The 72,089-nt window shown below is 37.0% G+C and overlaps 2 protein-coding genes and 1 pseudogene across 2 annotated transcripts; 2 read left to right on the top strand and 1 right to left on the bottom strand.

Annotated features, from left to right (window-relative positions):
- Positions 1-12,518: 12,518 nt before the first annotated feature.
- LOC148871306 (uncharacterized) lies at positions 12,519-30,070 on the bottom strand (annotated as a pseudogene).
- Positions 30,071-33,537: 3,467 nt separating this feature from the next.
- LOC148871305 (uncharacterized) lies at positions 33,538-34,446 on the top strand. Its single transcript, XM_088973309.1, has 3 exons — positions 33,538-33,743; positions 33,951-34,076; positions 34,219-34,446. Exons 1-3 carry the CDS (start codon positions 33,593-33,595, stop codon positions 34,308-34,310), a joined length of 369 nt encoding a protein of 122 aa, XP_088829435.1. The 5' UTR covers positions 33,538-33,592; the 3' UTR covers positions 34,311-34,446.
- An 18,079-nt stretch (positions 34,447-52,525) lies between these two features.
- On the top strand, positions 52,526-53,584 carry LOC148871304 (transcription repressor OFP6-like). The gene has a single exon (XM_088968029.1). The coding sequence runs from the start codon at positions 52,563-52,565 to the stop codon at positions 53,253-53,255; it is 693 nt and encodes a 230-aa protein (XP_088824155.1). The 5' UTR covers positions 52,526-52,562; the 3' UTR covers positions 53,256-53,584.
- The last annotated feature ends 18,505 nt before the right edge of the window (positions 53,585-72,089 follow it).

Genomic DNA, 72,089 nt, shown 5'->3' with positions numbered 1-72,089 from the left:
GGCTAGATCTAAGCGAGAGAGAGGGTGATGCAATGATTACCTTCAATATCTGAGCGAGAGAAGGTGGTGTGGTTGCCAGATCTAAGCGAGATGCAACGACTACCTTCAAGATCTGAATGAGAGAAGATGGTGTGGAGGCCAGATCTGAGCGAGAGAGGTAGAATAGAGAGAGAGAGAGAGACAAAAAAATTTGGTCTAACCCTAACCTAAATGACCATTTCCCCTAATTCGCCATTCAAGGGGTAATTTGGTAAGGAAAAGTGTTATTTATGCTGACATGGCCATTTCCTTTCTTTTATTTAAAAGGAGAATTTTCAGTTTAGTATCCTAAACTTTGGGGGTATTGTCAAGTTAGTACCCAAACTTCAAAACGTGTCACTACGGTATCCAAACTTTCAAAAACTATCAATTTAGTATAAAATAGTTTACATACATAAATCGGCATATTAAATGACACAAATACCCTTTGGACGTCATTTAGTTTTCTTTACAATGCCCTTTGTGAAAATAAAACAAATGACACGTTTTGAAGACGCCCACAATCATATAAATTTCCGTATATCTGAGAAGAACAATCTAAAGAATTAAAAAAAATTAACTTGTTTGTACAAATTACTTTAAATTCAATTCTTATTATATATTTGGATAAATACAGAAGACCAGCTATATTGCAATATCTTAACCGCACAAAGCGGACTTCAGGATCATTAACATTAATTGGTAAAACAAATCCTAAACAAGGTAAAACATCCTTGTGAAGAAATGGACAAAGAGATCCAACATCTTAACAGAGCAGAAATATCTAGTTTCTGATTCACAGAACGTTATGGATCCTCCTCGCGACTACCCCTCCCCCATCCCACCAGTGAGTCTCATAAACTTAAGCTTTTTAGCAAATTTGCATCCCCAAATTCAGTACATAAGTGAATCAATTATCCAAATTAAAGAAAATAAATAGTTCCCTTCCAAATGTATATGCAGTTGGATACATGGATCACTCGAGAAGACTGCTCCTAAATATAATGGTGTTATCATTGATGCATTCCCAATCTGATACCTTGTTCCTCGCAATCTCCTTTGCATTCAGAGGCCTTAATCTTACAGAAACAAAAATCTTCTCTTTGCAGGTACCTTAATTTTTCCCGCACCTTCTCCCAATGCATAAGTTCCTCCCCACCAATTTGCCCCATATCTACACCCCTACTGGCTATCACCTCCTAGAGCCAGAATTAAAGGGGGGATATGGATGGTAAGTGGATCAGATGAATGGCAACGGTACTCACAGCTTTTCCCTTACTCCACAGAAATGCAAGATGGTTTAGATGTTATAAACGAGGTTGTACTCGTATACATTATTAGACCCAACCTCCATTATAACCTTATTGTCTACAACTGCTACCTAATGATAACTTAGTTCTAATTAAGCCCTATTGATTAATTCACCATTGTCGGTTTGAATGTCAGGGAGACTCAGAAAAAGATAAGTTCCCAAAATCACGGCCTCTTGTGCTTTGAGATGAAGTTATGTTGTTTTATGCATTTAAATAGTCAGTGATTTGGATTTCTCGGAGATGGTCGTCCACATACATTATAGACAGTTTCAGCTTTCTTCCTACTATTTTTCCTTTCATCCCAGGCACTAAAAATTTCACTAGTTATATCATAGAACATTCCTGGAGAACCTATAAGCATCAAAAGTTCAACTTGAGTTCTCTCTTGTTTTCAAGGAATGTTAGATATTAAGATCTGAGCCAACTTTTTCAGCAATGTAGTTCAGTTGGAGTTCCAATTGTACCATCGGAAAAGCTGGTAGAATTTCTAACTGAATTCGTTTTTTCAACCATTTCGTCGTGCCTGCTTCAATGATGTTCCTCTGACTTTGCCTGTAACATGAAAATAATGAAGATAATGAATAGTCTTCTGTAGAAGGGTGATTTTGAAATTTTAAAATGTTATAAATGACATGTGACATCATGTTTTAAAATGGTATTAATGAATAGTCAGTTAATTGACGGATTATTAATGACATAAATTAAATTGACAGTTTTTAGAAGTTTAGGTAATGCATTGACATGTTTTAAAGTTCAGATACTGACTTGAAACTACCCCCAAAGTTTAGGGTACTAAACTGAAATTTTCCCTATTTAAAAACTTGCTTTGAAAAAAAGAATCTCCATTCTTGCCCCCCACAACCAAAATTCTTTTAACCAAAAAGAACAAGAGAGTGATTCGGATTACATGTCATGTGGAAAAAAAAACACTCCCCAACAACCAAAGTTTTGTTGTACCAATGTAGAAGTATGAGAGTGCAAATGAATTAAAAGCAAATTCCAACAACATAGATTTTCCCTTATTTGCAATGCAATGAAGTAAAATAAAACTTGAAACAAAGTAAAATCGAAGGTAAAAATAAATCAAAAGTTGCACTCCTATACATTTATACTAGTGCAAATGAATTTGTACTGTAAACAAATAGAAGTATCTTTTACTTTGAGGAACAAACCAAGTGAAAAAAAAAGTTGAACCTAAGGTCGCGGTTGGTTGTAGTAGTGTGAATCTGAACCAAATTCAAATTTTGTACTTGGTTCAGTTTTGCCTTTGATTATTTATAATTATGAATTGCACCCTTACCTTATACAAAATTTGTATTTTTATCTGATTTCCACTCACTAAAATGTAAATTTTGCATCACCTTCCTCCTACCTTATTCTCTCTCATATAGATTGGGGACCATGTTATCTTGCTTCTTCCTCATTATTCTCAAACAAATAATCCTTCTCCAACCTCCATCTATTGCATATAAAGGTGGAATCATACCATTTTACTTCATATTTTACTTTTTGCATGCAAATAAAACAAGATAACAAATTTGAAACAAAAATAATCTCAAATTTGCACTCCAATACATTTATTCCAATGCAAATGAAATTTGCACTACAATCAAATGCAACCTAAAAATGTTATTACTCAATGTTGCTATAAGTGTTTGGTCAGAAACTAAAACATATATTCTCATGCTTATTAGCTCTAGTAAAAAAATAAAAATAATAAAAAAAGAAACTATAAACTAAGGATCCATTTGTTCATAGGAATAGGGGTCTAGAATGGGAATTGGAATTTCAATTAATTCCAACTGTTTTGGTTGGGTAGAATTGGAACCTAATTCCCATTATTGATGGAATGGCATTCCCCCATTTAAGGGAATGGTCATTTTCTCTCCCTCCCTTGGGAATGAAAATCCCATTCCAACTTATTCCGATTCTGATTCTGAGAGATTTTGATTCCAATTCCAACAGCAAATCAAATGGAACCTAAAAATTTGAACCTAACAAACTATATGGGTAACTATCAACTTTATTGCTTTGGTTGGATGGACCGATCTCCACAACATATAGGGAGAGGGTGTTTTTCTGTTGAACTAAACCAAACAAAAAACATTAGATGAAATGCTTTTTGTTTTCTTTTATAGGTCAGTAGATGAATTGCTAAGAGCAGATATGTCTTGTACAGATGTACATGTAGAAAGTAGTTGTTAACAACTAGAAACATATATAATTAGAGGCATAGGTTAGAGGCGTTTGATAAAAAATGCCTCTATAAATGTCCAATACAATGGTTCTAATGGATTATTATTGAGACACTTCATGGATGTTATTTTTATGCCCCAATTACTTTGAAGGTATTTTTGGTATTAAATATAATTTATGAAATGGTAGGAGTTGTCCATTTTTTCTGTCATTTTCATGCCTAAGTGAAAATTTTAGAGGCCTGATTATGTGCCTTAATATCTTATTTTTTGAGGCATTTATTAGATGTGCCTCTAATTATTAGTCAAGTGCCTCTATAACATTTAGAGGCAATCACCTCAATGCCTCTTATTCTTTTTAGAGGCATTTTTTTTCTATTTTTAGATGCATTTTTTGTTGCTTCTATAGATGATTTTTCTAGTAGTGGTTATTTGAAAATTTTCAAACAATTTTTGAAGTTTTACACAATATTCCTTACTTATCACTCCAATTAGGCATTCATCTCCCAATAGAATTTTGTTCAAGGTTGCTTGCATGCTCCTCCTAAGATAAGGTCAAAGAGGATGATGAAGCTTCTAACGTGTTTACTAGTTCTGCCTTCTATTAACCCATGTCATAGGCATCTTTCCCCTTATGGCTACCTTGAGCTCTAATAATGTTTTCATGGTCGTCACATAAGAATCAATAAGAACTTTTAAGGAGAAGTGATCTTAGGGATTTGATTAAATGATGCATCTTTAAGTTTGGTTAGCAAAGTGTAATTTAGTGACCTTATAATTTCTTGAAAGGGGCTAAAAGGGCTTCCTTTCTTTTTCACCAATATAGCATTTGTGGCAAGTTGATCCCCTAAAGGCTTTGATGAACGCTTCAACCCATTGCTTTTTTTGAAACCTAATGGGAAAATCATTTAATTAGAAAAAAATAACTTCATAAAGGAATTGATAAAAAGATACAAAAAGAGTAAAGTATTATGGACTTATCTCCTTGCATAGATTTGAGGATGAAAGAGCAGTTACTGGAATGAACATCAAAAGATTGCATCGGGACTTGGACAATACTACCTTCTAGGATTTATACCTTTCTCTTCAACTTTAGGCTCCTCTTGGGTTTATCTGTTGCACATGCTTACCTCCCAGAGTGGGAAGGGCATAATTAACTGCATAAGCATTATCGTGAGTGACGTTTTAAAAAATGAGCCATTGACTTGTCGCTTTATGAGACACTTTTGCTCTTCTTTGTAGGGGGTTCTCCTTCATCTTTCATTTGACTCTTGAAATTGCAATGATCATTGTTGTGGTCACTTCCTTCCACCTCTTAGTAGCTTCAACTGATAGGACATTAACCTCTTATAGCAAATCTCTAGAGCTCGGTCCCTTACATGAGATTAATGACATAAATGGCCTCAAGATGGGGTTTGAATCATGAAGAGTGCATGGAAAAGGAACATCCTTCTCACTAAAATCCTTAAGGGAAGAAGGGTCTTTTGGGACATTGTCATCCACGTTGCCACCTTTACTGTTTGAGGTTTCAACAAGAGGATTAAGACTAAGTATTTTCTTGTTTATAAAGTCCATGTTATTAGCAAGATCCTTTAGATTGTGATCAAAATGGTTCTTAACAATTCTAGCCCACTAAGCAACATAGTGCTTTATTACATGGACTTTATTGTTCAAAGTAGGCCACTGAGTGATTGTTGTTTTACACAAAGAATCCTTGTAAATGCTACATTTTCATAAGAACACAAGCTACTTGTTATCCTGATGTCCTTTTATAGAGTTCCTAGAAGATCTTGACAATAGACAAATTGTTTGGCAAAGCGATGAGAGTTATGCGGTTCCACTATGTAATGGACAAGATACTCAAAGTCATTGCAATTAAAAATATGATTGAAGTCATCAAGAAGGGTTGTCAAAGAGCTCTCTTTTTTTGTTGTAAGAGTCCAACTGAGTCCTTTGCATAGTTAGAAGACTTCTTTGCTAGTTGATGCATCGTAAGTCCTATGCCGGTAGCAACCCCCACAACAACACATTAAAGGCTTAGTTTTGATGTAATCAAGAGCCACAACCGCCTTGGACTCTCCTATGTTTATCTCCTTAGAATGTAATCAAGTTCTGATGTAACTCAAACTCTCTATAACACCTATATATACATGTAAATACTCAGATAATAAATCAAGTCATTAAAACTCTCTTTGAGCATTCAATATATTTATATTTCATGGTATCAAAGCCAACAATGGCTCTTAATGGTCAAGGTAGCCTCTCATTCCAATCTGATGTTGTAGTAGTTTCTAAATAGTCAAATACTAGTCTACCTTCATTCCTTACCACTTCAATCACGGTAATGCCCAATGTCATGACCAATGAGAACTATAACATCTGGCGAGCTCAGTTCTTTCCCATCTTTATTGCTCATGATGTTATGTGCCTTGTTGATGGTTCAATGACCTAGCCACCCTCCAAAATTGTAGATCCCCTAAATCCCATTATGATGATTGATAACCCTCTAGGAGATACATGGCAGTGCTTTGATAAGCTTGTGTTGAACTGGATCATCTCTTCCTTATTAGAAAGTGTTACAGCCTAGGTTGTTGGGCTCCCAACAGCAACTGCAGTATGGCAAGACCTTTCCAGAATGTATAGATCACCTTCTTGAGCATGTGTGTTTCAACGATAAATCTATTTCAAACCATGAAGAAGGGCGAGAGCCCTATGCATGAATACATCCAAAAAGCTAACTATTTTGCTGACTGCCTTGTAGTAGTCTCTAAACTTGTTTCGGATAGTGATATGATATTATATCTTCTTGCTAGCCTTAGGCCAAGATATGAATCATTTGTAACTTCTCTTACTACAAGATTAGATGTAGATTCTCTCACCCTTGAAGATTTGTAGGGAGTTCTTATAAGCCATGAAATTTGACTTCAACAACAACACCAACATCCATCTGGTTTAGATCCAAATTTTTCTGCAACCAATATGGCTCATGATGGAAATCGTAATGGTCCACATCAGATTAGTGAACGAGGGTTGAATAATGATGGTCATGGTTCCCAGAACAACAATAGGGGTGGACAAGGTCACGGTTCTAGTGGTCATGGCTATGGTTAGAATTTCAATAATTATCACTCAAACAGTGGAGTTGTTTGTCAACTTTGCAATCGTCCTGGTCATGTTGTACTCACTTGTCGTTGACAGTTCAATGTCTCATTTCATGGTGAACAGAACAATACTTCTATGCAAGCTTATCATGCCAATACAATAATGCTTCCTTCAACATTTGATCCTAATTGGTATCCTAATTCGGGCTAACAAATCATATGACATCGGATCTCAACAACCTATGATCACAAATGGATTATAGTGGTACAAGTCAAGTACAAGTAAGCAATGGTTCGGGTTTGGTTATAGTGGTATGATCTCAGCATTCTTCTTTTACTCACAAGAATAGTATGTTTATCTTAACAACTTACTTCTTGTTCCTTCCATTTCAAAGAATCTATTATTTGTATATCAGTTTACAAAAGATAATAATTTGCTGTTTGAATTCCATCCATCATTTTTTGCTGTTAAGGATCCTATCACAGGGAAGGAAGTGCTCCGTGGTCCTAATGTTAATGATCTTTATCGCCTAGTCCCTTCAATAACTATTTCCTCCAATAGCTTTTCTCCTCAACTTTGTAGTAGTGCTCGTGTCGGCTCTTTTTAGTGGCATGCTTGTTTGGGCCATCTGGCTCTTCGTGTGGTTTGTCAAGTTCTTGCATCATTAGGTGTTGATACAAATATTGATATGTCTAGTTCTCTTTGCTATTCTTGCCAATGTGCCAAGGGGCAGCAACTACCCTTTTTTCCTTCGAATTTTCAATCTTGTTTCCCTCTTGAATTAGTTATGTCCAATGTATGGGGTCCTTATCCTTATAGTTTAAATAATGGATACCGCTATTATGTTGATCATTTTTCTCCAAAATTTCATATCCCTTAAATCCCACTATGATGATTGATAACCCTCTAGAAGATACATGGTGGCACTTTGATCATCTCATGTTGAGTTGGATCATCTCTTCCTTATTATAAAGTGTAACAACCTAAGTTGTTGGGCTCCCAACAACAACTGTAGTATGACAAGACCTTTCTAGAATGTATGGATCACCTTCTTGAGTACGTGTGTTTCAACTACGACTCTAGCTTCAAACCATGAAGAAGGGTGAGAGCCCTATGCATGAATACATCCAGAAAACTAACTATTTTGTTGACTACCTTATAGCAGTTTCTGAACTTGTTTTGAATAATGATATGATATTATATTTTCTTGTTGGCCCCAGGCCAGAAAATGAATCATTTGTAACTTCTCTTACTACAAGATTAGATGTAGATTCTCTCACCCTTGAAGATCTATAGGAACTTCTTATAAGCCATGAAATTTGACTTCAGCAACAACACCAACATTCATCCAATTTAGATCCAATTTCTCCTGCATCCAATATGGCTCATGTTGGAAATCGTAACAGTCCACATTAGATTAGTGGACGAGGGTTGAATAATGGTGGTCGTGGTTCCCAGAACAACAATAGGGGTGGACAAGGTCGCGGTTCTGGTGGTCATGGCCATGGTCAGAATTTCAATAATTATCACTCAAACAATGGAGTTGTTTGTTAACTTTGCAACCGCCCTGGTCATGTTGTACTCACTTGCCGTCAACAATTCGATGTCTCCTTTCATGGTGAACAAAACAATAATTCTATGCAAGCCTATCATGCCAACACAACAATGCTTCCTTCAACATTTAATCCTAATTGGTATCTTGATTCGGGCTCAACAAATCATATGACATCAGATCTCAGCAATCTACGATCACAAACGGATTATAGTGGTACAGATCAAGTACAAGTAAGCAATGGTTCAGGTTTGGCTATTAGTCATGTTGGACATTCTACTTTTACTCACAAGAGTTGTATGTTTCATCTTAACAACTTACTTTTTGTTCCTTTCATTTCTAAGAATCTGTCATCAGTATCTCAGTTTACAAAAGATAATAACTTGGTGTTTAAATTCCATCCATCATTTTTTGTTGTTAAGGATCCTATCACAAGGAAGGAAGTGCTCCATGGTCCCAATGTTAATATTCTTTATCGCCTAGTTCCTTCAACAACTAATTCCTCTAATAGTTTTTCTCCTCAACATTTTAGCAGTGTTCGTGTCAGCTCTTTTCAATGGCATGCTTGTTTGGGCCATCCGACTCTTTGTGTGGTTTGCCAAGTTCTTGCATCATTAGGTGTTGATATAAATAATGATATGTCTAGTTCTCTTTGCTATTCTTGCCAATGTGCCAAGGGGCATCGATTACCCTTTTAGCCTTCGAATTTTCAGTTTTGTTTCCCTCTTGAATTAGTTATGTCTGATGTATGGGGTCCTTCTCCTTATAGTTCAAATAATGGATACCGCTATTATGTTATCTTTGTTGATCATTTTTCTTGTTTCACATGGTTATATCCTATTGCTTGCAAATCAGATTTGCTTACTATTTTTCTTCAATTTCAACACAATGTGGAGAACATTTTTTTTACTAAAATCAAGTATTTTCAAAGTGATTGGGGAGGAGAATTCTGATGACTCTCCAAACACTTTGCTGAATGCGGTATCTCTCATTGGGTATCATGCCCTCACACCCATTAGCAAAATGGTGTTGCTGAACACAAGCACCCCCACACCACTAAGACTACCTTGGCCCTCCTTAGTCATGCTTCTCTTCCCTTTCAGTTCTGGGATGATATTGCTCACTGTGTTGTATATTTAATTAATTGCCTTCCATCTCCTTTGACTAGAAATCTCTCTCATTTTGAAAAACTCTTTGGTCGCCCACCTAACTATACCATTCTTCAAACCTTTGGGTGTGCTTGTTACCCTCTGTTAAGGCCATATAATCATTTTAAATTTCAATACAAATCTGATCACTATGCATTTTCTTGGTTACAATGCTATGCACAAAGGATATAGGTGTTATTTTCCTACTATAGGCCAACTGATTGTTTCTTCGCATGTACACTTTGATTAAGGTTGTTTTCCATTTGTAGAGAACTCACCACAACGATCACATTCCACACGGCCCATGGGTACTTTTATTTCTGTTCCATCCACTATTGGATTGCAGTCGAGGTCCATGGGCCCATGTACATCTCCACTAGTTATTACTCCCCCATGCGCAAGTGCTTCATCAGTGCCTTCTCAGCCCATGCTACCAAAATTATTGTACCTTCTCTCTTATAGAATAATTCAAACTAGTGGGCCCATATAACCTATTATAGCTCCAACCAAGCCCATATAGGATAATTCAAATTCCACTTCACCACTTACAACGTCGCTTGAGCCCATGGCATCTACTCCATCTCCACCAACTGGGCCCATTGTTGTACCTTCTCTTGAATTTGGTATAGAAACACCTCATCACAAAATTATTCCCTTAGAGGATGTCCTTCGTCGTGCTCCTATTGTTCCCTTGGGTGTTGTTCCCTGACGATCATGACATTGACTTCTTGAGGCTTTTCTTGCTGAAGCTGCATCAATTGAACCCACATCTTACACTGCTGCTAAGAAGTATCTTGAATGGCAACAAGCTATGCAAAGTGAACATGATGCTCTTATTGTCACCGATAATCAGCCCATTGCTGTAAATTCACTCATTACTACACTATGTAAGTGTTTTTCCATCAAGGATCTTGGTGAACTTCACTTCTTTCTTGGCATTAAGTTGTCCCGTATGTCATTTGGGTTTCTTCTTTCTTAGCACCAATATATTATTGACTTATTTGAGAAATCTAGTCTCACTTATGCTAAGCCCATGAACATGCTCCTCGTAGTTAACTGCAAGCTCTCCAACATTGATGGCACTCCCTTGCCAGATCCAACAACTTACTGAAGAATGGTTGGCTCTCTCCAATACATCACCATTACCAAACCTGATGCGGCCTTTGCAGTCAATAAAGTGTGCCAATTTCTCTCTCAGCCCACAACTACACATTGAAGTGTAGTTAAATGCATTCTTCGGTATCTGAAAGGAACTTTTACCTATGGCCTCCAACTTCAGACCTCAGACTCCTTCCAAATTCAGACATTTACTGATGCGGATTAGGTAGGCTTCCCTGATGACCGCCATTCTATTAGTGAATTTGTTGTATTTATTGGGCCGAACTTGATATCATAGAGTGCAAAGAAGTAACTGACTATTACTCATTTTAGTACAAAATTGAGCTTTAGACTCTGGCTATTGCTATTATGGAGGTTATTTGGGCCCAACATTTATTGAAGGAGTTACACATCTCTTCACTCACTCCACCAATCTTCTAGTGTGACAATCTTGATGCTTTGTGCCTCAGTGGGAATCCTATGTTCAAAGCTCATACGAAGCATGTGGAAGTTGACTTTCACTCCATTCGTGATCTTGTTCTACAACGGGCACTCTTTGTCCGCTATCTTCCAACTAAAGCCCAACTTGTAGATATTTTAACTAAAAGTTTACCTCATTCCTAGTTTGCTGCTTTTAGAGACAAGATGAATGTATGTTCTTCCATTCAGCTTGAGGGGGCATGAAAGTTAGATAGTGGGATACGATTCTCACATGATAAGGATAACCTGACCAACCTCTTACAAGATAAGGATACGGTTCATAAGAGCCACAATTTCCTTGGACTCTCTTGTGTTTATCTCCTTCAAATGTAATCAAGTTTTGATGTAACTCAAACTCTCTATAAACACCTATATATACATGTAAATATTTGGATAATAAATCAAGTCATTAAAACTATCTTTGAGCATTCAATATATTTTTGTTTCAAGACTGATGATTTCTTGCAAGCTTGGCATCACTTCATAAAATTCTCCTTGAATCGGAAGTCCACCAAGAACTTTTAAGTCCCACAAGGATATCGACACTTCCTCGTGAGGAATAAGAGGTGAGTTCTTAAAGGACACCATGCTTCACAAAAGGCTTGTAGTAAGTGGTTGCAATGGTCATACATGAATAGAGATGTGATGATAGCGTTGTTGATGCCTAGCTTATGTAGAATGTCTTGAAGACTCATTTCAACAGGTACCTTCATTATAAATTGAAAGATTGCGTGAAGAAGTAAAAGGATCTTACTCGAACCGAAGGCTCGCTTTGATGGGTACCTTCATTATAAACTGAAAGAGGAATAAGTGCACGGCTTTCAATGATGGTCTACACTCCTCACAAAAAATATGATATGATGATTATCACTTTGACTGATAGTTTATATGACGTTTTTTAAAATCGGATCGGAAAAATAAGGAACCGGTCATTTGACTGATTTTGTTGTACCCCAAAACTGTTTTTTGCAAAAAAAAAATCGTTGATTTAGTTAGTGAATCATTGACCTGAGTGGTCAAATCATCAAACCATAGACTTGAACAATAGTTTTTGTTGTTTTTTTTTTATTTTCTTTTAATTTTTAATTTTTTTTTCTGTCAGAGTGAATTGTTTGTTTGGATTGAATGGTTAGACTGTTTGACCCAAGAACTGGACCCAGAATGGTTTTTTGTCCGGTCCGGTTTTAAAACCTTGGTTTTTACTCTTCACAAAAATGACATGAATCTTGTGACTTTTGACAATGACTTTCACTCAACAATTCATCAAGTAGGCCTTGCATGTCTGCCAGGTTAATATGTACGGGTTGGATTCGTACATTCGGTCATTGCAAGTCTCAATTGTGGAGTAGTTCATTTTAGGGTAAATTACAAAGACCCCCCCTGTACTATGACCATGAGACAAAGACCCCCTTTCATTAGCCTTCCATCCCAAAAAGTCGTTTCAATATTTTTTAATCTCCATAATACCCTTGTAATAATTATTTGGATGAGAAAAACACTATTCATCTTCCCCGACCTCATGACACACTAACAACAACGGCAGTAATCCCCTCTACATTAGATTCCTTCACATTTCTCTCTCTCTCTCTCTCTTTCTCTCTCTCCCCTGATCTCTCTTCTTCCCCTTCCCCTTAACAACGTTAAGATTGAACCCATTTAATTCAATCCTGATCTCTCTCTCTCTTTCTCTCTCCATTTGCCTGCTTCCCTATCTAGTTCAAAACTTTCAACCTGTCCTCAAATGCAGTCGGATAACGATTCTCTGGTGCAAGCCTATAGCCAATGGTGATGACAATTACATCACACAACTTGGCGATCCATCTACAAAATTAATCATTGGCCGTGGAATCTTTACTCCCCACAACAAATCCGCCACCATGAAATTGCAACATGATAGGCAACTTCTAACAAGTCTTGTGGTTATTCTCTAGGGATGGGGAGTAACCTCTATAAGAAGCAGTCTCATGCTTAGAATTCAAGCTCTCAGCATCGATGCTGCTACTATAGTTGTTCTTACGATTTAGGTTGGTTTTGGGCGTCCCAGGAGCGCCATAGCTGTTACGACGAAGATTCTGGAGGTTGGGAATTGCATCGAGAGTGCAGAAGTTGAATCGAGATCTGATGATCTACAAGAGGTCCTAGCCCTAGCCCTAGAATTGGAATGAGATTTAGAATCAGCGGCGGCGAGGCAGGTGTCAGGGAGGAAAATTCAAACGGAAAAGGAGGTGAAGGCATCTCTATGGATGTCCTTGGTGGCAACACCATCGGTAAAGGAAGGATTAGCAGTGACGATGGGGTCTTTAGGTCGGGATGTGATGCCGGAAGGATTGTTATCATCAAATATACTTTGATTTCAGTTTTGCAAACGGTGTTTCCGTAGGAATTTTACAGTGTAGAGCTTTACAACAATGCTTGGCATTTCTTTCTCTCTCTCTCCCCCTCTCTGTTGTTTGCAGAAACTAGAGTGCAGATAGGAGAGAGATACAATTTATGAATTACAATTATCTTCTTCTTCTTCTTCTTCTCCTCCGATGTTACATTTATGGCAATGGAAACATATTTTTTTTTTCAAACAAGATGAAGATGGAGGAGATCGGTTCAATTCAATATTTATAAATGGTGTACGAAGGACTACAAAGGAGAGAGAGAGAGAGAGAGAGAAGAAATGGTATGAAATCGAAAGGGGTGGGTCTCTCCTCTCTTGACTCTGTTTCTCGACTAGATAGAACAATAGATTGTACAATTGTGGTGGGCTTGCTAATATGCGTGGTTGAAAAACATTGGGAGCCATGGCGAGGTTCATTTGTTAATTGTTACCTTCCTTCTGGTGAGGTCGAGAAGATGAATAGTATTTTTCTTGACCAGATAGTTATTACAAGGGTAATGTGGGGATTAAAAAAATATTGTAATGACTTTGTCACAATATAGGGTCTTTGTCACAAAACAAAGTACAGGGGATCTTTGTCACATACCCCATTGTACAAGGGGTCTCTGTAATTTATTCTTCATTTTATTCTCTATAGCATACGATTGTGAAGCCATTCATGTAACCCTATTGAACTTAACATCACATGCAGAAATTTCTATGGAAAAGTATGGACAAACTTAATGCAGATTTCTGATTTCCACTATAGAGCTATAAAAATTCAAAATGTCAACAATCCCCGGGATGAATCACCATTCTCCCAAATTTCTATGATGAAAAAATTGATATGCATATGTGATTTATGAGTTTTTTAGTTCCAGGTGTAGACACGTATGGCTCATGCAGACTCCCTAAGTATACTCTAACATCAAAATAATACCACAAATCACTCATAAGTCACCTACAGTTACCCTGAGCTGCGATGGATCCACAACGCACTAGATGATACCATTATAAACCCACGACTCGTAATCCGACTCTTGGAAGCCGGTCCAAGGAGGACAATGGGCCGAGCCCATTGCAAGGCCCTTATGTGCCCAAACACACGCAAGCCCATTATGATGAAGTACTTTATAGATCACCACGAGGCATTAATAAATACTAACCTTCAGATGATGACATCATCGTTTCCACGTAAGATTAGTTGTGGCGTGTAGGGGGGTAGTAGCACACATGAATAATGAGGGATCTTGAGGATAAGGAAAGCTGATCCTTGAGAATATATTCATGAGACATGTGGCGGTGCCTAGTAGCGCACCCAATAATTGCCAACAAACAATATATTCCCGTCCCCAATACGAAACGAAGATCCTGATCCCATACCAATATATTCCCTCCCCACATCAAGGGGCATCGAAATCCTCAATATCCTAGCTATTGATACCCTGGAATCCATAACTCTCTCATCTTCTTCTCCTAGTCCCATACCAAGAGACCTTTGCACCCTTTGGAGGCTCTCCTTCATCCTTCAAAGAGACCACCCTCTTTTCTAGCCTTACATCTCAGTCCTACACCAAGCATCTCTTTGATGCTCACCAACTAGGCAAGATCTCTATAAGTATCTCAATTAAGTAATCTTCCAACATGAAACTTTCGTCATCATGTTGATGAGGGGGCAGTAGGCACATAAAATTTTGTGCAACGTGTCAACATCTTAAATGGGCTAAATTTGGAATTCTAAGATGGAAGCCTAAAGTTACTAGAAACTCAACTCTACAAAATAGATTTCAAATTCAATGAAGTCAAGGCTATCAATGGGTCAGGTTTACCCGATAGACTCGAATCGTCTGAACCATATTTAATGGTTCTTGTTATGTGATTCATTTTGATAGGTCGATTCTAGTTTTAGTTTTTGTGTCCCGATTAATATCGGTTTGGGATCGGTTTTGGATGTCCCGAACTGGCTAGACCCAAACTGATTATATATACGTGTTTTAGAGTTATAGATACATGCCTAAAATTGTAATTTTACTTTAATTATTTTATAGCAAGAAATTTCAATTCTTGATGTTTACTGTAGGCTGTTTACAGATTGATTTTTAGCAAGATTATTCATATCTAGTGATAACAAGGTTTTTTTTGACAAATATCTACTGATAACAAGTTATTGAACAAAATGTTATTTTCTTATGAAATTAGCATCAAGTAAGTCATTTTTTGCTGTTGTATTCATTAGAATATTAATTAATTAATAATTGAATATAGATTTTTATTAATATAAAATATCTTATAAAAAATTATAGGTCTTACCATCTTAAGTATGGGTTTTTATTTAAATCGTGTTGGACCTGATTGGCCCATCGGTTTGGTATTGTGAAATAATAGAACCGATTGGGTTTGGTTTGGTTCCGGTATATCGGTTTTAGCTGTCGATTTGGAACAGTTCTACCCTATCCTAAACCAGACCCAGACCGTTGACAACCCTAAAGTCAAGTGGAGCCCACTAAAAGAGTCCCTAAACTCCCAAAATTATCTAGAAATAAATCTAGATAAAAAGATAAGGCTAAATAAATCATGTTCAAGATGGTTATTCTAGCCTTAGCACTATTGATAAGCAAATAAGGAGAAACCTCATTTCCTAATCATATGGGACCCATAAGTTGAAGGTGATTAGTTGAAGCTCCAACAGATAAGTTTTCCCTAAGAAGTTTGAGACCAACTAAGATGGCATTTGGTAGCATTGAATCAAGCTATTAACACTGAAAATCTTGCTTTTTCAGAGGTCAAAGGTCGTTCGGTTGCACCTCTAAATTGCTCATCTAAATACCAAAAGTACCTCCCAATCATTCAACACCGAATCTACCTCCAAGTTCATTTGGAGTTAGTAGATGAAATGCCAATTCCATCTATGCCTCTCTCTCTCTCTCTCTCAAAATAAAGAACGACAATAGTCTTACCTCCTCCTCCTCCTCCTTATTCTTCACTATAGTGAACAGAGGAGTCAATGAACCAGATGACTGATTGTTCTCTGTATCAATGATAGAGAATGGAAAAAGCTATACATTCCTTCTTCTCTAACAAGAAGGGGCGAAGATATTTGTACGAGGATGGTGATGGGAGTGGACTATGGCGGTGTGAAGAGGGTTGGTTTGCAAACTTGGTTTTGGAAGAGGGAAATGTACAACTATTGCAAAGGTCATACTTGGAAAACCAACTTGGATTGGTTGGGTCGATCTATGATTGTGGCAATGATGGCTTTGGAGATGTCGGAGAAGTCAATGATGATGATCTTCTTGACAACACTACCCCTCTTTTGCAATGATTGGTTAGGGGTGGCCACGAGCTGAGCTTCTCATGAGTTATTTGAGCTCAGCTTGGCTTGATTTAAACCAAGCTTTGAGCTGAGCTCGAGCTTGATATATAAGCTCTTTTACTAATTGAGTCAAGCTCGACAAGTGAAGCTCGGCTCGTGAGTCTCGTGAGCCTAATTGAGCCTAGTATAATAAATAAATATTTTTTTATTATATGCGTACAAACATTCATATATACATACATACAGGCATATATATACATGTATATATATATATATAAATAAATAAATAAATATATATATATATAATAAATATTTTTTTATAACTCTTATTTTTTTGTATGTAAAATAAAAAATATTTTTATATCTATAATTTTTATTTTTTAGAAAAAAACTTGGCTAGTAGCTAGTCGAGCTCGAGTTGACCCGAGCTCGAATAACCAAGTATTTGACTTGGCTCAACTCGAATCCACCCTTATGATTGGCAGATGCAGAGATGTCCCTATTCATCAAATCTTCTTCTTCTTCTTCTTCTTCTTCTTCTACAATGAACAAAGGAGTTGACGGACATGATCATTGGTGTTGCTCATACAAACTTTTCTCATGAAGATGCCCCTGTGAAAATGAAAATAAAACATTTTTGGGAGAAAAATTTCTCTCTTAAGTGAGCCCCTTTTAAAAGTTAATAAAAAATGATACATCTACCCATCCCCTATTTTTCATCTTCACATCAATGACTAGAGATTCGACCCCATTTGAAGTTTTTGTATTTATATATTTTTTTCTTTTTTTTTCTCTTTTATTAGAATTCTAAGATGTTTTTATAAGTGATTTAAGATGATTTATTTATTAATTTATTTTACTATTTTTTATTTTTTTATCATTTTCATTTATTGGTTAATATTTTGTATTTATTTACAATGCTTAATTATTTTATTACAATAGTTGTAATATTTAATCATCCTTAATAGTATATTTAATATATTTATTTATTGTTTAAGATTTTTTATTTTATTTTATGCTTTTTAAATAATAAAGGCAAAATTTTTATTTTACATTATATTTGATAATATTAAATTTTTACTAATATTATTATATTTGTTTTTATTACTATTTTTATATTATTAATATTATTGTATTTTACACTTATTTTGATATTAATTTTTATAATATTGATACATACTGCTCGCTCAGACCTTCAGAGAATATCAAACATCAAGATTAACACCGCAAAGTTGCATGCGAACAACCAACAATCAATCCCCATGCTGTGATGAACCCGCAACACACCATCAACCCTGCGATGAACTTACAATGCGTATCGCAAAACCACGATAAACCCGCTGTTCACTAGGCCTACTTAGTGCTCGAACCAAAGGAAACCATGATCAAACCCATCCAAGGGTCTCAAGCCTACTTGAACGTGCGATGAAACTATGCCCACCAAAGCATGCGATAAACCAGCGGCTTACAAGCCCACTCGTGACCTAGATCAAGAGAAACCCAAGCTGGGCCCATGGTGAGGCCTACGTGCACCTGGAGGCATGTGGAACCTACGACAGCAAAAAGACATTGCGAAACGCCACATGGAGTCAACAAAGCGGTGCTCGCTAAGTGGTGACATCATCAATGCCACGTCAAATAAGTTAAACCGCGCAAAAGGTAGTAGCACATGCGAGTAATGAGGAATCTTGAAAAGGAAATCCAATCATCGGGAAGATCCTCATGAGACATGTGACAAAACCCTAGTATTGCACTTAATAATTGACAACAAATCCAATATTCCCTTTCCTGATAAGTTGCAAATACCCTTATCTCCTACCTTTTAGGATCTTGGGATCTCCCCCATAAATAGAGGTCATCATCGTACTAAAATTCATGGGATCCTTAGAATTTGGCACTGAGCAATCAAACACACTCTCTCTCTACTCCCTTGCCTCAACATCCTTAACCCCAAAAGCCTATTCCCCTACTCACTAGCCTCTCTCTATCTTTCAAAGAGACCGTCCCCCCATTCGAGCCTTACCCTACCTACAATTGTATGGTCCTTTTATTTTTTATTATTTTTATAATATTAATCTTTTTATTACTATTTTAAATATTATTTATTAGTCTTTTTTAATATTTTATTGTATTAGTCAATTTCATTTATTTTTGTTTAAAAAACAACCTGAGGGGTAAATTTGTAAAATGTACAATTTTCAAACATTACAACATTCAGGTTTCCGAACAACTCCATTATATTCAGATGTTTACAAAAGCAAAAAAGCAAATTTTCCATTGAATGCTTTGAGAGCCTTTTTAGAGTTTTTTTTTTTTTTTGCCTTTTAGACTTCAGACTTCAGATTTGCTGAACGCTACCTAAGACTCTCTTAACCCACCTCTATAAAAAGGTTGTCATTTACAAACAAAGGACCTTTTTTTCCAACTCACAAGAGATCTCATCTACAGAAGACCACCATAATTCTTTACCAATAGAAGCCTCAAAGTTCTTCACCAACTCAAGAAATCCTTGGTGCTTCCCTATAAGAAATCTCTAAGGTACAACTACTACAAGATATACAAGCACCGGTTCAGGAAGAAGCTTCATTAATTCTTGGATTGTGCACACTTCCAAATTCATCAGAAAACAAGCTTTCCAAACCCTTGGATTGAATCTTTAAATAAAATAATAAGATAATTCTGATTGTAAAGAGATTAAATCTAAGAGGTTTGTATTCCACTTTTAAATATCAAAGAATTGATATTTATCATCATTTTTCTGTCTTTGAATTTCTAGATAAGAAATTTGTGTTGACATATACTTTCATGGTCATGGTTGCTAGCATCATATGTCATGCCATAGTGGATTTAATTACAAGAAAACAAGACTTGACACCCCAACATTTGTATTTGTATAGAGTCCACAATTTCTCCTTTTGTGATTGAAAGGATCTTTTCCATGGTCTGTGACACTAGTATAACTCATTAATTCTAGAGATTCAGATTGTTAGTCTTTCGGAGATCACCTATGTTCACTATGTATCTCATTAAATTTGTTAGTGTTTTTAATTTTATCTTTATTTTTTGATTTTAATTGTTCATTTGTAGGTGGTACCTGAAATTAGGCGAAAAAAAATTTATATCATCTCTATCAAATTAGGTATGGCATTTCTACAAATAAGTCTTTCTAAGGCCATCAAAGGAAGAGTGACCAATTTATGAAATAAGTTTTTTAAAAAATTATGAGCTTGCAATATAAAGTACTAATTACATGTTTTCTTCTCTTCGTAAAAAAATTATTTGCCCTGAGTGGTTGAATCGTTGATCCATTCAATTTGGTCATCATGGGTTTCACAATAAAATGCATGTGTTGAAACTTTTGGAGGCTATAATTTTGCACTTTGTTGTTTAATTTGGGTGATATTTTTTTTTTTGTGATTTTGCATAACTTTTAAAGATTTATGTGTTACCCCATTATTTTTTTCCAATTTTTTTTTGTCATCAAATTTAATTTTTGTCTTTTTATTTATAAAAAATTAAAAATTGAAATGAAAATATAAATTAGACCTAAACCATATATATACATATATTAATTACACCTAGAATATAATTATACATTATACATATAAATATATAATATACATAGCATCTGTTTGGCATCGTCATTGTTTTCAAAACTGGACCAGACCTGACGACCGAACCGGAAAAACCAGGAACTGGTCAGGCGTCTGGTTCCGTTTCCCCCCAAAACCAGATTTTCTCAAAAAAAGTTGATTTTGGTCAGTAAACCGCTAAACCGGGCGGTTAACCATTCAAACTGTTCGAAGGGTTTTGACAGTTTTATTTTTTATTTTTTTTTTATTTTTTGTCAGAATAGGCAAACCGTTCGGTTCGAATGGTCGGACCATTCGACCTAATAACCGGACCCTTGACTGGTTTGGTTTTAAAAACCATGGGCATCATTGCCGTTGCTCCAGAAAATGGCACCACATCAGCACCACATTGGAAAAAAAAAAGGTGCTTCAGGAAACGAGTGTTTGTTTGGAACCAATTTTCCATAAAAACAGTGCTCCAAGCCACGCCTTGGAAATCGGGAAGGCATGGCTTAGAGCAACGCCGAATTTGGTGTTTCCTAGAGCTGCAGCGCATTGCTGCCAACATGGATGTGAGGTCGAAGTGACATGGAACTGGATAATAGGTACTAGTGCTGAAAACGTTTCCTGGAGCATTGGTACCAAACAGAAAGTGTTGTTGTTGTTGTTGTTCCAGGAAATGTTTGGAGCATTGGTACCAAACAGAAAATTTTGCTTCGGGAACATGCAACTTCAAAGAATTCAGGAACTTAGAGAACTCTCAAGGTGTCTGCCAAGCTCTCTAGCTGTTTGCTTTGTGAATCTCCAACTTCAAAAGTCTACAACTCAAAGAATTTTGCAACAAGTATGTTACTCAGAGAAGCCTTAACTTCAGCATTGGTGCAGCATTGAAGGTCTCCGGTTCAACTAACTTTCAATCAGTTAGTGTATTATCATGCTAGCTTTATGATTGGTGTTTGAATAGTTATTTAATGCTCAATCTATTATCTCTATTATAAATTCTCTATTTTATACTTATTTCAACCTTTGTTAATAGTTGTTCCAATTACTTTATAATAGTTCTCTGTTATTTCAATTCATGTTTTAATGATCGTCGACCACCTGCAATCTGTATCCATATTTTAATAATTATTGAAAAGCTAATTTTTGAAATAAATATTTCTTGAAATTATAATAATTATTTAAAATATTAAAATATAAATATAATATTATTGATTTCATAATATAAATTTAACATTATTGATTCCCCATAATTATTACAGGGTCATTTACTAGTTTGTATTTATAGTGAACATATTCGTATTTGTAATTTTCCTAAAAATAGAGCCTTAAAAAATGTGGCAGTATCATATCCAACTAATTAAAATGGAGAAAACGTTTTTTTGCTAGTGGAGTGCCACCTCCAATGAAATGTGAACACATCAGCATTTCAAAAGGACAGTTGATATGATGCCTTGAATTTATTGCCAATGTTGGCTTGTTCTACGTCTGCAGTGGTGGAAAATGCAGTTCATTCACTTAGGAGTATTTTTTTAAAGCATAAAATAGGTTATCCTAAACAAGAAAAATAAAAAAAAAAATGTAGAAATTGTCAATTAACCGGTCAAACTACTCCTGGTAATTTGGTTCATAAATTGGGCCATAGTATGAACTGGCCTATTAAAGTCTTACCCATTTATAAAAATGAAAATGGATGGATCGTCCAATATGCCCTGATTTTATATTTCCAATCTTACCCTCTTAAAATGTCTGAAATGATGAAGATCTGAACGGACGAGTAGAAGATTTGAACGTATGAGCAGAAAAATCTTAACATTTGTTTTACACTTGAGAGAGATAAAGTGCAAAGTGTTCCTCTGATTTGAGTTCGATGATAGTGAGAGGACTGGCAATGCCCATAGGAATCAAGATCACGTCCTCATGTTCCTCATCTTGGAGAGTACAGACAAATCAATCAAACACCATTGAGTGTTCAAGACTATTGGAGAGTTCAAGACTGCTGGTTAGAAAGGACGATTCCGATCCGTTGGCTTGGCTTCAGCCCTTACTCGGTAAGTTTATTTTCTATTTAGTTTTGTTTTTTACTATTCTATATCTATATATTGGTGGTCGTTTAATACTAATCAAGCACTATTAACATTGTTAGGATACAGTTCAACGACTATTGGTTGGATAGGACAAATCAAACCCATTGGCTTCAAGCATTACTTGGTAAGTTACATGTTTATTTCTTGCATGTTCTCGATTTTTTTAACAAAAAAAATCCAGTTTAGTGCAAGCCATTTACCTCATTGTTGAACAATTATAATATGAAATATTATTTATTTATTGGAAGGGAATGCATTAATTTGGTAGGGTAGGTTACCTGGTAAGTTTATGTTTTTATTTAGTCATGTTCTTGTTTATTTATTTATTGGAAGGGAAAGAATATGCAATTAATTTATTTATTGGAAGGGAATGTCTTAATTTATGGTTGGTGAAAAAATCTAGAGCATACAGTTTTTAGACATATATGCTAGGTAGTGTTTTGATCAGCTTACACAGGTAATTAGTACAAAATAATTTGAGAAAAGGTATTTAGTATAAAACAAACAAATTTTAATTTTGATGTTGTTCAATCTGAGGTAGTGTACGAATTGAGAAGAGCAATCAAATAATCCTTGTAGATTGGGCAATGCTGCGCTTACAAGGTCGGTGTTGCACTATGTAACCTTTGATCAAGAGAAGTTAGAGGCCCGAGGAATTGTCCCTGGGTAGACACTCCGATGCCAAGTTAGTGAGAGGGCGGTGAATGGTTGGGTCGAGCAATGAGGGTGCTGGTCCGAGCAAAGTAACAATATGGGTGCTAGAAGTTGTAATCCCTTACCTTGAGCATGGGACACCTTTTCATAGTCGGGGTTTTGTCTCCTGGCCGGATTATGCTACCGGGGAGATCGGGATGGAGCTCTCCACTGAGGTTACCAGGGTAGAGTCCTACTCCTCGGCGGAGTTGTCTTCCCACCCCCTTATCTGTGGTTGAGCTTATCCATGGGGCGTGTAGTTGACGTGGCTGGAGGGATGAGATGGGAGGCCATGGTAACAACATAGCTCAACCGAGCCGACCTAGCGTGGTCAAGCTATGCTGATGTGGCCGAGCTATGCTGACATGGTCGGGCTATGCCGACGTGGCTGGGCGATGACTGTGTGACCACATGTCTCTCAGGGCCAACTCAGCCATGACCCCAATACCACTCCCCTAGTTCTAAAGTCGATGAACGAGGTTCTCCTGGTTCGTTGCTCGGTTGAGGAACTTCCAAGCTGTTGTCTGGTTCTTTCGCTATCCGCGTAGTATTGGTCATTGCCGAGGAATCCTCCGATCGTCGGTAGTAGAACTTAAGTAAGAACCAAAATTTTGGTTCCCGAACCACTCCCCCAGTTCTGTTGTTAAGGAAGGGGAATGCTCGGTCAGATTGTTGCACGGCCGTGTAGCCTTGTTTGGCGTCAGGGCTCAGTTCCGGTCAACGTTAGGCATCCTGGCTGGGCCGACATTCTTGAATGGCCCCACTGGGGATCCGTGTTGGTGGTTGGATCGGCACTGAGGGTCCAGCTGGTGCATTTAATGATCGTAACCATTGCATCTCAAGGCCATCGCTTCGGTTTCCGATGCTTCGCACATGTGTTATCGGTTGCATCGATTGGTCTTCCAAGGCATTGTCAGAGGTGCTTCATCTGTACCGTTGGTCTCTCCTTGGTCCGTGCTCTTGGTGGCTAGAAGAGAAAAGGGCCCACCCCTCTGTGTCATTTGCGAGGAAGGTAGCTTGCGTTGCTCGGTGGAGTGTGGTGTGATTGCTCGACAGTGGTTGCTAGTGGTTTTCCATTCCTCGGCTTGGTATGCCTTCCTTATCCCGTCGATCCTCTTCTTCTTCTAGGTCCTCTAGTAGTGGTTCCATTTCCAACTCTTCCCATGGCCCCAACAATGAGCCGGAGCTGCGGGATTTTGTGGCCGCTGAAGTCGAGGTTGAGGCTAGCCCTTCTGGAATGGAGGCTGAACTCCACCTGCGGGCAGGTCACCGGTTTGGCACCACACCCTTCGTCTTGGCACCCAGGGATATGGCTTGGATTTGAGCTATGTACGTTATCCCTGCGGAGTTCCAAATGAGGTGTCCGTAGCCTGGCGAAATAGCCACTAATGCTCAGCCCGACGAGATATGTGTGTATGATCATAGCTTGGAGGCTGGGCTGAGGTTCCCATTGAATGAGGGGGTCACCTAGGTATTGGGTTGTTATAGGGTGTTGCCGGTGCAGTTGATGCCAAACTCCTTTAGGTTCTTGCTTGGCCTCATGTCCTACTGTGTAGTCCGTAATATCGAACTGACCCTGTGGATGGTGAGTTTTATGCTTCATCTAAAGCACCATCAGCAGGGCTACTACTATTTCTCCAATAGGCGGAATGTCCGATCGTTGGTCGGGGCTCCTTCTTTTGTGAAGCACTAGAAGGAGTCATTTTTCTTTGTGTGCATTCCCAGGGGTCTCCCTTTTCCGTCCGAACTACAAGAGACGAGGACAACTGTGCCACAACCCAAGTGGATGGTGCTTACTTGGGAGGAGAGGTCAGCCCTAAGCATGATCCATGAGATAGATGTTATCGCGTACACATGCTTGGAGATGTTGATGCTCACCGGGTTGATGGAGAGGGTGGCCGGTCTGTTTCTTTTATTGTTTGTTTGCTGAGTCACTATTACCTTGTTTGCTTTCTACTTATCCCGGGCATTCTGTGTTGTAGGTATAATAATGGCCAACGAAGAAGAGATTGTTCATTGGATGAGGGCACTTTGGCAAAGGCAGGGGCGATCTGGTACGCAGCTAGAGGTAAGGCCCGAGGCAGTGAACCAGCCATGATCCATGGATAGAGCGGTTCGTCGGCAAAGGAGAGCTCAATAGTGGGAGACCGAGGAGGATGATGTTGTCGTGGTTGACCTGAAGGGGTTCATCGTCCTACTGGTGTATCGGGGTGACAGTAGCTCAGGCCTGCACATGTTGTGCTGGTCGGTTTGTGTTGATGATGACTTGGAGACGCATGGGGTTCCCGAGTAGTTGTTGCAAGGGATTTGACTATGTCGATGGCTCAGGCATCAGTCGGGGTCGGCAGCGGAGCCTTAGAGTGTGCGCTTCTGTGGTCTGCTGCCCAAGTGAGTTCCTTTCTTTCTTGTCCCTTGTGTTTTGTTTTTTTTTTCTTCTTCTGGGCATATACTAATCATTATCTTTTGCAGAATGCTTGTGCGGCGGTCACGTTGGTCGATTGCCTCCGGGACCTTCGATCAATGTACGAGCGAGAACACTTCAAATATCTGTAGCAGAAGGCCTAGCTGGTCGAGCTTCCGGGGGCTGAAGAAAGAGATCACCGAACTTAGGCGGAGTGAGAAAGGTAGTTGACCCGTACAAGGCATTATAAGAGATGAAACTATAAATGGACGAGTACGCCAAGGCCTCCTTCGAGGCTGGATTTAACGTCTTCTGCCAAAGGGTCCTTCGCCACTACTCGGAGCGGATTGAGGTGTCGTAAGGTTGGAGGGCTTGTGACCCGAACACTCCCCCATGTTTTGTCGAGGATGCCAATGAAGGGGCCGGGGACAAGGTTGATGCTGCTGAAGGGGTTGCTGGCTCTGCCGCCGAGGATTGAAAGTCTACATCTTCCAAGTTGTGCTTTTTCTTTGTGTTGGGTTCTCTCCCTTTAGTTTTTTTTTTTTTTTTTTTTTTTTTTTTTTTTTTTTTGTATCGGCTTGGTATTAAACGATGTAGCAGACCACTTTCAGATTTGAATACAAGTTATTTTTGCTGACCATGTATGTGTTTCTCGCTATTGTTGCATGTTTTTTATACTTGTGCGTTTCTTTTGCTGGCCCGGCTATCGCATGCCGAGTTGGGCTATGCCTCGGCGTCCTTGACCTTCTGCCGACCGAGGTATGGTTGACCGAGATCTTTCAGCTCCCGAGCTCTCAGCCATGGGATGCTTAGTTTTTGGTCTCGGGAGCCTTTGGAGCCCTTCTTGGGCTAGCTGTTTCCCAGCTAGCTCAGCCGTTAAGTCGGCGGTTGTGCAGAGTTCCATGACCGACCTCAGACCTTGGTGGGCAGGGACGTTCTTTCTCCATGTTTAGGCTTAGCCATGGTCTTCTTAGTCGGGTAGCTTAGTCGGTGATACGTTGTCGAGTTGGGCGTTATGGGCTTGGCCAATCTAGGATCGGCAAAGTCAACTCGGTTGGTAGTGCGGCTTGGCCTGTGCATGTGTAGTGTGTGCGATGAGCGTGTATGTGCATGGGGGTTGGAGATGTAGCTTAAAAGAAAGGAAACTTTTAATGCGTGTAGATCTATTGGTAGTACATCATGAGATTTCCCAAGTTCAAACTCCTCGGTATCGGTCGACCTTCGATGTCTTTGAGTCTATAAGTACTTGGTCCGAGGACCCTGGTGATTCTGTACGACCATTCCCAGTTTGGTCCGAGCTTGCCTTCTCAGGGTGCAGGGACTATGACTCTACGTTGGATGAACTCGGTTGTCTTAAATTCATGTCTTCGGACTTTGGAGTTGTAGTGCTTTGCCATCCTTTTTAATTGTGTAGGCATTCTTACATGTGCTCGGTCCCGGGCTTCTTCTACTAGGTCCAATTCAGTTCGTAGATCTTCGTCATTCTGCCCCTCGTTGAATAGCTTGGTTTGAATAGTTGGGGAACCTATCTCCACGGGGACTATGGCCTTGGCCCCGTTGGTCAAGCTAAAAGGGCTCTCTCTAGTGACAGTCCGCGGGGTCGTTCTGTATGCCCAGAATATGCTTGGCAGCTCCTCAACCCACCTTCCCTTGGCTTGATCTAGGCGTGCTTTCAGGCCGTGTAGTAGAGTTCGGTTGGTTATCTTGGTCTGCCCATTACTCTGGGGTCGGTGTATTGCGGTGGTTTGATGATCGATCCTTAGGTCGGCACAGAGGGCCTTGAACTTCTTGCCGGTGAACTGTGTCCCATTGTCCATGATGAGCACACGAGGGATGCCAAAGTGGTAGACAATACCCTGCCAGAAGAAGTTCCGGGCATTATGCGCGGTGATGCATGCCAAGGCTTCGGCTTCCACCCACTTTGTGAAGTAGTCTACTGCTACAAGAAGGAATTTCTTCTACACAACCGCAGTGGGAAAGGGGCCAAGGATGTCCATTCCCCACTGGGCGAACGACCACGCACTTGTGATTGGCTTCAGGGGGGTCGCAGGCTAGTGATGGAGATTGGAGTGCTGCTGGCAACTGTCACACTTTCAAACTAATTGGGTGGCATCCTACTTCATCGTCTGCCAAAAGTAGCCCTGTTGGGCTACTGTACCCAGTTGTACAATCGAAACAAGGCTAGTCTGTGGTGAGCTGGCTAGCTTCGAAAGGGCGTCGGGTCAGGTGTTCCCGGCTCGAGGGATTTGCTGAATATTGAAATGCTCGAGCTGCTGAGTGAGCTCCTACACCTTTTGTAGATAACTCGCCATGGAGGGGGTTTGAGCCTTGAACTGGCCAATGATTTGATTGACCACTAGCTACGAGTTGCTGAAGGCCTCGATTCTTCGGGCCCCAAGGTCTAAGGCAAGGCAAAGCCTAGCAATCAAGGCCTCATACTTGGCCTTGTTGTTGGACACCTTGAACTCGAACCTGAGGGCATGATCCAACAATGCATCGTATGGGCCGAGTAGGATGAGGCCAACGCCGCTGCCCTGTTGGTTTGACAAGCCATCTACGTGCAGAGTCCATTTGGGGGCGACGGGGCTGATTCTTCGGTTGTTAATGTACATTCCGCGATGAAATTTGCCAGGGACTTGACTTTGATCGCTAGTCAGGGTGTGTACTCAATGTCGAACTCACTTAGTTCCACACTCCACTTGACTAGGTGGCCAAATACTTTCGGCCTCGGTAGTATCTACTTAAGGGGTTGGTTGGTAAGTACTTAGATGATGTGGGCCTGGAAGTAGGGTCGGAGCTTTCTGGTGGCTGTGACGAGAGCTAATGCTAACTTCTCTAGGTTGGAGTACCGGGTCTCTGTGCTATTGAGGATTTTGTTGGTGTAGTAGATTGGCCTCTGTACCTAGTCTTCTTCCTTAATCAGCACCGAGCTGACGACCTCATCTCCAATCGAGAGGTAGAGCAATAGCTCATCCCCTGGGTTTGGCTTGGTCAGGAGGGGTGGCGAGCTCAGGTACTACTTCAACTCTTGGAAAGACTACTCACATTCTTCGGTCTAGTGGAAATCTTTTGGCTGCTTAAGGGCTTTGAAGAAAGGAAGACACCGGTCCATAGGTTTGGACACAAACCTGCTGGGGGTGGCTATTCTTCCGGTGAGTCGTTGTACCTCTTCATGGGTCTGGGGAGATGGCATGTCAAGGATGACCTTTATCTTCTCTGGGTTCGCTTCGATCCCTCTTTGTATCACCATGAACTCTAGGAACTTGCTGGAGCCAACATAAAAGCACACTTGGTTGGGTTTAGCTTCATCTTGTATTTTCTGAGGGTGTCGAAGACTTCGCGAAGGTTGGTCAAGTGATGCTCGGCTTTCTTGCTCTTTACGAGCATATCGTCGACATACGCTTCTACATTCTGGCCGAGTTGTTCTTTGAATACCTTGTTCACTAGCCGCTGATAAGTAGCGCTAGTGTTCTTAAGGCCGACGGGCATTACTCTGTAGCAGTACAGGCCGTGGTTGGTGATAAAAGTTGTTCGCTCCTAGTCATCCGGGTGCATCCGGATTTGGTTGTAACCTAAGAAGGCATCCATGAAGCTCAGTAGCTCATGCCCCGCTGTTGCATCGATGAGTTGGTCGATCCTTGGCAGGGGGAAGCTGTGTTTGGGGTAGGCCTTATTTAGGTTGGTGAAGTCGATGCAGATCGTCCATTTCCCGTTGGCCTTCTTCCCCATTACTACGTTGGCCAGCTAGCCGGGGTACTTGACTTCCCAAATAAAGCTAGCATCGAGCACTTTCTGTACTACATCGGCGATCACTTTCCACTGCTCTATAGCGAAGCTCCTCTCTTTTTTGCTTCACAGATCGATAGCGTGGGTCGATGTTCAATCGATGTCTGATAGCTTCAAGGTCAATCTCGGGCATGTCCACTACCAACCAAGCGAATACATCGGCGTTGTTACTCAGTAGTTGCACAAGTTCTTCTTGGAGGTGGTCGTCTAGTAAGGAGCCGACTTGGACTGTCTTTCCGGAATCTTCTTTAGAGAAGGGGACTTGGATGAGGTCTTCCACGGGTTGGCCACGCTGCCTTTACCTCATTGCATAAGTCATAGGCCTCCGCCATCAATGTATCGGCATTTGGACGTGGTCCTCGATAGGAGAGCTGATAGTAGTGCCGCGATGTTTTCTGGAATCCACATGCCATCCCTATGCCGTACTTGGTTGGAAAATTCATGGCGAGGTGGTATGTTGAGACTGCATCCTGTAGGGCATTGAGGGTCAGCTTGCTGAGGATCACGTTGTAAGAGGAGGGGCAACACACCACGATGAAGTCTACCATAGCCATTGTAATGACGTCTCCATCTCCGATCAAGAGGGGAAGAGTTATTCTCCCAATGGGTGGGAGGGGCACTCCCGAGAATCCCATCATGGGAGTGTTGACGGTTGTGAGTTGCTCTCTGTCGATGCTAAGCTTTTTGAATGTATCTTTGAATAGTACATTGGCAGAGCTCCCTGTGTCGACTAGGATCCATCGTAACTCGAAGTTAGACACCTTGGTTGTAATGACCAAGGTGTTGTCATGCGGTGTCTGGACCCCTTGGAGGTCATCGTCAGTGAAGGTGATAGATGGGTTGCACTTTTTCCAGTGACCTCGGTCGTCGATCTTGTACAGTCGAGCATATTTCTTCCAACCTGAGTTGCTCTCCCCTCCGACGGTGGTTCCTCTTTGATATGACATGGATAATGCTGGCTAGGGGGCCTCGGGGCGGCAGTTGTCGATCTTCATCCGTTCTCCGCTCTTCTTGGGCTGGCTTCTCACTTCTGTTGATGAAGCCGCTGAGGTAACCATGCCTAATCAGATCTTCAATATGGTTATGCAGGTCAAAACAATTCTTCATATCATAGTCATGGTTCTTATGGAACTCGCAGTATTTGTCTCGGTTCCTCTTGTTCCGTTGCGGTCACGGATTTGCATCAGAATTTCAGACCGCAGAATGTTGAGCGACATGAAATTCAGATAGGTCGGTGGAGGGGTCCGAGGTCTATGGTTTGGTCAATGATCCTATCTCTTGTGATTTCTGTCCGACCTCTTGGACTTTTGCTCATTGGTGTCTCTCCTCTTCTTTTCGGCCCTTCTCATCTTTGTTTTTGAGTTGCGCTTGATCCCCTTCAGCGTTGATATACTTTTGTGCGTGGCTTATTAGCGCAGTTAGCGCCTAAGGAAGATTTTTGGAGATGGAGAAGTTGAACGGGGAAGGGCAGAGCCCGTGCTGTATGATCGTAACTACGACTGATTGGTTCAAGTTTCTGACCTGGAGTGCCTCCTTGTTGAACCTTTCCAGGTAATCTCTGAGGGTCTCTACCTTCCTTTGTCGGATTTGCATGAGGCTGGCCGAAGTTTTCCAATGCTTCTGGCTAGCGGTGAACTATGCCAAAAACTGGGTTTCCTGCTGGTCCCATGACGTTATGGAGCGCGACGGCAGAGAGGAGTACCATGCCAAAGTTGGACCTTGTAGGGTGGCTACAAGGGCTTTGCACATCAGTCCTTCCGACATGCCGTGCAACATCATCTGAGCTTTGAGTGCCGCGACATTATTGAAAGGTCGGTGTTCTCGTTGTACTTTTCGAACTGGGGGGCTCGCCATCCAGTAGGGGGCATCTCATCCTTGATGTCCTGGATGGAGGGCGGCTTCTTGAGGGTATGAGTGGCAGCCCGTGCGCGGGCTGTCATGCTCTTATGGGTCTGAGTGCATTCCAGTTCTTCTAAGCGTTGCCAGAGCTCTTTGATATCGGCGTCTCTGTTGTCTGGGGCCGCAGTGTGGGTGGCCTTCTCCTTCTTAGGTCGTGCAGGGCGATCCTTCACTAAGCTAGACTCAGCAACGAAGACCACAAAGGGTGGCATCCTCTTGCTGAGCCTCTCTCTGGCGGGGATCCAAGCTGATTGGCATGTTTGGATGTGGTGATCCTGCTCGCGGGAGCGGGCAGTAGAGGCGGGCCTTTGGGTTGTGTCCTGCCTCTCTCGCTCGGACCACGCTCCCCTCACATCCGACCAACGTACTTTGGGGTTCTCGGTTCGAGGATCGTCCTTCGTGCGTGTCAGGGCTTGAGAGTGGATGGCCCGGTTGGGTAGCGTGGCAGACCCCAGCTCCTACATGAACTCGAAGATCTTGTCGACCTTCTCTTGCATAGCTCGGAACTGCACTGGGTTCATTGCGGCTGAGGGCTATGGGGCTTCTTGATGCGAGGAGATGCGATGTTGGTTCTCCCAAGATAGGAAACGACCTGGTGATCGTTTGAACTGCTTTTAGGCATCTTGATCGGTTTTGAGGCTACGCGACAAAGGATTATTTTTTTTTCGGGAAGGCTTTTTGTGCATTCCCATAGACGGCGCCACTCTAATGCTGCTCGATCTGAGGTAGTGCACGAACTGAGGAGAGCAACTAGATAATCCTTGCTGACTAGGCGGTGCCGCGCTATGTAACCTGCGATCAAGAGAAGCTAGAGGCCTGAGGAGTTGTCCCCGGGTAGACACTCTGATGCTCAAGTTAGTGAGAGGGCAATGAATGGTCGGACCGAGCAATGAGGGTGCTGGTCCGAGCAAAGTAACGGTATGGGTGCTAAAAGTCGTAACCCCTTAGCTTGAGCATGGGGCACCTTTTTATAGCCGAGGTTTCGTCTCTTGGTCGGATTATGTTATCGGGGAGATCAGGATGGTGCTCTCTGTCGAGGTTACCGGGGTAGAGTCCTACTCCTCGGCGGAGTTGTCTTTCCACCCCCTTCATCCGCGGTTGAACTTATTCATAGGGCGTATAATTGACGTGGCTGGAGGGATGAGATGCGGGGCCATGGTAATAACATAGCTCGGTAGAGCCGACCCGTCGTGGTTGAGCTATGTCGATGTGGCTGGATGATGATTGGACAGCCACGTATCTTTCAGGGCCAGCTCAATCATAATCCTAACAAATTCTGTAAAACATTTTAATTCTCTAGAAAAACCAAACAAATTTAAAATGCAATTAAGGAGATAAAGTACCTGCTGAACAATGGCAAGGTGTCTGGTAAAACTAAAGCTATAATTAGGTCAAATTCAAACAAGGTACAATCCAATCTGATTAATATTAAATCCGAATCCTTTAGTGTCTGTAAAGTAAAGAATTATCAAGTCATTAAAAAAGTAATTACTTTCTATGCATATAATAAATCTAGTGTGTGTTTTCTGTCATGTCATTCTATAACCCGATTGTTTATAGGGGTTGGTTCTTATCCTACTTATTTGATTTGGAAGTCCCATGTTCTCTCGAAGGTTCTAATTCTTAATAAAATTTGTGAATTAAGAACCTTCCCTCATCGCTCTGTTATTTTCTGTCAAACCAAATACAGCCTAAATCCATAAATGTATTTGGCAAAAATATGTCACATTTCATTTCATAATTGGGTCAGTACCCAATTTGATAGGCTATAGCGAAAAATCATCCGAATGGTCTAAACTACCATGCATTAACATTCATCTATGCATATGTGATATGTCCATGTCGCTAAGAAACAGGTTGTTAACGAAATTTTAGTTATTAACATATAAATTAATCAGGCTTACAAATCATCATGAGAATTAATGCATGCCTTGTCCCAAATACATGGGATCAGCTATTGGTTGGACTTGAAATAAATAAATATGATTTTAGCTTATGAAATGAAAGACTTATGCCCATATAATTCATTAAATACTTGGTCAATGAATTACGTCCACGTAATTGTTTGTTCCAAATTAAATAAGACTGATTTATGTTGCCAACTAATAGATATTATTTGTGTACGTTGATACATTCATGGATCTCCCACTTGTAATATGGAAAAAAATGATATGAAATTTATAATTGGATACCACCTACTTGTGCATGTGGTAGTTTATAATTGCATTGACAAAGTAAACAGAGCAAACCATCACCATCCAGTGATCATTTATCAAGTGTACCCCTTGAATTTGACGGTGAATGAATTGGCCTTTTGGGCTTAAAAATAATAAAGAAATAAAGAAATAACTCACGATTTTATCCATCAACTTTCACTTTTAATTATCCATATAGCATGCAAGGTGGTGGTATGAATATTTTCTTTAAGAAGAAAAAGAATTTATTAATGGTCAAAAAAGGAGGGAGGCATGAAGCCCTACCATCTACAGTAGTGAATTTATATGTTTTTATTTATTGATGGAGATGTTTTCACAGTTGCAAAGGGCAAGGGAAAATCCAAACAAACAGCTATGTTGACTTTGGACTCTTCTCCTTTTTGTAAAAGCTTATATGTTAAATCTAAAATTCGTCTAAACAAGACAGGCAAGGAGGCGATCGAATCAATAAGGATGAATTACAACAACCAGCAACAGCTCCCTGTCGGCGTTCCTCCTTTACAGGGTACTCTGCATCCCAATGCCCGATTTTCTCTCTTCCGGTTTTCCTACCTTTTCCTCCTTTTCTTTTCTTTCCTTCCTTATTTTTCCTCGTGTTTATTATATATATAACTGACGATTTGATTTGTTTCTAATAGGCCGGGTTAGATATTAATGCGTAAAGGTTTTTGACCTCGATTCTTTGATGTTTCTCTTGTTTTTTGGGCACCAGGATATCCACCTGCTTATCCTCCACAAGTTCATGCTCCATCTGGTTATCATCCACAAGTTCATAATCCACCTGGTAATCCTCCGCAGTACGTTCAACAAAACAGAACAACGGTTTCCTGGAAGGATGGTAGTCTTTTTTTCTCTCCTCCCTCTCTCTAGTCGATCGTCCTATGAGTGTGGGTGGAGATTGGAGAATGTGTGGGATTTCCTGTTCCCAAGTCCTCTGTTCGACTAACATTGCAATTGATTTGCTAATCTTCTTGGTGCAGTTTGGCTGGTCTTTGCTGTTGCCTTAGGATTGACTGCCTTTTGCACGACTTCTGCTAAGAGGAGATCAAACGTATTGGATTGTGATTGCTGATTATTGAAGCCTTTTGGCATCAGAAGAATTATCTGTATAACTATTGTGTGCAAGTTAAGATCTATTTTTGTTTTCCTTCTTCATTATCTGTATAACCATTTTGATTTAAAATTAATAAAAATAAAATAGTCAAAAACCGTTGTTTGAGTCGATGGGTCAATGGTTCTACCGCCTAGCTAAATCAGCGGGTTGTTGACCAATTTAACATTTTTGGCCCAGGAACGGTTTTAGGGTGAAATGGAACTGGTTGCCTGACCAGCTTTCGGGTCAACTGGTCGGACCGCCTGCTCCAGTCCAGTTTCCAAAACTATGGAATGACCCTCTATAGGGCTAATATTATGAAATTTCTTTTTTCTGGATTCATGAATTCTGATAATGTTTGACACTTATTTAGTTAGTTATTGTTTTATTTGATATATAGAATTGTTATTTAATTTAAGAGATTAAATGAATTTTATTTCTAAATAATAACCCACTTTACCGATCCTATATCATTTGAAATGAGTTTTTTTTTTTTTTGCTTTTATTGGAGTTGATTTTTTTGAGAGTGAAGGTAACTACCATTTTGAAGTTCATACTATTATTTTAGAGTAAATAAACACATGTCTAAGAAAATAAATTTTTTGTTTGATCGGGAATAACCACTTTTTGAAATAATCTATTTTGAGAAAATAATTAAGATGCCACTTATCTGAGAGTAAAAGGAGCCTTGTGACATTTTCAATTGAGCAGGCATGCTATCAAAATGGTAGTCCACCCCTAGTCTACTAGTAGCTCCACCTAGGGGTGGACTGATGGTGAAACCCCCACTTTTTTTATTCAAAGAAAGCTTCTTTAGTTATTGTTATTTTTTGTTTTATTGATATTTTTGTACTTTTTCAATTAGTCAATGGATATTTCAATAATCTTATTTTAATGAAATATTAGATTTTTTTATGTTTATAATCCTGACATTGTCTTTCTCATGTTATCAACTTTTTTCAAATGTGGAAGGAGGCTTTTGGAGAGGTCAAAGTTCAAGGGAAGTTAAAGCAGTTATTAAAAACTATAAGGGAGGTTTAAGTGATCCCTAATTTTATTAGTTTGTATTAAATTTTATTAACTTACTTATTAGTAAATATTATTTTTTATAAAATACATGTGAGGTTTAAGTGATTTAATAAAACTTTTTATTAATAAAATTATATTTTAATCTTTATTAGTTTATGTTAACAAATAATTTATTTGCAACTATCAAATTTATAAGGGAGGTTTAAGTAGTTTTACCCTAATTATATTATTTTTTTTACTTTTTATTAATTTTTTGTAATGCTACTTATTGGTAAATTTTTATTCTTTATAATTTCGAAATTTTAATCATTACGCAAAAATTTATTATTCTTATTAAAATTATTGTATTATTAATTGATCTTATTAAAATTTATTATTTTATGAAAATTTATTATTTATGTTATGTTCTATTGTGTCATTTATTTATTTGTTTATCTCAGTCAGGTATTAAATTGTTCATAAATGATTTACTGGTTTTTGTTATTTTTATTTAATTTTGATATTTTCATTAAATTTCACTATTTTTTTATTAGTAACTGTAATTATCATTAATTACATTAATATGTTAAGCAATTATATTACCTGAATTAGTTACCAAGGTATTAACAAATAATTTATTAATTTTATCAACTTTAATAAACCTAATTTTGATTGATAAAATTAAACTAAGTTATTAATTTAATAAGTCTAGTTAATTAATTTAAGATAATTCTTTAAGTTTTAGTGGAAACTGTATATGTTACAGGTTAGCAAAATAAAATGGATAATTATAATGAACCCGTATTGTGCATGAGTTCATTGAAAATGGATCAAAACAAACCAGCCTAAGTCGTCTTCTTAGCCCACGAATCTAAACCGAGTTGTGCACAACCCTTTTTTCCCAAACACTGCAAAGAATTAATGTTTGAGTCAGTTTTGACTTTTGAGCCTGAGGCCATTCTCAACCTTCCCAAATGCTCTAAACAACTTAGCAGTAACGATTAAATTAAAGAATTAAGGCGTTAACACAGCAAACTCGGCAATAGCATCAATACACAAACAACCTCCAATAACACCTCATAGCCATCTTCAAAACTGAAAAGAATTTGAGGAGCATTTATTTTTCAAACATCACAAAAGCTGCATATCTCTCTCTCTGCTATACAAAAGAAAGATGGAAACTCAGATAGAGCTTCTCAGTTTTAATACTTAATTAAGAAGAAAAGAGATGATTTTTCTTCTTCCAAACCTCTCTCCATGCATCTCTACTGCTTTAGACCTAATGGTGCACGATCTGGATGCTCTTAGCTGTAGGGCAGCTCAGACAACTGTCGCCAAGTAGGTCGTTCGAACTGCAAGGAAAAGGAGGAATCAGAGAACCCGAGGTGGCTAACCCGATGATGTCGCTCCGATGCTTAAGTTAGTAATAGTAATATGTGAGCTGAGAGTGAGAAATAGGAGAACTAGAATGCACTTAATCTCGCGTACTTGGGTCCTAGGGACTTGATGCCCTTATATAGCTGAGGTGCCGTGGGTCTCACAAAATGACTCCAGGGTCCTCGGCCTGTGTAGATGGGATCTATTCCACTTTAGAAGGAGAATAATGTACTAGTCAATGAAGTCTATTGTTACCATCCGATCTAGGCAGGGAGAGGATAAGGTCTGCCGCTACGCGGTGTGATCCTGGGAGATTTGAAGTCTGCTAAGAAACTTTTGGAATTGATTATGTGTCACCTTGATACTTGGGTGTCGAAGTGGCTTTGGTGCCGAGGTGGCTCTAGTGTTGAGGTGCCCAAACACCCGGGCTCTCGAACTGCTGACAAGGCTCCCCTTGCTGAGTTGTCATCTTGCTGGCAGGTTGTGTCCATGTGTCCTTTACTTACTAGGTCGGGCCAAATCACCCCTCATCAATTGCCCCTCACTCCTCGTTCGAGGGGTCCTGTCCCGACGTGGGGAGTTCATGATGAGCCCAGGTGGCTTTGGCATGATGTCTAGGTGGTACGGAGGGCGGACCTTCGGTTGGACCTGTATGGCCACTTGGCTCGACTAGGAAATGATCCAGATCGCATATCAGGTATGTGTGGGCATCACACTGATTATAAACTCCACGGATGTCAAAACACGCATTCAACTAACTTCAACCTCGAGTGGCGTGCAACCGGTTTTCATAGGAGCCTTGGCTCATGTAGATCTTGTTCGTTGATCCTCGGATATGGTGGTTATAAATAACAGTTGAAGGGTCCATTTTCCTCGCCACAAACTGCGTGATTGAGTTGTTTGATATCGTGTTCAAGTCTCCCAGCTCGGTGTCAACTATCCCCGTGTCTGAGGTTGTCCCTGCTTTCTTCGGTCTTCTTTGGTGAGTTTGCCTTTCCTTGTTTCCAATTCTGTTGTCCTATTCCTTTAGCTTAGCATGTCTAACTTTAGTTTAGATAGTCTTTTAGATGGGAGTGGTGAGTCCACTGGGGCCGAGGTGGGCACCTCGGCACAGGTCGCGAAGTCTCGTCCTGCCAAGGTGGGTACCTCAAAGCAGGATGTAGACTCCAACCCGTCCGAGGCGGGCTCACCTCAGCATGAGCGCGAGGCCTCCGACAGGTCGCCCCCACTTCATGTTGGGGTTGGTTGCCAAGCAGCTTCAGCCCGTCTTCAATGATAACGGATAGGCTCTTATCCCCGGTAGCTGGTACAGGCTACCCAACAACTTAGTCTACAACATTCCCTTGGGAAACTTTCCTTGGGATCACAACCATGATGGGATCATGGTCTTCGAGGCAGCTTGTAGCCGAGCTGCATTTCCCACTTCATCCCTTCATAGTTAAGATCATCAAATTCTTTGGCATTGCCATAGACCAGCTCCATCCCAACTCAATTTGTAACATTATAGGTACCATCTCCCTTTTCCATAATTATAACCGACCCTTAGATCTCGATCAGGAAATGACACAGATCGCATATCTATAATAAAGGTGTTAGTTCAAAATGCTAATTTAGCGACTGGGTTAGACTTTCTCCAAAATGCTAATTTGGATTTGTGCACCTAAAACAAAGGTGTTTGTTCAAGATCTGAACCTGACTTGGACCTCGTACGGAGCCAAGATTTGGAATTTTTGCAAAAGTTCAAGGGGAATGACTACATGTTTTAATAAATGGTGAGTTATCAACATTGTGGAACAAGCGAAATTGAAAGTGCTTAACCATTTTAAATGTACCTTGTTGGGCTGTTTTTATAAATCGCCTTGAGCATACGCCACATTTTAAATTTTTTAAAATCCTATTTTACCCTTTTAAAAGGAATATACTTACTTTTTTGCTTAGGCTCAGTTTGGAAGGAGTATATAGAATCCAAATATTTTGTATTATTTTATATGTATTTATACTATATATATTTGAATTTATATTCTTTCCAAACGGAGCTTTAGTTTGTATAATTGCAAGGTGTGCACCAGAACTTGATTACCGATATGGCTGTATCTGTTGTGATTTGGAGGATTTGGTTTATAGGTCAAATCATCTTTTTAGGGATGTTGTGTGATATGGATTTACATTTGATGTGGTCATCCCTTTCAGTTGCATTGATTACTGTGTGATATGGCTGTATCTGCATATCTCCCAGAAACAATAAACAATAAACTATACCACAATAATAAGAAAGTCAATTCCAATCATAAGAGTCTAAACCAATTCTGTGTAAAATCTTTCTAATTTCATCTCTTTGGTTCGATTGAAAATTTTAACAATAAATAAAGCTTAAAGATTCTTTCAATTCATTCCGTCAAATTAAATAGCCAAATACTAGTGACCCATGCGATGCATGAGCTTTGTTAAATAAAAGTTAAACAATAGAAACATATAAGAGTTGACAATTATTTTATATTTTAATTTTTAAAATAATTAATAATTATTTATATTTTATATACTGTTTTTAATTTTTTATTGCAATACAAAAGTAATAATAATTAATTTTACCTAGAGCTGTTCATCAAATCGACCAAATTGACAAGCCGACTCAACTTGATACGAGTTGGTCAATTTTCTAGTATTTCTAGTCAGCTTTCGTTCAGCAATTTTCCTACCCGACCAGGTTGAGTCAATTCCCAGTTTGGTCATTTGTAAACCAATCAAAATCAAACTGTCTTGACCACATATATATTTTAAATATAATTTTTCTAATATGCAAAAGTGAGAAAATTCCCATATTTCTTGACCTAAAATATTTTATATTGTAAATTTAAAAATTTAATTCCTTTTTTCAATAATACCACTACAACTTTTTAAATTTAAATTTAGTTTTTTAAAGTTTAAATATTTTGAACCAAACAACCAAACCAAAAATCGGCCCAAACTAATACAACTCGAGGCAGTTTTCACAAACGGTCAATCGGTTTTGGGTGACCAACTCCCTAGCCTGACCAAGTTGGTTTAGTTGGCCAAACAATTTGCAACTAAATTGGCCCAACTTGTGAACACTCCTAATTTTAGCTAAATTAATAATTAAGTCTCCAATAAATAACAGTAGTTCAATCTCCTATATAATTGATAATTTATAGAAAAAATACACAATTTATTGAAAATGAGTTTATAACAAAAATATAATAAATAAATAATAAAAATATAATGATTACAAAATAAATACAATAAAATATTTAAAGATTTTTATTATTTAAAAAGAAATTTAAATAATTTTCTTATTGAAAATTTGAAAATATTATTTAGTTATTACATAATATTGAATATTTTGTTATATAGTTATTTAGAAATTTTTAATATTGTGTTATTGAAATATTTAAATAATATATATATTTTCTATTTTTATTATTTAAATATAATTTAAATAGTTTTGTTTCTAAAATTTTAATTGAAAAAATTATAATTTATATTGTTATTACATAATTTCATTATGAATTTTATAAACATATAAAATTATTAATAATCAAGCATTATTAAGTGTATTATAATTATTTTTGTTTTTAATAAATATTTGAAGATAGATGATAGATTAAGAGGTGTTTTAGGAAAAATTTTAGGTGGGAGAGATATGTTAGGAGAAATTTTAGGAGAAGATTGGCTAAGTGATTAGAAACATGAGAGAGAGGGAGTTGGAGTGGGTATCTAGTGAAGAGCGGCTGCCACGTGGCTACGTGGAAAGGTTAGAGAGCAGTAAGAGAAGGAGAGAGAGTTAAGGAAAAGCCTCGATAGGTAATGGAGCAGGGAGAGGGCTGTTGAGGTGGCCTAAGGCCTATATGGCTATATAATATAGTATAGATATTTAAAAAACCCAGGATAATATATATTTAAGTCAAGTTATAAAAACTCAGGGTATGTTTAATTATTTTACCCTGGTGTTATTTGGATCTTTGCTCATAGAAATTCTTGCACCTTATTTTTTTTACCATATCTTATTTTGCCAATTTCATCTGGGTTAGATGGGAATTTATTATCAATCATGATGGTGTTGAACCATTCAAATGGGAAAAATATTACTTCATCGATTGCAATTAGTATACAAACATTTTAACTATAAGCAGGCAGCTAGCTATCCAAACCCATTTAAGAAGTGATGTAACCGTTTTCGGCCACATACCAATGTTTTGTGATGTAAAACTTTTTGGCTAAGTACCTCGTCATTTGACCTGGTGGTGGCGTGCTTTAGTGATGAGATACTTTGTGGTGAACTGCCTACTGGCGAACTACTTGGTGGAGAACTGCCTGGGGGCGAACTGCCCGGTGGTGAACTGCTCGGTGGCGAACTGCCTGGTGGCGAACTGCCCGGTGGCGAACTGCCCGGTGGTGAACTGCCCGGTGGTGAACTGCCTGGTGGTGAACTGCCCGGTGGCGAACTGCCTAGTGGTGAACTGCCTGGTGGCAAACTGCCTGGTGGCGAGCTGATCGGTGGCGAACTGCCCGGTGGCGAACTCCCTACTAGGCGGCCGACGACTTAGACAATGGTGGAGCTCCCTGGTGCGGCGCAATCCGACTGCCCTCAACATGAGGTGGTCTTCTTTCCTTTGTAGGCGGTGGGAGCTGAGGGACCTGCGAGAACTCCATCTTTTCCTCCTCTTTGTAGGTGGCGGGAGCTGAGAGATCTACGAGATCTACGAGAACTCCATCGTTTCCTCCTCTTTGTAGGCGGCGGGAGCTGAGGGACCTGCGAGAACTGAATCGGAGGTCCTGGGAGTATTTTTCCGGCGGGGGCTCTCCGATGCTTAAGTTAGCACTCTTATTGTAGAGAGCTTTGAAGATAATATGAGAGAGCTAGAGAGCAGGGGTTACTTCCCTTTTTTCATCTTCCTCCCCTTTGGGGGGTGAGATCTTTATATACCAGAGTCCTCACGGGTTAGGTGGGTGAAAAACCTCCAAATGGTAAGACTTGTCGCATCCTGTCAGAACCGGGGTATGGTGGTGAACTCCTCGAGGTCGTTAGGTTGGCACTGCCAGGTCGGTGCCTGGGCCGGGTTGTCAGGGGGCGCCCGTGTCAGTCAGCGGGTCAGTTTCTGGGTCAGGTCGTCAGGTTGGCGCCTGTGTCAGTCGGTGGGTCAGTGTCTAGGCCAGGTCGTCAGGTTGGCGCCTGTGTCAGTCGGCGGGTCAGTGTCTGGGCCAGGTCGTCTGGTTGGCACCTGTGTTAGTCGGCGGGTCAGTGTCTAGGCCTAGTTTGTCGGTGGGCGCCTTATGGGCGGCTTAGCTGGATCATGTGCTAGGCTGGTCCAGGTCGGCCAGGTCGCGCAAGCGGCGCGTAGTTCGCGCGGGCCGCACGCAGTTCGCGCGGGCCGTGCGTCAGGCCGCGCGCAGGTCGCGCCAGTCTGGCCAGCCTGGGACCCGGGTGGGTCACCAACTTCGTAAGTTTGTTGGCTGGGTGTTTACTTAGTTGTCACGAGGTGCCACATGTCACAATTTCACTGGAGGGCCAAATCTGCCCTCATCAATAGCCCCCCACTCCCGAGCTGATAGTAACTCAGCGAAGGGAGTAGATTTCTTTTGGCCCATAAGTCGATGAGCTAGTAAGTGTTGATCCAATTACTAGTGTGGCCCATAGGCTTCGGGAGCGACTCATAGTCTACTCTTCTTTGACTTTTGCCCGTGTCGGAGAGGCGACCGGGTCTTAAGTAGTAATGTGGCCATAGGCTTTGGGAGTGACCAGTGGTCTACTCTTTTCTAACTTTGCCCGTGCCGGAGAGGCGACGGGGTCTTAAGTAGTAATGTGGCCCGTAGGCTTGGCCTGCATCAGCTTCGTAATGCCGGTCACCTACTCCTATAAGAAGCTACTAGGGGCTTGACCTTCGGAGGCAGCACTACTAACTTTAGGTTGCCAGCTCACACGGGAGCCTTGGAAGGCTCGACCGGTAAAGGCACCTATGTAGTCAGTTGGCCGCCAATTCCCGCGGAAGCCACAAAGAGCTCATCTTTGTAGGGGGGACCTTGCGGATAGGACTGATGTGGCATTATTTGAATTGAAAGTAAGGTTGGTAGAGCTACTTAGTCCGTTAGCTCTCTACGTAGTCTTTGAGTTCATAAAAAATGTAAACTATAAAGCGATAACTAAAAAGTGAGGACTTAGCGTTGGTAAGATGAGAACTTAGCTTTTGTAGGATGAGAACTTAGCTTTTTGTAGCGTATTCCCACAGACGACACCAATTGATGTAACCGTTTTCGGCCACGTACCAATGTTTTGTGATGTAATTTTTTTTGGCTAAGTACCTCGTCATTTGACCTGGTGGTGGCGTGCCTTAGTGATGAGCTACTTGGTGGTGAACTGTCTACTGGCGAACTGCTTGGTGGAGAACTTCCTGGGGGCGAAATGCCCGGTGGCGAACTGCCCGGTGGTGAACCGCCCGATGGCGAACTGCCTGGTGGTGAACAACCTGGTGGCGAATTGCCCGGTGGTGAATTTCCTGGTGGCGAACTTCCCGGTGGCGAACTGCCTGGTGGCAAACTGCTTGGTGGTGAACTGCCTGGTGGCGAGCTGCTCGGTGGCGAACTCCCTATTAGGCGGCCGATGACTTAGAGAATGGTGGAGCTCCTGGGTGCGGTGCAATCCGATTGCCCTCAGCATGAGGTGGTTTTCTTTCCTTTGTAGGCGGTGGGAGCTGAGGGACGTGCGAGAACTCCATCTTTTCCTCCTCTTTGTAGGTGGTGGGAGCTGAGGGACCTACGAGAACTCCATCGTTTCCTCCTCTTTGTAGGCGGCGGGAGTTGAGGGACCTGCGAGAACTGAATCAGAGGTCCCGGGGGTATTTTCCCGACGGGGGCTCTCCGACGCTTAAGTTAGCACTCTTATTGTAGAGAGCTTTGAAGATAATATGAGAGAGCTAGAGAGCAGGAGTTACTTCCCTTTTTTTCATCTTCCTCCCCTTTGGGGGTTGAGGTCTTTATATATCGGAGTCCTCGCGGGTTAGGTGGGTGAAAAGCCTCCAAACGGTAAGACTTGTCGCATCCTGTCAGAACTGGGGTACGGTGGTGAACTCCTCGAGGTCGTCAGGTTGGCACTGCCAGGTCGGCGCCTGGGCCGGGTTGTCAGGGGGTGCCCGCGTCAGTCGGCGGGTCGGTGTCTGGGTCAGGTCGTCAGGTTGGCGCCTGTGTCAGTCGGCGGGTTGGTGTCTGGGCCAAGTCATCAGGTTGGTGACTGTGTCAGTCGGCGGGTCAGTGTCTGGGCTAGGTCGTCAGGTTGGCGCCTGTGTCAGTTGGCGGGTCAGTGTCTATGCCAGGTTTGTTGGTGGGCGCCTTATGGGCGGCTTGGCCGGATCATGTGCTAGGCTGGTCCAGGTCAGCCAGGTCACGCAGACTGCGTGCCAGGCCGCACGCAGTTTGCGCAGGCCGCGTGCTAGGTTGTGCACAGTTCGCGCAGGCCACGTGCCAAGCCGTGCGCAGTTCGCGTAGGCCGCGCGTAGTTAGGTAGGCCCATAACCCTCTACCTTGTTGCCAGGATTTGATCCCAAGTCTCCACTACAACCAGTTAGAGACCTTACAAACTAGCCAGTTGATAGAGGTGTAATGTGGGCTACATTTGGCTGGCATGGCCTTCTTTTCCAGGCCACCTGCACTATAGCAGGCCGGGCCGGGCTGGTCCGTGTGCCTGATGGGTCATGCCTAGTCGGGCTGGGCTGCAATCTAGGCCACCAGCACCTACTTTTTCAATTTCTATGAAAAATAATTAAATAATGAAAATTGAAGTAAGATAATAAAATTTTATTTGTCACAATAAAATCAAAGCAAGACAAGAAAAAATTGAAAAAATAATCTTAAAATTTTATTCATATCAATTCATACAAAAATTAATTAAATAAATTTGAAAAATAATTACAATGAAATTGGAAAAATACCATAACAAAATTTTAAAAAATACAATGGAATTGAAAAAAATATAAATAACTTATAAGTTACAAATAAAATTAAAAATATCAAAATTTACAATAATTTCAAAATTTAGAATAATCTCAAATTTCACTTTCTTCCTCATCTGATCATACATTGGATTATGTGTCATGTCCTCTTTTATCTTGTAGCCTATCTTTTACATCCAACCAATCTTTTAGACAAATACACATCTTCAATGTCTCATTTGTCATTTGAATCCTCCTCTCATCCAGCAACATGTTTCTTACACTAAAACAACATTCCAATGTTATCGTGGTCATTAAAGGGATTAATAGATCACATAAAATGGCATCAAGTACAGGATAATTAATTTTTTATACTTTCTACTAGGATAAAATATCAAAATTATCTATTTCCTCAAATATGATGAAAGCTAAAAAGTTATTTTACAAATTAAAAAATAAGTTCATTAATTGAAAGATGAACTTGAAATAGAGGAAGAAAAAGATGAGGAAACAATGCCTCTATTCATTAAAGACCACATCTTAGCTCTACTTGATGTGGTACTACTATTACTATTACTGTTCAGCATGTGGCAATGAACTAGCTTTTCTAATTATCTATCTATCTATCTATCTATCAAATAGTACCTTGTTTTTTTTTTTTTTTTCTTTTTGTGTATTTACATTAACATCTGTTTGCATATTTTCATTGTATGATTTAAGTATTATCAATATAAAGGAGAAATATGGTCTCACTATTTTTAAAATTTCAAAATTCTTTCACTTCACTTCTATGTTTTGCAAAACACTCACCAATTAAATATAAGCTATTAATTAAAATAGAGAAAGTTGGATAATAAATACCAATAAAAATGTTTGTACAATCATTACATATTTGTAAAAATTCTTTTATTTAAATTTCGATATCCCGATCAAAATCAATTATTACATTATTTGGCATTCTTTCATTTTAAAAATTTGTTAATACATTTTTATATGATATACTACTTTCTGACACAGCATAGGTAGAATTGCACTTATATTAGACATTTGTTTGGCATTCTAAGAGGGTATATGAGATATTTGGTGTGTGACACAATTAAAATAGTAGCCCATATATACCAGCCTTTATTGAAGTGAAAACATGTTTTTGTTCTGATTTTGCATTTATTAAAAACAAGAAAAGATAACAATAGTTAATGGTAAATTTTCAGGTACCATCAATTGGTAGCTCTTGTGTGGCTATCAGGATTGGGGGGCCCATTTTGAGGGTTTCAATGATTTTTTTAGGGCTGTGTTTGGTTTGAATCAAAAAGGTAAGGATACCTATACAAAACCTGTATATATTTGCTTTTTTTAGTAACGTCTATATATATATATATATATATTTTTTTTTTATATTTGTGATACGGTATATGATACATATATTACACACCAGCATAGGTCGATGCTTATCCTATGAATAATACTCATCTAGCTTTCTATCTACCGGCCAATTTTGCTTATTTATGAGGTCCAACCACTAAAATGTATCAAATATCCGGATTGTTCAAAATTGAAATACAAGGAATGTCATAAACCAAAAGAAACTCCTTTTGCACTTTTTCTAGGAAACTACAATGCACCGAATAGAACCCTTGCTCATGCCATGTCAATGTCCACATTGGAGCCACACTAAATGCAAGGCTGTTGCTCACTTGCTTTCGAGCTGTGGTGAGTGGCATGCTTTTTCAAGGCGTTTCCATTTGTTATGGTTTTTCTCCTATAACGCTCCATTCAAACATGAATTTTTACGAACGTTTTAAAAAATGATTCTGAAATCGAACCGTTTTAGTCATTGGTTTTTGGGTTAATAATTTGACCGTCTAATTCGAATGGATAATTTATTTTAACAAAAAAATATCAAAAATAAAAAAAGTCAAAAACCGAGTTTAGGATAAAACGGAACCAATTGCTTGAATGATTCTCGACTGAACGGTCCAACCGTCCAGATCAACGGCGATTCGAAAACCATGATTTTGACCATTAACTCCAAACACGCTTACGTGTTGCCCATGTACTTGAAACGGGCAACACCACACAACCATAGATCAGGTCTTCTAATCTTTTCTTAAAAGGGATAAGGCCTTTTTTTGGCTATTTAATAAAGTTTATGGTGCTCGCCCCTCCATCAAGAATAAATTTTGTGGTTTAAAAAGAGAAATATTCAATCTACCCCACGTCACAAATTTTTATTTATTTTGATTCTATTTTCTAAAACCCCCACCTATGATACAGTATACTATCCCATTGTATTACATTAGTAACTGCAAATAAATAAAAATTTGTGGGGTGGAGAAATTTGAAAATTCCTCAAAATAGTTGTCCTCTTTACAAGTACATTTTGGGGTATAAAAAAGAAAAATCTTCACTTTATCCCACCTTACAAATTTTTATTTGTTTTCTAATTTTATTTTCCAAAACCGCTCACTATGATAAGAGGTGGGTTCGAGCTCAATTTAAGCTATAAGCATGAGCTTAAATTTGGCTTGACTCAGAAGCTTATATGTTCAGGCTTAGTTTGAGTTAAGATTGGCAATAAGCCAAGCTTTATAAAAAAAATAAAAAGATTAAAACTTATATATATATATATATATATTAAAAATACTATATATAGTATAAGCTTGATTAGGCTTGTGACCTTCACGAGCTGAGTTTCATCGGGCTCAAGCTCGACTTACCAAATTGAACTTTTCACAAGCCGAGCTCAAATATCTCATAAAAAACTCAATTTATATCCACCCTACCTATGATAGAATATCACCCCTTTATATTACGAATAAATAAAAATTTGTGAGGTGGAGGAATCTGAAAATCCCCCTTTAAAAAATTGTACCATATGAAATCAAGGTTTAAAATTTTGATATGATACACCTGATACAAGGCGTATTGTATCGTACCTTTAAAAAATAGATACAAGATATACATGGAAATTGGACGTTTTGTTTTTTTTTTTCATGTGTATCGGACCTGTATTGGGTGTGTATTAGGGTGTATCAGGGCGTATGAGTAGCGTATTAACAAAAAATATATGGTCAAAAACTAAAAAAAAAATTAAAGGGGGAAAGTAAACTTCTTTTCTCCGAAATAAACATTCTTTCACCCCCAAATGGCTCTAAAACTCCAAACTTCATTCCTAGAGTGCTAGATTTGCAAAAGTTTGCAAGAAACATGTGTGAATCGTTAATTTTTTTAAAGAATTTTCAAATTTTGAAAAAATATGACAAAAATAGGTAATTTTTTTAAATTTTTATAATATCTTGTGATTTTTTTCTTGAATGTTTAAATTTATGTTGATCTACATTACTTACATTCAAAATCACAATTTTTTTTTGTATTATCAGTAGATTTATGAAAATTTCATGAAGATATTTGGGGAAAATATAAATTAACAAAATTTTGAATATGTAATTTTTTCTCTGCCTATAAAGACAAAATATGTTTTAGATCTATGGATTTATCTATCATATTCAAAAAGCAATTGGAATTTCTTCTTTAATATATATCGTTTACTTTTTATATTTTTAGAATTAAAAAATAAATAAAAATTAATTATATTTTTTAATTTGAACACAACAATTGAGTATATTATAATTCTTGGATGATTAATATCCATAGACCAATTGAAATTTCTTCTTTAATAATTATTATTTTTTTTATATTTTTAGAATTAAAAAAATAATTAATTAATTAAATTTTATTATTTGATCAAAATAATTGAATATATTAAAATTCTATGGATGACCTATCATATCCACAAAACAATTGAAATTTCTTCTTTAATTACTATTTTTGAATATATTATATAATATTTATTTATTTTTTATAATTTTTGGAAATGAATAATCAATAATAATTATTTAAATAATAAATAATTACTAATTATATTTTCGCATAGAAGTTGTGCCAATGCATGTTTTATGGTTGTATAGGAGAATTGGGTTTTTCCCATCCCATAAAACATTAACACTTTAGAATTATAATTTATAAATTACAGTTAAGCATAAGATTTTCAACAAAATTATAATTAGCTACAATATATTTCTTCACAAACCATTAAAATATATTAATTTAATATATATACACCTCATTGAGGTCTGATATTTAGTGTTGTTGATGTATTTTTATGATTAATTAAAGTATTTATAGTGTTTCCAAGTGTATTTATGCATATCTTATTAGTTTTTCTCATACGTATCCAATGTATATCCCAATACATTTCATAAAATTGTCTTTCCAATACATTTGACGTTTCCGATACTTTCAACCTTGTATGAAATTTATAAAACTGAAGATATATGCCCCAACTTGCAACCCATCATCACGTCAAATCCTTTTCTTTTCCGTAGCCTAGGACTTAAGAGTAGTATTTTGGGGCATAAGAGAGTATATTAATGAGTTGGTTCATGAATGGATATACCACTCACGTCTGCAATTTCCCATGACCGATCAAGTATGTAATTTAACTCTGGAAGACAATTTAGAGTGTCAAATTTTAATAACGTGATAGATAGAAAAATTACACGGTCTACTAATTTTATAAATATCTAACAGAAACTTATGTAAAATTAGTAATAAGATGGAGATTTTTCTAACAAAATAAAACAATACATTCGGCATGCGAAGAACAAAGACTTATTTACATCTTATCTAATAAAGCTTTTCCAATCAGGAATGTAAAGGGGTTTATTAGTTTTTGGCCCATCAAATGCTAAGGATACGTCAATTTTCTTTTCCTAAATCCTTACAAATACATCATACACCAGCTGGGTATCTTGTGTGAGATGATCCACTTGGATTAACAGATGGAAATTCACTTGAAATTACATAAAGTATCTCAAATTAAAGAGTTCATTGTGGTCCAGATTTGTTGAGGCCTGGCCAGGAAATTAACACATTAATTTCTAGGCTTGACCTTAGCCCTAAAGAACTTAGAGTCCAGGCCATAATCTGACAGATTGCCACACCTATTTCAATAGTCTTGAATCCATGTCTAGAGAAAGCTAAATCAAATACCCAAGAAAAAGAAAATTTGTATCTGTTAGCAGAACACAGCATCACTTGATCTCTGAGGTCTGAGATTCTGACCTGAACAACAATATATGATCAGACTTATCCATGCTCATTGATGATTTATCTATAGTCTACATCATTCAATTGGTGGTGCATCACTAGTATGCCCTATATATATAATACAAAATTAGTACAATTTGATTTATCTTTAACTATTCAACCTATGTACACTTGTGTTTTTTCCTCTAATTTTTTCCTGCATCAGAGCTCATGGAGTATTGGCTTTTATAGGTGTCCGAGATGGATAATCCGAGAGTCCAGAAGGGATAGTGCATTGACTGTTTGTCAAGCTGTCTGTGGGCCTGGCGAAAAATACAGTACGTTTAGTACATAATAAACAATTAACTGAAATACTCTACTCTTGAATTTGCTCTTCTTCCCAGAGATTAGAAGAGAAAAGAACAAAGTTTCCTAATTATAAACAACAGCTCTATCGTTTACAGTTCGCATCAGCTTCAGCTATGGCGATAACACTCTCCCAAATAATTATTAGAAAGTTTAAAAAGAAAAATCCAGCGATGCCAGAAGACAGACAATATCACTGCCAGAAGAATGGTGGGCCGGGGGCATCTGAACTGTATGGTCCCGTGACTGACTTCTGGCCCATCTGAAGTTGTGCACCAAGTTAAGCCATCGCTAGCTTATAAAGACACTTCGACACTTCTACTTAAACAATTCACAATGCGTACTAGAAAGCTGTAGTTTGGAATGAATGGTTCTTGGGCTTATACATGCTTTAAAAGGATTTTCTTTGGTTTTGAATGTTTAATATCTCGAGCTTATGGGTACTTAAATTATTGTTAATTGTTTAGTTTAATAACCCTATACCAGTCAAGATGTAGCCTGTAGCCTGCAGCCTGCCTACTCAGTTGATTCTCCTCGTTTAAAGTTAAGACACAGTGGAATCTTCTAATTGCTATATTAACAACTCTAGATAGATGGGGCTTTAATTGGGGAGGAACTTGTTAGAACTATGGAGATAGAGACCAAGAGATACTCCACCAGGTGTTTAGTGATGAACTTTTAGTGTTTGGTTTGAGCTAGATTAGCTTCTTTTCTTCCATAAGTTATATAGGTTTAAAGACAAGACACATTGGAATCTTCTAATTGCCATCTTAGCAACCCCCCAAATGGGGCTTAGAGGGATTTGTTAGAACCAAAGAGATAGAGACTAGGAGATAGTCCAACGGGTGTTTGATGAAGAACTTTTTGTTCTTGGTTTGAGTTTGATTGGCATCTTACTAGTCTCTATCTCTTTGATTGTCCCGACCATGTATTGGGAATATCTCCCGATGACAAGTACAGGAGATGATGAGACATCATGGGAAGATATTTCTAATACAAGGCCGGGATGTGCTGTGGAGCATTGTGGGGCGCAGATGTGAACTCCTTCAACAGGTGTTTGACATCGCGCTTGTGAAAAAGAGATTGAGACCAAGAGATACTTCAATGGTGTTTGATGAAGAATTTTCAGTGCTTGATTTAAACTAGATGGGCTTCTTGCAGCATAGATTTTGGAATCTTTTCATCCCTCACGGTACCACCCCTTACTTCCATAAGTTATGATAGGTTTAAATCAAACTGCATAAGCAAACATCCCCTAATGAGCAAAAGTCCAGACACATGTATCTGGATGTACAATCTATTATATTTAATTCATTCAAGCAACCCGAGTTGGCAGCAAATTGTTGTTTTGTTTGTTTGCTTTACTCCATATTTTTGCTGTTGAAGAGGGGAGGGGATATGGATATATTGATCACTGATCAGCTTGTCTTCTAACGATGCGTTTTGGTTGTTTTCACTTTTCAAACATTGTAAATTTTGTATTTTTATTTCCCCAAAGGCCCATACAATAAGAGCTTTGGATGAAAAGAAAATTAGGGGACATGATTCCTTATTGTACTTAAATGACTTTAGTTGGATTCTCATCAGATTTATTGTCTTATGTTATAACACCGTGATTGTCCCCCTCCAAGATGTCTCAATAGCATTCTTTGGATTTCAATTTTAACTTTCAGATGGCTTTGCTGGGAAAAGTTACCAAGTGATTTTTAGACATCTAGAGAATCTCATTGATAGAACCTAGCTAGCTAGAATAGCAGCAGCCCAGGATGGGCTCCACATGTTTGCCACGTCAGGACTTCCCTCAATATGTTAAAAGCTCTTGTCAAGTAGACACGTGCCATAAGAAAAGACTTCTCTTTCTAATACCCATTTCTTAATTTTTTTTATCCAATTGAAAATTTTGAATTAGCTTCACAGTATTGGATACAGAGAAAGAAGTCCAACACAGGAATAGTACAAAACTGGCATGCATTTGATACAGATTCAAGTACAATACAAAGGATTGCCTGGCTATCTGATGAACCATCAGGAGTTCGGGACCAATTATATTCACCCTCCACGTGGCTTCAACTTGAGTTTATCTATAGAACAGAAATTTGGATAACATTGTCTCACTTGTTGAAATTATCTGTAGGAAACCCTTCTTTTTCCTCTTCCCAATTTGTTGAAATGATCTTTAAAAAAGTAACAACAGAGGGAGATCGGCCAAAGATATAAAAGGCTCAGGTGTGAAATCTGGGCCCCAGTTAGCTAATCCAGCGGTGGGGTTTCAACATTGGAGATCCCAAGATCATTCTACTAATGTTTTATAATTAAGTAAATTCATAGTTCTCCGTGATTTCGATACTCCTGTTTATTATATATTTTCTTTCCTTTTCTTCATTAACAAGATAAACAACTAGTAAATTATAATAAAATAAATTGTCAAGAAGGCCCCGTTCTATGTCGCGCTCACATGGGCAATTTATATAGCAGCCTCGCCCAAGCTTCCTTACTCTCAACGCTGGAAGAGGAAGAGGCGTCAAACCAGACTACCTTTCCTTCTCAACTACTTCTCCTCTCTCTCTCTCTCTCTCTCCCTCTCTCGCTCTCTCTCTCTGTGTTTCAATTTCCAGGTTCTACAATGTCCTCAACCAGGAAGAAGCTCAATAAGAACACAGTTGCAGTCAACGTAAGCTGTGGCTGCAGAAGGCCAAAGCTCTCCGGTGTATTCAGTCCAAAAACAAAGAGCAAGCCATCAACTTATCATCAGAAAGCTGGTATCTATGGCTCTTCTTCAAGCTCCTGGGAAAGAGGTGGCTTCTCAGTCGACGACGAAGACGACACAACGACTACACAGTCTCCGAACATGGACACGTCCCCCAACCAATCTGAAGCTGAAGCTGAATACGATCTAAGGAACACAACCATGGCTAATGGGTTAGGAAGAATTGGCGAGAGTGTGGCCGTGGTCAAGGATTCCGACGACCCATATCTGGATTTCCGGCGTTCGATGCTTCAAATGATCATGGAGAAGGAAATTTACTCTCAAGAGGAGCTCCGGGACCTCCTCGACTGCTTCCTACAGCTGAATTCTCCATACCACCATGAGATTATCGTCAGAGCCTTCACAGAGATCTGGAACGGGTTCCTCGCTGCTCAGGCATAGTGAAGCCGACCAGCTGGTCGGCGTACGTCACGTGAGTTTAGATTAGTTCGTGGGAAGGTCACGTGAGGAAGACAGGTGCAATCGTAGATGATGTAAGTGGGCACGGTGGGTAAAGCTAGACGTTGGAATTTGAATATAATAATGATGATGATGCAGTAGCTGTCGAATGGGTAGGGCCATGGGGTTTAATGAGTTTTAATGAGAACAGTAATAGTTCTCTTTTCTTTTCTTTTTTCCCAACTTTCTGTACATTTACTGCTTTCTTTCTATGTATTACGCCATGGCTCCTAATGAGATCTATGATCATAGTAGGCCACGTTTTCTCCCAATGTTTTCATTTCTCTCTCCCTCTCTCTCTCTCTCTCTCTCTGCTGGGTTGTTAAAATTTAACATGGATTGATAATAAAAGCTCTGTTTTAGTCTTGTGAGTTAGCAAATGATGAACATGGGTTTCTCTCTCTGTCTGTGTATCTGTCTCTGTTTGCTGGGTTGTCAAAATTTAACATAGATTGATAATAAAAGCTTTGTTTTAGTCTTGAAAATTATATAGCAAATGAACATGGGTTTCTCTCTCAATCTGTGTATCTGTCTCTGTTTGCTGGGTTGTCAAAATTTTACGCGGATTGATAATAAAAGTTTTGTCTGTAAATTAGCAAACGAACATGCATGGGTTGCAGCAGAAATTAATTTAAGGAACTCCACTCGACATTGATGGTTGTGTTGTGTAATTAAGCCGCTGGGAATTAAAAATTAGCCGCAAATATGAGAGCTTCCTTTGGGATGATGTAGAGAATAACCCTGCATGTTCCACCGGTAAGTGATGCATCTCTGATTTGTGTAGGTGGGTTTTTGCTTAAGGTGTACGTGTCAACTGTCAACAACAGTAACAACAATAATAGGAGGGACACTAGAACAGTGGCATTGATGAAATGTTCGAGGCCTCGAGGGTTTGAAGTAGAAAAGAAACAACCCATCTCTAACTATGGGGGACTGATTGTTACTTCAAACTATTTGGGCCACAAGAATTAGGTTTTGCCTCCACCTGAAATACCTTGGGGGAGTCCAAGCAACAGTTTTTTCCTTTTGCTTTTCTTAAGTGATTTGGGTTTTATGAATACAGGGACCAAAGTGGTCATTTTCAGGGGGACAAGATTTAGCTAATGTCACCTCAAGATGAGGCTAGGACTTAGGACAGAGAACTGTGGGACAAGAAATTTTAATAAATCCAAAACATTATTAGGTCTTTCTTTCGTGTCTCTCCCAGTCAGTTGAACTTTATTACATATTTTGATAATTTTACTTTTTGTTTATTTTATTTTTTCTACTTTTTTGACAAATATGATTTAAGAAAGTGTACTAGTATGTTGAAGTTTGAAGTAAATGAAAACTGCTTTAGGGGTTGGTCAATTCCAAGGATACCACCAAGCAATATTCATGATTTGATAATGCATAGAAGTATGAGCCTTGGTTATTAACCAAGAAAACCAAAATCATTCTTCTGGTAAAGATCTACAACAGAATACAGCTCAACTACCTGTAAACTGATCCGTACTTCACAAGTAAGAATAATTCCCTAATTTATTTTCTTTGCTCTCATGTTACTTCTTACTTTTATTGGCAAAGGTTTCTGTCATCTGTTATATTTTTCCAGACTACTAGCAATCTTGTCGATTTGCAGATATGTTCGTTGAGCCTTTCTTTGCAATTCAGTCATGAATGTATCATTTTATGGGTTCTGACGAGTTTTCAAGTATCCCAAGGTCCCCCTTTCTTTTTAAATTTTACATTTGCTAGCTATCTTGGCTAGTGGGCGTAACACTTTGCTCTTTACTGTGTCCACGAGGTTTGATATTATCATCTAATATAATATAATATAAAGATTTAAAAAGTTAGATCAATTTATCAAATAGGCAGTTTCGATACAATAACCAAGCCTGTTTGAGGGATCATATGGTAGAGCCAGATCATCCGTTGGAAAGAGGACCTATTGCCTTGACCAGAGGTTCAATCCCACCAGCAGGAATCGCCATGAGATTAGGAATGATCATAAAAATGGGACCCGTTATATATGAGATGTGTGGTGTTGGATCATATTGGGATGGTATTGGAATATATTTTGTTGGCAAGTGATTCAGACTCCAATCCCATAATCCATAGCAAGGATCTGCATAAGAATGTAGTAAATTGGTTTCGGATAGGGGTGTTCTTGAAAAACCGAATCAAAACTAATAATCCAAACCAAAATACATACACACACGCACATATATATATAAACAACCAAACTGGTGATTGGTTAACTGGTTGATTCGGTTTGGTTTTGGTTCAAAATTTTTAAAAATCAATAGCTTCAGTTCAGTTTTATAAATGCACCTACAATTTGGTTAACCGAACCGTGAATACTCTAATTTGGAGATAAAACTTGGGTTGGGTTGGGTTGGGGATTTCTTAAATTTTCAATGGGTCGAACCTAACCTGAGCCCGGTGTAGATGAAATTCTTCAAATCAGGAAACCCCACTTGCAGCCCCAGGTGGAGATCAAAATGGGAAGAAGAAACCTCTATTTTAGGAAGGTTTACTATTAGAATATTAAATTTTCAATAGTTAATATTACTTGTGGAAGACCATAAAAGCTAGATCACACGATGAATGCCCAATACAAAGGTATCACCTTCTTGATGGATGGGCTAATTGGCCACATCAGCCTACTGCATGGTAGAAATATGGCAAGTCATATGGAGAGTTCTTTATGTGACTGGAATGTAGGAAAAAGTTTCCAAAATAGGTCAAGCGAGGAGCCTTTCTATGACCTACTTCATTTTAGCCATGTGGACAAATTTTGTAACAAATTCAAATTGTACTAACCCTTTGGATTGACCATATATTGAATACTGTGGTCAACATAAGACCTATTTTGATATTATATTGGAGTTTTTTATTTGATAACTAGCGACTAGCGGGGTCTTGTGTGATGCACAAAAAAAAAAAAAAATCAAAAGTTGATTAATTTTACAAATTGATAATCTACAAGATTTTAGGAGAGTTCTTTTTTTTTCTTTTTATTTTACAGAGTTCAAAGTACAAGAAAGGCTTAAAAATTGTCCTCCAAACCTAGGGTGTCAATGGGTCGGGTTTACTTAATGGATCAAAAATCGACAAAACCGATTATAATGGTTCTAGTTCCATGATTTTGTCCTGATTAATAATTGGGTCAGGTCTAGTTCTTGCCTATAGCAAACTGATTCAGACCCAGAACTGATTTTGTACTATACATACATACATCATACATACATATATCTATCTATCTATCTATCTATCTATAATAATAATAATAATAATAATAATAATAATAATAATAATAATAATAATTTTTAAATTTCTTGTAATTTTTATTATATTTTATGTTTGAAATGGTAAATTTTATTGATAATAAATAAGATAATATTAATTAAAAATGTTTAATTTATTGACATATAAATAATTTAATATTTTTAACATTTTTGTTAATTTTATATTATCAAAAAAATAAATTTTAAATTATTATTTAAACAAACAAATATAGTTTCAATATAATCGTGTTTATTGGGTTTGGATTTGATAGACCTGACTATTAATTAAGACAGTTCTAGGTTTGTGATTTTGTCCGGATTAAAAATCAGTTTGGGATTAGTTCTACTTAGGCCTGACCTATTGACAGCCCTACCCAAACTCATAAAGCCCCCAACCTTAGTACTGCAAGTGGGATTCAATTCTAATTCTTAGCTACAACTAATAGGACACCGTACCAACCAATTAGCTGATACTTTGCAGGGGATATTTAAAACTAAATTAATGAAAATTTTCTATTTATTGTTGTTTGCATAACAAGAAAATAAAAAAAGTAGAAGGAAAAAGTTGAGTATCTTAAAAATCCTTGGTACAAATATTGATAAGAATAAATTACTTTTCAAGGATTTATGAATAAATTTCCGAACTGATATGAATAAATTGATTTTCAAAAAATTTTGAATTTATGAATAATTAATTACTGAGAATATTAATGTTTTTAGTAAATTAATTTTTTTAGAATTCACATTTACTGAATTAAATTACCAAAACATGAAAATTAGTTTATGGAAATTACTAAATTAAAATTTCCCAATAAATACCAAAACCCAATATAAATTACCAATAATTATGGAAATTATTAATAATTACCAAATGTAAATTATCAGTATTAAAGTTCCCAGATAGTTTTCCAATTTAGTAATTACCAATAATCAATTATGGAAATTATTAAAATTATCAATAATTATGGTAATGATTAATAATTACCAAATGCAAATTATCAATATTAAAATTCCCCCAATAATTTTCCAATTTAATATTTAATAATTACCAAAAACTAAAGTAAATGAGAATCACAATAAATAATTTTTCATTATAAAATTAATTTATAAAATCAATAATTTTCTGAAAATACCTGAAAATTTCTGGAAATTACTAAAAATTTCTGAAACTTTAATTTTTTTTTAATTTTCAAAAGAAATAATTTTCTGAAAATTATTGAAAATTTCAGGTAATAATGATCAATTTCAGATAATACTGTTATGTAATTAATTTCAAATATTAATAAATTAACATTTAAATATTAAACAATTTCAGTAAATTTAGTAATTATTAATGTTTTGATCAATTATTGATTTGAATAATTTAATTTTGAAAATTATATATTTATGAATAATTATTTACTGAAAATATGAAAACAAAATTGATATTTTAGGTTTTGTAATAAAAATCATTTTCTGAAAATTACTGAAATTTTTAGGTAATAACATTCAATTTCATATAATAATAATAATAATAATAATAATAATAATAATAATAAAATATTGAATTATTTTCATATAATATTGTAATATTGAAATATTTCGGTGAATCTTAGTAATTGTTAATATTACCATTGATTATTGATTTCTAGGTATTTTTTGATGCATACCAATAATTAAATCATAGATGGATGAATTAATTTTAAAAAAATTGTGCATTTATGAATAATTAATTACTAAAAATATAAAAAAAAATCCAGCAAATTGATAATTAAATTTGACGAAATTAAATCACAAAGAAGATGAAAGTTTGTTTAGATAAATCATTAAATCAAAATTTCACAGTGGTTACCAAAATTAAACGTAAATTAACAATAATTATGGAAACTATTAATAATTACCAGATGTAAATTATCGATATTAATTCTAATAATTTTCCAATTTAATAGGTACCAAAAACAAATGTAAGTTACCAATTATTAATTATGAATATCCAATTAACAATAGTTTTCTAATTAAAAGTTTTCTAAAAATATTAAATTTATTGAATAGTTTTGAAAATTATAAATTTATATTATATATAAAAGTGCAGATAAAGAGTGAAAGGTTTTTTGGACTAAATTTACCCTGTATTTCTTTATACTATATATAAAAGTGCCAATATTTGTGTATTTAGTATATCTCTAATTGTAAGGGTTGAAAGTATAATTTCAGTTATTACATTCCACCTCATTCAATCCCCTCTCGTTAAGTCTTATACTTGAGGTATTAACTACCATTTTCTCTTATTAAATCCTAAATCTAATTTATTTTTCACTAATAGATGATGTCAATATTTTTAACAATATAAACCCATTATTTTAAAATTGACTCAAAAACAAAAACCGATCTTTATCCAAGTGGTGGGTCTAGTGGCTAAGCAATTCAATTATCCGATTCAAATTGATCAACCTATGAAATCATAGTTAAGTAATAAAGTTTTTAAAATAGAAATAAATACAAAAAATACAAAAATATAGAAAAAAGCAAACACATTTATGATATTTTTATTAATCAAATTACAAAAGTAAGTGTAATAAACAAGAATTATTTTATTTATAACGAAGATGAAATACAAAATTTTGAATTAACCAAAAATAAAATTATTTTATTGTTTGTCAAAGATGAATAGTTCAACTCTTAGGTCAAATGCATTAACATTTAATGTCATAAATAAATAATAAAAATTAATAAAATAAAAAATAGAAAAATACATAAATATTGTGAAAAAAACATTCATACACATGTATAATATCACATATTTATCATATTAAACAAAAATTAAATGTGATATATCAAAATTATTTTTACACATAGAAATGCAAAATACTATAAAAAAAGTTGAGCACATCTATAATTCTATATTTACACTAAGGCTATGTTTGGTTTGAAAGAAAAGGTAGGGAAAGGAAGGGAAAGATAGGGAAACCAATACAAGGTTTGTAAAGATTTCCTTATCTTTTCCTTCCTTTCCCTACATTTTCCTTCAAACCAAACATAGCCTAAGGTTTGGTTTGAAGGAAAAAGTAGGAAAAAGAAAGAAAAGGGAATGAAACCTTTACAAACCTTGTATAGAGTTTCCTATCTTTCATTTTCTTTCCCTGCCTTTTCCTTTAAACTAAACATGGCCTAATATTAAAAATATGAACAAGATTGTGAAACTTTCTTTTGACTACTCATTTTTTAATTTAATCCCTATTTAATTGTGAGGTTTAAATTGTAAACTGAGTTACTACTTTTCACTTCATTCAATTCTCACCACTTAAATCTTACATTTTTTTTGATAAATAAATATAAAAAAGTTACACCAAAAAGATAAAACATTACAAAAAGAAGAATATAGCCAAGCAAGTAAGTCTGTCAATGATACTTGAAACTTCACAACTCGATTCAATTATCACATATTTGGATGATGTGTTTATGTAATCGGATTTGGATTTTGCAATCGGTATCTGATTAATAATCAAAAGAAAAAAGTATAAAAACTTATATAAAGTTTATAGAAAATTTTGGATGCATAATTGATTGCCAAGTGCAAAGCATGTGCACACTTACTAGTATAGTTAAAGTTCCCCAATAATTTTTCAATTTAATAATTACCAAAAGCCCATGTAAATTAGCAGTAATTGACCTTGGAAATTATTAGAATTTTTACTATAAATTAATAAATTAATACTTACTGATAAGTACTAATTACCAAAATTATTTAATTTTGCTAATAAATATTTAATAATTACTGGTAAATTAATATTATTCAACATTAATTAGTTAAAAGTAATTGCATTAACTTTTCTAATGATTTACTAACTTATTTTGGTAATTTATGAAAATTGCCAAAATAAGGTCATATCTGGGTTGGTAATTGGTCCATAGGTTTGGGCTGTATCTGACCCGAGAACCCTTTCTTCATAACCTGTTAACAACTATAGTGTAAGCTTGAAGTAGCGAATACCATAGTTGTTAACCCCTCGTCTACTGTAGAAAAGTGCTAGTGCTTCACAAGGTTATCACTTATCACTGTATAGACACCGGTAAATGTTCTAATGGTCATTTTTTGGCAGAAAACTGCCCAAACTTCATACTTGATATCGATGGTGGGAAAGGATGGGACTAACCTGATAAAATCAGCGATTTTTACTGAAACCGATTGAAAAATTGGTGATCAGTGAGGAGTAATTGGATTCCAAACAGAAAACCAATCCATCTACTCGATCTATAACAACCAATATAGAATACAATGAAAAAAAAAAAAATCTACCTGTAAACTAACCACTGATGAAGATTAATGTGCGATTAACGTGAAACAGACCTTACCTACCTTAACCAATGAAAGTAATGTCTCTTTAAGCCTTAAACGACAATGATTAGAGGAATTTAGGAAGAGTAAAGAAGAAAATTTGGGAACAATGGCAACAAATTAGATTTGGGAAGGGAAGAGAAGATTTGTTTGAGAGAGGGAAGAAGGAATTTCATTTGGGAAGTTTCTATTTCCTATACGTTTAATATTTGGGAAATTTCTACTTTTGTTATAGTAGTGAAATGGAAGGCAGGGTGATGTGCCCAAAGTCAAAGAGCCCAATGACGTGGCAAAATGAAGGGCCTGGGTAGGGTGAAGGCAAACCCATATTGAACCAAGCTTGTTTTGTTTATTTTTTATTATTTTAAAATTGAATTCACATTTATTTTAAACTAATGATTGTATACTTTTATTAAATTTTAATTTATTTAGTAAATTGTTATTGATGCATAATTTAAGTTATGATATTATGCTAAACTTATTACTATTTAAAATTTTTAATAATGTTGGAATTTGTTATTATAAATTAAGTATAATATTATTCTAGTTATTTTTAACAATTATTATCGTTAATATTTAAAAACAATAATTTATTTTGAATTTTCTATTATGTTAATCATTTTTAAATGGAAATTAAATTTTATTACTTTATAAATATAAAAATTTTATAATTAATTATTAAATTTTATTACATTGGTTTCATTATTTGTCTTATTGTATTATTTATTCTTCCTTTTATTAATATTTTAGATATTTTTTACTCAACGTATTTCAATATTTAAGTTTTAACTTAAATTGTTTTAAAAAAAGTTTTAACTTAAGTATTAATATATTAGTACATTGATGAAAAATTAAATGCATGTATTTAGAAGGTGGAGAGATAGAAGTAAAAATAGATAGAGAGAGATAGGGTAGGGTAAGATACATTAGAATTAGATGGTTTATTGGGCATGTGAGATAGGTTAAGAGATGTTGTAGGAATAAAATTAAAATATTATTTATAATTATAAAAAGATTTTAAATTAATTACTAAATTTTATTACTTCAGTTTTATTATTTGTCTTATTGTCTTATTTATTTTTTTCTCTCATTAGTATTTGATATATTTTTTACTCATCTTATTTCAATATTTATGTTTTTCAAAAAAGTTTTAATTTAAATATTAATATTTTAATACATGGATGAAAAATTAAGTGCATGCATTTAGAAAGTAGAGAGAGAGATGGGGGAGGGGAAAGATATGTTAGAATTAGAGGGTTTATTGGCCATATGAAATTAAGAGATGTTTTATGAGGAAGTTTTAGGTGGGGGAGATAGTTCACTAGAAATTTTAGGAGAGAAGATGATTTAGGTCTAGGGCAGAGCCAGAATTTTTTTATGAGGGGGGCCAAAACCTAAAGTGGAATGGGGGAGAGGGGGGGGGGATAAGTATGGATGGGCCCATAGGGGGGCAACCATTGGGATGGGGTGTAAACTCTTTTGCAAGTGAAGGGGGTGGGGGGGGGGGGGGGGGCATGGCTCCCCTGGGTCCCCCTAGCACTACTCTTGATTTAGGTGATTGGAAAGTGTGAGAGAAAGAGATTTTAGGAAGATTTTTAATATTTAAATTCTTAAGATTTGAATTATTGAGAGGAAAGATAATGTGACCTAATAAGATTGGCTAAACCCATGGTGACTTTGCTTAATGGGAGGGTTGGGAAGGAGAAAGAAAAGTCTCTAATTAGTTGTTTCAAAATGACATTGAATAAAAAAATAAAGACTTCAAAAAGGAGAAAAAATATAGACTTCCTTGCTTTAGTGTGTGTGTATTCACTTGAAAAAGAGTCCTTTTGGGCTGAATTATTCCACATTCAGGCCCCGTTCGCTTTTTGAGTAAGTTTTTCTTGAGAAACACTTACCCAGGTAAGTGTATTTACCCGACTTCTCAGACCCTTTTTTTCATAAAAACAATAAAATATTTTTATATCAATTACCTGTAACTAACAATCTCTATTAACTAACAAAAATATTCTTTAAATGTGATTATTAGCTATTTTTGGGCTTACTGCCTAATAATCACGATGAAAATTGCTATCTAATTGGTATCAGCTTATCATTCCAGCAACATCCGATACATGGAGCACTACAAATCCAGTAGTTTCTTTCATTTTGAATGTATTGGCCGATACTATTGTAATATTAGATTATCTCTCTCTCTCTCTCTCTCTCTCTCTCTCTCATAAATAAGCCTATTCAATAATTTTGTCTCTAATAACTCCTATATTTAAGGAAACTTGCCCAAATGACCCGCCATTAAAGCAACATATTTAAAAGTACGAATAAGAAAAGTAAGGAGAATTGAACCCTGGTAATTTGATTGTAATAAACATAAGTAAACCACTATACCATATGCTATTATTGAATATAGTTTAATAATTGTATGTATTGTTATTCTTAAGCAAATATTTTTTTTTTCTTAATGGATGTTCATTAATTAATGTTAAAGTTGATTATTAAAATTTATATACTAATAAACATTAATATATATTATATTGTTTTTCTGAAAATTAATACACATTTTACTCCTTCCATTATTTTCAACGATTACCAATTTGTCCTTATATCTCACATTTTATATAAACTATTGAGATATGGGTTTGTATGTTTAAATAACTTGTTTTCTTTATATATAAGTGTTTAAATAACTTATTTAAGGTCATATAAAATTTATATTTATTATTATTAATGTATTTTTTTAAGATTTATATAAGTTTCTTAATGTATTTATGCATATCTTGATTTTTTGTATCATATCCAAAGCATATTCCAAAGCATAAACATCTCTTAAAATTACCTTTCCAATACTTTGAACCTTGTACCTAACAATAAAAGCACACAAGCAAAAAATTAAGTCATATGTAGTGAGTTAAGTCATTTGGATCTTCAATTGGTATGAATTCTCGGTACGTCATATTTGAGTTATTCTTTTTGGAGAAGCAAAGAGATCCATCATGATTCATGCATCTTCCTACCCAAAAGGAAAAGAAATAAAATAAAATAAAAATAAAAAACCATTATCTTCCCACCCAAAAAAGAAAAAAAAAAAACATCCAAGGTGAATTGCTTTGTGATTCAACTATGTGGTCACATGCGAACCAGTTTTAACCAAAAGCTACAGAACAGTATCATCCTGTACAACTACTTTTTTTTTTTCCAGTAAAAGCTTCTTGGATCGATACTAGTTTTCATTGCTTGATCCATCCAATCACCAGTTTATAAGATGGAAAGAGGGAAATTTGTTTCCCTTTCTGGTAAAAAAGATTGTATTCAAAGCCAAACAAACCAGCAAATCGAATAACAAAGAAAAGGGAAAATAACGCAAGTAATGGATCAAACCCTTCACAATTCTTTTACTTTTGCTTTTTGGTAGAAACCCTTAACAATTCCAAGATGCGGTTGGTTTGTCACCACTTTTTGATGAAGACCAAACGATAATAAGAGATTCAATCATCGAAATTTCCATCTTTCTTGGTTCTGTACTGGAGAATGAAAGTGCCAAGAGATCCAGCAGACCATGAACAAACAGGCTTGTGTCAGAGACAAATAGATGATTTTATTTGTCAGTCTGAAGGCGTTGATACATGTGGGAAAGGGAAGACAAAGAAAAAACAGTAGCAAAAACAGAGAGAGAGAGAGAGAGAGGAGAATACATAGAAAGCAAATCGTGCAATTATTTTCACCACAATGAAGACGAGCACGAAAACTTGGGTTTGCATCTAAAAGAGGCCACTTTGTGCAAAAAAAAAGAAAAAAATTGCCAAAGGATAGGATATATTGTATTCAGTACCCGTCCCAAGACCCCAGAGAGCTAGGACCAACATTGGGTAATGGCCTTCTAATAAAGCAAGACAAATCTGGAATTCTCTTCAATGTTTAGGCTTATTTAACTCACAAAGATTGCTCCCGTAGAAATTAAATTGAATACAGTAAAGCATTAACACAAATATGAACACTATTTTTCTAAAATTTACATTCATCATTTCCAATTGTTACTAAAGTTATCTAGCTAAGTTTAGATTAACATCTTGTTGAGGTAATTGTCCGAATTCACAACCCAAAATCTACTTTCGTAGCCTGGGAGATTGGGATATGAGCTGAGAGCTAGAAAGGTGGATATCAATCAATCTCCCTAGACTACTGTACAATTTCCCTACCCTTTGGGCTGTTATCTACCCACTCCAAATTCCCGTGAACTTACATGTGAGTATCAGTCAAAGCCTCTTCAATTCCTTACTAATCTTCTCGTGAAGATATCTGTTGTTCAATCTTGTCTCACTCGGTTCCTGCTGAATATGGTGAGACCCTAGAATAAACAGACTCCTTTCATCTCAGCCAATATCCCACAAATCGAAATGATAAAAGTGTAATGGCAGCAGCCACCTGAACTCCGTATTCCTTCAACCTAACTTTGAAGAGATACGCGATCCAGAGAGGATTTGCTTCCAGATCTTAATACTGTTCATACAAGAAGCTTACAAAATAATACGCATCCTTTTAGTAAAAAGTGTACACACGTCTTACTGAAAAAAAGAAAGAAAAAAAAAATCTTCAAAAGTTGAGCACAATGAACGTGTTTCTGGGCCTTTTCTGAGTGAAATGAAACCACCATTGACACCCGTGGGCGAGTTCATGTACATCTTTTTAATAGTAAGATCCGAATTCAGAACCACCATTAAAGCGTTCTGAAGATGAAGAGCTCGGCACTGATTTGACTGTGCGAATGGGAATGGTGATATGTTTCTCAGAGTTCAATCTATATATGTGATGATGATGAGTAGGTGTCTGTACGTTACGCTCAATCAACTAAAGAAACTTGAATTATGGAAAGTACTAAAATGTAACTATTCATCCATCCGTTTGAAAACAACTTCACAGCTAGATCGATAGACCGTACGTAGACGTGGATTGATTCACTTCCCATCAATAAAATTCAAGATTCATATTCTCGTACGTTTGCCAAGTAGTCAGCAAACAGGTCCAGACTTGGACAAATGTTTCTGTAAGTCATCTTAGATTTTCTGGATTTGGATCATACTAATAATTAAGGCCTGTATATATTTTGTTATGTATCCATGTAACTGCTTACCCATTTACAACACTCAACACCTGAGACAGGTGGTGCATGGAAAAAGGTTCAGAATGATAAAAATTGGACAGAAATAGACTTCTGTTTTCTTATGAATTGAAATTAATTCTCCTTTAACTTTGCCCATGGTTAGACATTCTCAACTGTATTGGGTCAGTGACTATTACCCCCATGAACTTTAAGATCCCCTGAATTTTTGGTTTGCGACAAATGTCTCCTCCATTAGAGTTCTGTGGTTAATTTCAGAAAAAATTCACATTCAACTGTTTAAAAATTATTAAATCTTCAAACTATCTTTTTCTTATTTACTAAATAATTTATGATTCGATAATTTTTTAAATATAATATTGAAGTCCCCTCATTTGCTCTAAAAGATCCTTTCAGATGGCTTGATTCAATATTCAAATGAAATGGTAAAGGTTTAGAAAAATATAAATTATATGTTTTTTTGGTTTTTCTTAATTTATTAGAGAAAGGAGTGGATGATTTTTATATTTAAAGGTGAAGAGAAACATTCATGTCAAATGAAGTAAAGCAAGTTAAAGAAACTTGTAGGATTAAAAGAGAAAATGTAGAAAATGGAGGCAATTTTTGATCAACTAGAGTTAATGCAATATGATGGAGGGTGATTTGGCACAACCTAGTAAGTAGAGGTCATTAGGACGCGATCTGCCCGAAAGATGACAATTCAGCAAAAAGAGACTAGTCAACAGTAGTTAGGGCTCAGGTGTTTGGTCACTTTGGCACAAAGCCACCTCAACATAGGGTCACCTCAGCGTAAAGGCATCTGGGCACCTAATCCATTCGGGGCTCAAGACCCGATGTGACACGTCATTGACTCCAAAAGTTGCCCAGCGAAATCCAAACCTCACCGGATCATGCCGCATAACAGTAGGCCTTATCCTCTCCCCGTCTGGATCGGACAGAGATGATAGACTTACTTAACTGATATGTTGCTCCCCAACTAAAGCGGAAACGGATCTCATTTACTCAGGCCGAAGATCCCAGGACCGTTTCATGAGACCCACGACAACTCAGCTAAATAAGGGCAACAACTCTACCAAGGCCTAGGTATGCGCGATTGTTTACATTCAAGCTCTTTAGTATCCAAAACTTTAGTTCGCAACCACAATATATTACTAACTTAAGCATCGGAGCGACCTCGTCGGATCTTCTACTCCATTCTCTCTGATCTCTGTCTCGCAGATTGATCCAGCTCGCCATGCAAAACATATACAAACAACCTTCCAGCTAGGAGCTTCAAGTTTGCACATCATCACAATCCATCATAGTACTAATAAATTTAAGTTTATTTTGGAAATCCCCATTATAGAACTTAACATCACTTTACCCTTAACAATCGCTGGTCATATGGTTGTATAAATTAACCAACTATTATATTAAGTTAACTATATATATATATATATATTGGTGGCACCTTAGTTTGGGACTCCTAGTATTCGTGCAAATCCTTGTAAAAATATTCTCAAATTCTACATCACATGACCATTGTATATAAAGTAGAATTGTGCAAAGACTTTTAATATTTGCGAATTGTACAATTATGAAGTCTTCAATTTTCGGGTTGGGGAAGCGAGATTCTAGGATGGCTGTAGATTTGTTTATGTTGCAATTTCATTTGTATTAGTACAAATGCATGAGTGCAAATAAAATGAGTTTAACTTCGTGTTCATATTTGAAAGTTTTACATTATTTTGCTTCAGGTTTTGTTTTATTTTTATCTTTATCACAAACAAATTATATGAAGAAAAATCCTAAAATAAGAGCAAACCAAAAATTTGCACTTACATACTTTTGCACCTCCTATGTGCGTCTTGGTGTAACAGTTTGGTTTCTCCATTGCAACATGGGCAAGCAGTGTTTAAATCTTGGAAGCAGCCTCTCTGTATGTATAGGGGTAAGGTTGCATACATCTGTCCCTTTCCGAGACCTGCATTGATGGGACTCGAAAGCCTTGTGCACTGGGATTTTGGTTTCCATTGACCAAGAATCTCATTTTCTTTTTTTAAATTAATGTGGAACCAAGAATTCGGGGTAAGTGATACCTATCTCTTAGGTTGGTAAAAAACTTTCCCACATGGGAGGACAGTTTCCAACACTTGAATGGGTCAAAAATACACTTTTTAATAATATATTTTATAGCTAAAATGGTCATTTTCTTTTAGAAAATAAAAAGACACAGATAAATACAGTTACCTGAAAACTTATTCATTATTCAAGTAGTTGTATTTATCTGAATAAATAATTTATTAAAAAATGAACGAGGCCTTAATGACACTAGAGTCTTCACCACAACACATTGCTGGCCGCATTCATCCATCCGCAAAATAGGAATATCGGATATATAAAGCGCAAGAAATGTTCCCAAGAGATGGATGTGACCAGCAGTGTGTTGTGTCAGCAGATCCGAACTCGACACTATATTATGCACCCGTAAATGGATCAACCGAGGAATTTTCAACCTGAATACCATGTATCGATAATGAGTACCCACAGATCAAATGGGTCCCAACTAAAATGATATATATGCGAAAAGAGCAACCTAATTAGTATGGGTTTTAACCGTCTGATTTGCACATTATTGTCCAATTAAGTGTGACAAAATCAAAAGATTACTGTACATCGTTATTCTTGGGCTAGCTGGTCTTCTAACAAATGCAGCAAAACATGGAACTGGTGTAAAGTTTTAGGGGCTTCAGACCTTTATGGATCCTATTTTCCTACAACCAAGATTTACAGATATGCTGAAAGCAAAGCACCAACCGTCTGCCTTAGGCCTATTTATTAAATGGGCCAAATTTGGTCCTACCCATTTAGGTCCAATGGCTCATGGTGACCAATATTCCAGCATAGAAATTGCCATATGTTAAATGTTTATATTTTATACCTTGTTTAGTTCTCGGGTGCCTTGGTTAAGAGCATGAACCAAATAAACTTTAAATTTATAAGTAGGAATTTAACTCTATAGCCCCCGGAAAACAAAATGTTTTAGTTTGGAGGTTAGATGGTTAGTTAGACGTCCTGATTTTTTGATGGAATGTATGACAAATTATATATTTCTGATATTTAATGATATGTTTATATTATCGATCAAAATAAAAATACCATGTTTATGGAGCTTAGACTAAAAGGCTGGTCTTGGGCAGAATCTTTTAGCTCTTTTGTAGGCCCAGGTTTATATTAAGGCTCATTAACTGAATGGACGAAACTGGGTCTAGCATTGCGAGGCCCATGAGCGTCTATAGATGAAATTTTGGTTTCAGATTTCTGCGTGGCTGCCTGTGCCCAGTGGCCAGTGCCACCAAAGTGTTCTGCTCCTATTTTATATACTATCTATATATTGACGCTAGGACGATCAACGGATAATATTGTGCCACATGTAAGTAATGGCTAATCCAACGGATAATGGTGGATGTTACATTGTACATCATGCATGCAGATATTGTCATACACAATAGGAGCTAGGGATGCATGTTGGGTGGACTCAATCCAAGCTTCATCAGACACAATCAAATCTTTTGCACAGATTGAGCTTGACTTCTTGAATTTCTAGATGCACTCGAGGCAAAAAAAGAATCAGGCCTAAACTAAACCTCCGATTGGGCTTAGGTTGAAGCTTCGGTTACTCATCCGATGCAATTTAAGCTTGTTCAACATTTTATAATATATATATTTCTATATATTATCAATCCATTCTATTTAGAAATTGAGATACAAATCTTAATATACCTAAGCCTAACCCGAGTATGGGTGGTAATAAAGTAGGTTTGGGGAGGGTTTTTAAATCCTAGATTCTACCTGTCTAGCAACTTGAAATTTAAGAATCCAAACCCTCCCTGTATATGAAAATTCAAAACCCTCATTGCATTCAAGAGTAGGGGTAGATTGGATTTAAAACCTGCATCTAATTTCCTATTATTTCTTGTTATATACAAGCAATAAATAAGTAAAATAACATAAATAAACAACAAAAGTTCCAATTATTTGATTAAGATGTAAAATAACACATAAACAATCAATTATCCTTTACATAAAATTAAAAATATTATTAAATTCAACACCTAGTACATAAAGTTTATATGCTTTCCAACAATATGCAGGTTGAGGGGGTCAGGTTTAGCCTAATATCATACGCTACCCATAACGAATAGGTTGTAGAATCCCAAAACCTAACTTGCCCCAAAACCCATCCTTCAAGCAAAAAACCCGCCTCTGTTGGAGTGGATACACACCGGGTAGGGTAGAAATTGTCATTCCTAAGCCCAAGATGTTTAGGTAAGGTTGAGTTGGGCTTGGGTTGGTAAACTCAAACTTAACATTGAGTTAGACCAAACTGGAGCTTGAGGTTTGAGACTTAGGATTGGGTTGACCCTCAACCCAACCTAATCCACCCAAGTTGCACCCTAAGGAGCATTGTGAAATTCCTAATTGTATTAGTTTTTTATTTTTTATTAAAATGTTTTAACTTTTACTAAACTTTTATTTAGTATTATTTTTATTATTTTTAAATAGATTAAAGTATTTTAAATTAATAATAATTAAGCGTAAAACTATTAATTTTATTTTTATTAAAAAATTGTAATATCATTATCAAATCATAAGATTTAAGTTTGAAACTAAAATTTTATTACTTTTTTGTTTTATTAATAAACTTGTATTCATTTGTATTTACTTTATTTAAAAATTAATAAATTATGTTTTATTAATTTGTATCATTTTTATATCTAATTTTTATATAGAGGAAACTTAATTAATAATTTCCTAATTTAATTACTAAAAGTAAATTAACTAAATAAAAGTAAATGATTAAATAACTCTGGTTAGAACGTACACAAAGTTATCTAATTACTAATTAATTAACTTAATTAAATTGAGATAATGAAGTAGATTAGTTAAAGTAATCAAGTTGATTTAATTTAAATAACCTCTCTTTGATGCACAGGAAATTAATAGAAAATTATAGTAATTAACAGAAATTTTAATTTATTGTTAGAAAGTAATAATAATTTGTTTAAAGCCCATGAAAAATATAACAGAAAATTTAATTTAATTTAATTTTTCTCATCGGATTAAACCCCATGAAAAATATAAGAAATTTGTTTAAAACAAAAACAAGTACAGAATCTAACAGGAAAAACCGATGAGAAAAAACAAAACAGACTATGCAAAGAGAGCTGCAACAGCAACTGGGAAGTCTGATTCGTGGTATAGAACGGCGAACAGTGAAGTTTGTAAAGAGAGCCGATACAAAGAATCCAAGGAAAAAGTTGCTTCCCATCAACGGCAATGGAGAGTTTCCGATGTTGGTAGTGGTGGGGCAAAGTTGATGAGCGAGGCAGCATCAAAGATAAAGCAAAGAGAGGCCAGCGTACAGTTTTCTAAGTTTTACGGTGATTGGTTAGAAGGAAGACTTATTATTATATCATATCTATATTGCATGATTGATTATATAAAGTGTGGGAGATACTGATGAATTGGTACTTGAAATAGTTGGAAAAAGGGAAAAAGGATTGTTTATAAGAGAGTAAAAAAAGGCTATATGAAATAGGGGTTGAGAGTTCTGTTGGGGTAAGTGAGAAAGGAGAGACCATATAACGTTACCCCAACTAGTTTAGTATATATATAAATTTCAACATCCTCTTATATTATTATACAAATCACAAGGTCTAGATATTTCAAAAGTTGTGATTGTGATTCGAGAAGGGCAAAGATTTTTGGGCTACCTTGCAAACCTGCGATAAATAGGGCTGCTCACTAGTGGAGTAGGTGTGAGTCCAATTTTGCATGGTTCAAACTGCCGTTGATCCGGATGGTTGGACTGTTTGGTTTGGGAACCTTTCAGGCAACTGATTCTGTTTTACCCAAACTTGGTCCCTGGTCAAAAATAATTGAAAAAGTCAATAGCCCATTGATCTAGGCAGTCGAACCGTCGACTCATTGATCAATTCAACGATTTTGACAGTCTTTATTTATTTATTTTTTGTCAAAATGAACCATCCATTCGAACCGGATGGTGGAACCATCAACCTAGAAACCGATGACCATAA

This window comes from Nelumbo lutea, chromosome 2 (genome assembly GCF_056320005.1).
Source record: "Nelumbo lutea isolate HS-2025 chromosome 2, American lotus-T2T, whole genome shotgun sequence".
Classification (NCBI taxonomy): Eukaryota; Viridiplantae; Streptophyta; class Magnoliopsida; order Proteales; family Nelumbonaceae; genus Nelumbo; species Nelumbo lutea.
Note: the sequence above shows the minus strand (reverse complement) of the source record. Positions and strands in the feature narration are given on the sequence as shown.

Excerpts from the sequence above, each read along its gene's own strand:
- LOC148871305 (XM_088973309.1), top strand. The coding sequence starts at position 33,593 with ATGTTGACTTTGGACTCTTCTCCTTTTTGTAAAAGCTTATATGTTAAA. Across the intron at positions 33,744-33,950 it reads CGGCGTTCCTCCTTTACAGG|GATATCCACCTGCTTATCCT; the intron begins GTACTCTGCATC and ends TTTGGGCACCAG. Across the intron at positions 34,077-34,218 it reads AACGGTTTCCTGGAAGGATG|TTTGGCTGGTCTTTGCTGTT; the intron begins GTAGTCTTTTTT and ends TTCTTGGTGCAG.
- LOC148871304 (XM_088968029.1), top strand. The coding sequence starts at position 52,563 with ATGGGCAATTTATATAGCAGCCTCGCCCAAGCTTCCTTACTCTCAACG.